Consider the following 69029-nt stretch of genomic DNA (forward strand, 5'->3'; position numbering starts at 1 on the left):
CCTGCTAAACAATTGGGTTCCAGTTCAACCCAAAACGATGTAATACGTAACGCGACATTATCATTCGGGTTGTCGTTGAGCATATAACTAACAAAATAGATAAGCAACGTATACAATTTATGTACATTGTTATTTTTAAATCCTTTATATTAAGTTCGCTTGCTTGCTTGCGTGCTTGCTTGCTTGCTTACGACCGTGCAAATCTTTCGGTCGTTTTTTAACCCACTTCCCGTGATCCAATCGAGCTGATATTTTGCACACAGACTCGTTGTGCGAGACAATTAATGTTCCAAAATATGACACTGTTTAGGAAAAACAAATTAAATATTTAATTACCATTTGCTTAATACTGGCAGACAATCATCTGACCCATAGGTGGCAGCCATCTCAAGCCAGAGGACGAGAGGACTCTAGCCGCCACGCATATAAAGGATTTATAGTGAAAAACTTTGTTTTTACTGGTTATACTTATTTGTGTGTGGTTTTCATGAGCCCTCTTGGGTTTCCAACTTCACTTGCACCACCTTTTTTTTACTTGTATTTTATTTGCACTGTTTGTCTTTCGCTTGTTTTTGCGTGTGCGAATAAACAATACAATACACTGCGTATATATATCTACAATTTTTGATATTTCATAAATAGAAATGTTTTTTTGAAAGCTCCCATAGCAAGATGGCCGTCGCCACGACGACCGTTGGCGACGTCACTCGCCCCGGGGGGGGGGGGGGGTCGGGGGGGGGTTGTCGCGAGCGACCAATCAGCGCGCGGCACAGACGTTGCCATGTTAACGGGTAAACAAACTCGGGGTTGCCGTGGCAACAGTGGACCCCCCACTCCCCATGTTATAAGTTTTGTTTAACGCGGCTGATATTCTCATTCAAATGGAGCGAACGAAACGAGGTGGGGGGTGGACTCCGATAGTTTAAAATGTCTCTGGTGGAGTCCCTGCCGAGGAGGACGGGGCTGCCCAGGGAGGTGTTTCGCTGGCTGCAGAGCCTGGACCTGTCCGTGCAGTTCAGGAACGCGCGCAGGTGAACCTAGCCTGGTTCAAGGGCTGTGAACGTTGTCACCGCGGGGTTATTTATCTGCGGCGCCGCGTTTGTTGGATTTAAGATCGCGATTCATCGGTGTTTGGTTATTGTGCCGAACTGCTGGAACGGCTCGGGTCGTGTGAGGGTTGTTTGACCATACTTCACCACGCTGGTCAAAGGGGGCTTGTAAAGCTCCATTAATTAATTTTAAATTTTGATTGAAAGCTTTCGTGACTGCAGGGATTCATATTGTTTTATACTTGTATTATTTTATTATTTCCCTTCTACGTGACTTTACTGAAAGAACCAAGAATATAATTAATTTTAATTCAGAAATACTTACTTTTCTGATTGGACGGATTCGTTGCAAAATATCGATGTTAATAATCGCATTCCTCGATTCACAACATTAATGATATAATATAGAATACTGTATAATAAGTTATACCCAATTAAGAAAGAATATAAATACAGTTTAATTGTACTGCCTCTGTATATCCACTGCTACGTAGGCCATCGGGACAGTTTGACCATACTTCACCACGCTGGTCACCACTGCGTGTGGGGTGGCCCAGGACAAGCCACCGATGTTAGTGAAACCAGCCAGGGTCGGCTGGGTTCATAGCGCAGTGCGCTAACTACTGCGCCACCGCTCCATCCCAAAATAACTACGACAATAGACATTTCGATTTAAAGCTTTCGTGACTGCAGGGATTCATCTTCTTGGTTCTTTCGGTAAAGTCACGTAGAAGGGAAATAATAATAAAAAATATTCTAAGACATAATACAATATTTTATTATGTTTTATAATAAAAATTGTATATAATAAAACATCATATTTTATAATAAAATATTTTATTATGTTTTATTTTTATTATTTTATTATTTCCCTTCTACGTGACTTTACCGAAAGAACCAAGAAGATACGACAAGATCATTGTTGATACGTTTTTTTGTGTTTTTTTTCAAGCCTCACTTTTATTAGGAGGGTTGGGATGTTCTGGGCAGTTTCATGAACGAGAGTTTTTCTGCGCGTGGGAAGATATTTACCGAAAGAACCAAGAAGATACGACAAGATAATTGTTGATACGTTTTTTTGAAAGCTTCACTTTTATTGGGAGGGTTGGGATGTTCTGGCCAGTTTCATGAACGAGAGTTTTTCTGCGCGTGGGAAGATATTGGGATACCTGGAGAAAACTCTCGTGCCATTATTATTGTATATCATGCTGTGAATTGTGATGGTGTATTTAGTTTATTACGTGATATGGTTATCGAATGAGCTATTCATTTGATTGTTTTTGGGTTCTTCGTTTATTGATGTGAGTTGGTGACTTAATATTTGTGTTGACGTATTTTATTTGATGATTTATTTTATTGCTGCATTTCTTGATTTATGTTCTTGATAACTTCAGATGTTTGATTATTGATTTATTTTTTTCAACTAAAGTATTGGCTTAATGGGAATTAATTTAAAACAATGATTTCAATACATCTATTTTCATGACCTTTACTTAAGCATGTTAGTGACATGGAATTCATTGTGTTTTACAAAAGGTTTTGCCGGTAATACAAAAAAAACAATGTTAACAACCCTCCCATATTAAAATTACAGAACATGTATCATCATTCATCTTACCGCACAACCCCATAATTATTAAAATATGTAATTTCTGAAAAGCTATATATTGTATTGAAAAATATTTTTTGTAATCAGGGTCCCTTATCTTGGTAAAGCAAATAATGTGTTTGATTGATGGGGAGGTCTGCCTTTGGATGGAGATGATCCATCATTACCATTTGATATTTGTTGACACCCTTCTCATGTATTTACATCTTGAAGCACATGCCTATTGGTTTAACATTTGAACCAAATTCCCACAAATCTATAAAGACAACAGCAACAACCAATCACTTACTAAAAAACGTACAACTAAATGGTGTATGCCAATATAAACGTTCAATGTATCTTTCCTAACACAATGCATACAAGTTAATAATAATTTAAACTTTTGATGAGCTCCACCGCATTTGCTCATTCTCGAAGAGACAATGACTCTGAGGCTTGGGGAGGAACCACAGACAAGTGGTGAGCAGGCGCTATCAACAATTGCCCGAACTTTGCGGTCCTCTATGTAGTAAGATGTTTCAGCTAATTATTCATTGTTTACAGCCAATTTAAAAAAAGTAAGTCTTTAGTCTGTTCGTCGATTGATCTGACCTCGTCGATTCAGTAATACGGTAAAGGCAGACCTTCCCAGAACGTTGGAACCACCAAATCAAAGACAGCGCGCTCCACTGTTCTGGTGTTGGCGTAAGCACCTGAAGAGCTTGCCATCAATTACCGGACCTAAGAGTCTGCGCAGATGATGACTCTCCAAGGGCTCTCATCTGGTTGAATATACAACAAATCAATTGGTTTTGGGGTCAAAAATAAAGTACCATATTTAATATTTTCAGCTGACTTTCATTCGAAAACTTTTGTGTAAATCAAAAAAAAGCATAATATACAGATTATAATTGTATATTGTAATTATATTTGTCCTGTACAAACCCGTGTTTGCTCCGTGCATTGCAGAGACTTGTCCAATGGCCTTGTTCTGGCTGAGATCTTCTCGTGGTACTACCCAGGGGATCTGCTCATGCACAGTTTCCAGCCCGGGGAATCCCTTGCCTCTAAGCTGGCCAACTGGAGCCTCCTGCATCGGGTATGCGCCGGCGGGGTTGGGGGGTTACAGGCGGTCGGGGGGGGGGGTACAGGGGGTGGGGGGCGAGCAAAGCACTTCCAAGGCCTCCTCCCAGTAGTCTATGGGCCCAGACCAGACATTTCACTTGTCAGGTACTACCTGAGGTAGCATAACTTTGATGGTTTCATATTTCTTATGCGGCCAATAACAGTGAATTATTCGATATGAAATGAGTGGGCTGTCAAATAATAAACTCTTATTCGCCATACAGATACATATGTACTACAAGGGTTTTTCTACCTTAGGTGGTACCAATTATCTGACCCATGGACTGCAGTGGGAGAATGCGTCCAACGTCTGAGTATTTTTCTCTGAGAACGCACACATTGGGTGGTGTGTGTAATGCAACAGCTACTTAATTGATTTGTTTCCTTCATCTAAGACTCGTTAAGAGTGCTTTCTGCGTTTTTTGTAATCCGACCTGCAGTTCTTCGCCAAACGCGGCCTGGCTTTCTCCAAGGAGCTGACGGACGGGACCTTGCACCGCAAACCAGGCGCAGCAGAGCAACTCCTGCAGCGAGTTTACAGCACGCTCACCAACAGACGGTGCGGATACCGACAGGGCTGAACCAGCGCCACGACTTAACAAGCCAACGTGAATGTCTGTCATTGCTTTTTTTTAAAGGGCAAAGCTCATCTATGTATGTTAGCCGGAGCCAGTGGTGGAAGTTCCATTATTTCCAATTTCTATGCTGCAGAAATTTGGAAATAATGTTTGTTATCCCATGATGCACCACAAAATAATTTCTGATTAAGGTTCCCAGTAGGCTGGCACTATCACTGTATGTATGTTGAATGTATTTTGCACCATACATAGCCAACCGTGCTATTCGGGTGCGGGATGAGATGAACCGCCGGCAAGTCTCCCAATGTTATGATCTCTCCAAGGCAGTCTCTCTCTCTCCGGTCCTGCCCGTCGCGACAGGGTGAAGAGCATTAACGGTGGAGAGGGCGCCCTGAGCGAGGAGGGCGCGGTGGGATCAACGGGCACGGCGCAAGAACCCAACTCCGAGGCACCACGGTTCACCGACGCCCGCTACCAGCGGGCGCTCCCCATGCATGCCCGTTCCACGGCGTCGCAGGCGCTCAAGAGCAACGTACGGCTCACGCAGCTATTGGCCGAACCCAGCGAGGCAGCTACCAGGCAGCGAGCGGAGGTCGTACTGCGCGAGCATCTTGCCCAGAGGCGGCGGGAGAGGGAACAGGACCCCTGTGAGTGTTACCCCGGCGACGGTAAAAAACTGCTGCGGTGGTAAACCGATACCTCTGTTCCACTAGCGAATCCGAGCCGTGCCAAGGCTGTGCCGAGCCAGGCTCATGTGGGTCATGACATTCAGGTTGTTTTTCTACTACAGAAGCCGAGCCCTGCTACTGTTCCGCGCAGCTTGTGACGTCGAGACACATGGAGATCACACCGTCAAGCTGTACTGGAATTGTACTGACCGGCATCACACACGCTAGACATGTCCTTAGCCCAACGCCTGGTCCTTATTGGCTCTGAAGTTGATTCAGATGCCTTCAGAGGCCAGCGTATCATGGTTTGGTCACAGTTTGACACAGCAAATTGCCAGTGGAAAACAACCCATAGTCTGAGAGCTCCATGGTGGATCGATCGGCTCAGATATGCCAGTAGAAAATACAAATTATGAACTATCCATATGCTCATTGGCTTAAATGCAGCTAGATCTCTGATTCGGTGACCCGGAAAACATTTCCGCATCCGGTACAACACATCCACCGTACCTCTTGCTGTGGCTACTGGTTAAGCAATACTACTCCAGTCTATAAGCGAACAGGAGAGTTCTAGATTTGAAGCTTTCGTGACTGCAAGGATTCAAATTCTTAGGTTTTTTTCGGTAAAGTCACGTAGGTAAAACATTAAAATTAATAAAAGTAAAATAAATAAATCACGACGTTTCGGAGGCAACACAAGCTTCCGTCTTCAGGTGGAACTGTCACAGCCACTTGATACAGCTGTCGTGGCTGTGACCGTTCCACCTGAAGACGGAAGCTTGTGTTGCCTCCGAAACGTCGTGATTTTTATTTTATTTTACTTTTATTAATATTAATGTTTTACCTACGTGACTTTACCGAAAAAACCTAAGAATATGAACAGGAGAGTATTTTAGTGAGAAATGAAGCCCTGCTTACCACCGCTAGTGTGTCGTTCTCTCCAGGCCGCTTCGACGTGCGCCCCACACTGGGGGAGTTGGCTGTGCGGCTGCCTCCTCTGTCGGCGGAGCGGCCTCGCGACACAGGAAGTGGCGTGAGTCTCACGTCGAGCGTCAACGACTCTCGTCGTGACACCGGGAACCGCCAGGGTGAGTCCCCAATCCCTCCCTGCTGGACATATCTTGAAAAAGAGCTTCATAGCTCATCGGGTTTCTCCCGTCAAGATTCTGATTCTGATTTGTTTTCACGCAGGGCCACGGGCGGCTGTTCAGCTGCGCGGAGCGGTGGGGAGTGGCGGGTCCTCCCGGGAAATCCACGTGCGCCAATCTTCAGGCTTCAGCGCCGCTCTCCACTCCACCACCGCCAGCGTCGTCTCCAGCCACTGAGCCCGGCGCCAGCACTCTCCCTCGCACGCAAAGGAGTTTTGGGGGAAAGAGTTGCTTTTGAGGTTCCTGATCGTTGATGGTTTTGCATTGCTGGTGGCTCATTAAATACAGCGCTGCACATGGTGCCGGTATCATGTGGGACACGCGTGCTATAAATTAAACCTTATTCTGCTCATGCCTTTAGAGTGACATCCTAAAAATATGCGTGTGGTGAAGGCAGACTTCAGCTTGCTAACTCTACCGATTTAAGCGATAGGTTGCTGATATTTAGACCATTTCCTGCATACCGATTTAAAAAAAATTATAATTATACCACTTGATCTTATTTGTGGGGACAACATTTTTTATGTCATTTATTTCTTTGAAAATCAGTATGCGGTAGGGTTGGCAAGGATGTGCTGGGTATGGAAATGACTCCACCTTGGGGCTGTATTTTAACATTTCACACGCAGGCAGGCATGGCAGTTGTTTAAAGAGAGAGCTATGTGTGGCACCAATATCATGTGAAGGCACGAATCATTGTAAATTCAACGTTAGGCCGAAACCCTTAGGGTGTGGCATTTGAATAACATGTATGGGGGGGAAGACAGACAGCCCACCATCAATTTAAGCTCCTCTGATGCAAACGGGCGATCATTGAAATCAAAAGCGTACCCTTTATTTCATTAGCGTTGGGCAGTGCTCATCTCCATTGGGGTCTCAATCAGTGATGAAAATTCCACATTGCTCTCACGGATATCCGTTCTGTCCACGGGAAGAAAAAAAAAACCACCGTTGGTTTCTAAGTGGCACAGCCTCACCGGGTGATGCTCATTTTACTGACCCCAGAGGTATGATAGGGTTGATTATGATGATCATGCAGGCCTCAGTCAGCCCTGAAGCAATATTCGGGTGCTAATACAGGTTGCTTCAAAAAAACGTTAACACTTCAGAGAATTTGCAACAATACCACACGAAATGTGCTTCCGGGCTCTAGAGACCACCTGGACAAGATTCCAGGCATGTGTTGACAATGATGGCGAACAAATGGAGACTCTGACTTTTTAAAGCTATTAGCATACATATGTTATCATGTTAAAGTGTATTATCCGTTCTTTTTCCATTAAAAACGATAGTCCCATATAAGTGTCAAAACATTTTTGAAGCAGCCCGTATAATGTTCTCTGCTGTGCAGTTACTCACAGCTCGGTGTATGCAAATGAGAGCCGATGTAAATGGGGCATTCCAGTTCGGATCAAAATCGAGGGCAGTTTTATTCAATCAAAGCACACATTCCTTAAACAGCGTTTCCGTAATGAATCTCAACAGCTGCTGGGTAGAGGAATTAAGCAATTTAATTATATTCCTAATTGTAATAAAGACGTAAATTGTATGCATCATCTCCGTCAATCTTGAGCTTTTTTGTGTTGTGATGCTAATCCAATGTGGTTCATGTGTTACAGCCACACTAACACTTATACATGCAAGCTATCCATAACCAAGTCAATATCCACTCTTTCTCTCTTCCTACCAACTTACGTAAGTATGACTTCAATTAGCCTAGGAATCACCCTCAATGCGCCATATCTGGTTAGATCTCAGAAGCTATGTTTGATTAGTACTCGAGACTGCAGGGAATAACCAGCTGTTGATGGCTTGGGCTCTGAGGTGGCAATGAGATGGCAGTAGTGTAGAATGAAAGGAATATATGAGTGTGGGGTTACGAGTGATATCCCCTCATGCATGGGTGTTCTCTGGGTCCTTCAGCTTCCACGTTCCAAATCGACAGAATTGGCCTCACATGCCCCTGCAGGTCCATCCTGAAAAAAAATATATCTTAAAACTGAGTGAGGCTTCTCTGGATAAAGGCTATTATCATTACTATATTAAAAATATAATTCTAATAACAGTACGAGCAACTTACCTAAGGTTATTAAAAAATATATTTTCACACACATGGCATATGTGTGTGTATGAATGTATGTATACACTACATGCTATGCAAATTTAATAATACAAATATTTCATTGGATTGTTCCCACCAGAGCGATAACTAATGGGTTAATATATAAACAAACACGGTGCATTTTCTGTTCCAAAATAATAAACCGAAAACTTTTCTATATTTCGCCACTGGCCTTCAACAGTTTTTTTCATAGAGTTCCGTCTTAATTTGTATATTGACTGAGAATTCTTGCTCAGCAGCAGCAGGAAGAAATCCTGAATAATATTTACTCAGTCTGGTATTCACTTTTGTGATGTACAAACCGAATCCCATTAAACTTGATTTGGAGCTTTCGTGACTGCAGAAATTACTATTTGGTTCTTTCGGTAAAGTCACATAGAAAGAAAACAACTATTTAATTATTTAATTTCTTTTCTTTCTATGTGACTTTACCGAAAGAACCAAAAACCAAATCCCATTAACATTACTGTACGTGATAAATATCAGCGGGCTGCGAGATAAAGAGATACATGACATCAACTGTTGGAATCATATTGCAGTGGACGATGTACATATAATACAGTATTTCAATGGTGCTCATTTAACATCGCCCCCCGACTTGGCAGATCGGCCCCTTACTGGCAGACTAATGCCCAGTCTCAACCCGGCTGCTGCGTCCACATTGTGCTGCACAGGGACAGCTGCCACTGGAGGTGCCCCTTGGCTATGCTGCAGCAAGGCAATGCAATGGTTGAGATGAGATGTAATGCAAGGTGATTTGATTTACTGGGGCACTTAAGAGCCGTATGAATGCAAATTCTTATCCTCGTGTGTGCTTTGCACAGCACAAAGTGGTGATGCCACCCACATACAGTTTGCCTTGTTTTTTTGGGGTTTACACAAACTATACATCCCACTTCAATTATTTATCTTTACCAACATTATCACGGTTGGCTACGCACGGTGCGAAAGAAGTTCAACATGCATACGTAAACAATTGCACACACAACACAGCCATTCCAGAAAAACGCAACTAAAAGCCAACATCGCCGGTAAAGAATTTAAATTCTCCCCAGAGTCGCGAACTGTCATGTACAATAATTAAAAACACGCTTATGACACGGACTGAAGATAAGAAGGGAAAAAAACTATCCCTTCATGGGATGACGTGACCATTAACATTTAGTAGAAGTAATCATACACAAGTGCCGACATCAAAAACATGAACTACAAAGACTCCCTCCGTCGACGAACTCCCCACTACACATTTTTACATGCTTTGCTCCGTCCGACAGAAAATGTATTCTTGATTACGTAGACCTCTGGCAGAGTGGGGCTCAAAACCCCTGCCAAAAGTCCTGACGTCTTCCACAAAAGCAATGTCTTCAGTCAGAACATTTCTTCAATTAAAACAGTTTTAGTCATTGCCATGTTTTCCCTCACAAGCACTCAAATTGGTACTCTGCTCTCACAACTGGCACATTTTTACAATAGTCCGGTTGATTATTTATCCAGTGGGAACGCTTGTATTTTAGCCTCTTCGTAGTTACAATAAAAGTTTCTCAACTCATCGTGAACTGCCATTAAAGTTGGAGCGATTAAGACAAATCCATGAGGGCAAGAAGGCTGTATTATATCGAGAATTTTACACGTAGACGTCTATCAAAGCTACTCTTTAGCATAGTGCCACCATCAACCCCACCAGCGCATCAGCAAATACTGGGCAAATCAGATGGACTATTTTTCTTGTGTAAGTTGAATCACTCCAAAACCGATAAGGCCACAGTGAAGGTGCCACACACTCCACCTAATCAAGTTACACATCCTCTCTAGCCAGACGTCCCTCCCCTACCATAAGCCATTATGAACCACCAGGCCTTCGAGAGCTCTGTATCAATTGTCCAGCGGGTAGAGATGGTCATTTCAATGTGAGCCTTGCAACAGGCTCGGGAACCGTACCCTTAACCAAGACCTGCTGCTCAGGTCTCCCTTGATAGCCATCACAGCTTTTCCTGAAAAACACAAAAAAAATTCTGTATATTAGTGACAAATTAAAAAATAAAACTTTTATTGTAGACGAGATGGGACAGAAGTGGCAGCTCCGCACTTTGATGGGTTGGCCATGATAGAAGCGTCGCCACCCGTCCTGGTTTTCTGAGGATTGTCCTCTTGTGGTAATGGCCATCCTGGGTTATCTGTAAGCCATTCTGAATGATTACAAGTGCCGGTCTTTGTCAGTTGCGTAATAATACACCGCTCAAAACGATGCATTTACATGTAGATCTCACTCACTTCCGGCGTTGTCAGATATTCTTCTCTCTATGAAGAATATGTCCTGGTCTTTTGTGCCTGAGTGGCGGCAACCCTACTCAACAGTGGGCGGCTGACCGACACTTCACAGCACACGGCATCTACAGAGTATCTACATGTGACATCTACAACCTCCCGGTGTAGGAAGGTGGTGCGGGGCAGCCTTGGCTGAGTGCAGAAAACAGCTAAGACATTTTTCAGGGTATTTTTTTATAGTAGCTCCACCATCCCCGGGCCTCGCCACGGCCCTGTTGGTCAGCTCCCCGCTGACCTCGTCGAGAAGCATGAACCATCGCATGAACTCTGGTCATCCTTACAGCGGCTTTTGGCTGGCCATCGAACAAGGACGGTCACTGCATCGCTCGCTTTCGGGTGCGCTTCGGAGGGTGTCTGGAAAACTCTTCCTTCCGATATTAGGACGCCACTGGAGCGATGCACTTTTAAATCTAGATTGAAAACTAATTTCCTTAGAACTGCTTTTTGTGTTTAGTTTGTTATCCTTCCCCCGCACCTCCGATTCGCGCAGTTGGCTGCGTACGGTTCAACATACATACATGTAATTACATAAAGGAGTTGAAGGTGAGGGATCAGAAGGGGATGATTGGTAGCCCCGTGCCCAGGGGAGAGAAGGGGTTCACTTTGGCCCACATGAGGGCATCGTTGAGGGAGATGGCCGACTTCCCGTCCTCGAGAAAAAACACCGGGCCCTGTGAGTACACACCATCGTCAAGACCATCGTCAAGACCATCATCATCGTCAGCAACAGCGGCATCATTGCCATCACCATAGGCAACAACAGCAGCAGCAGCAAATTGATTATTCTCAATTATCCGCAGCAATAGTATCATTATTACCACCGCCATAATATGCAGCAGCAGTATCATCATTACCATAATCATACTGGTGCCCAGGTCTTGTATCATGTGCTGGTGCCCAGGTACATTGTAAAAATTCCCACTTGCATTCTACAGATGCCTATTGTGTCAGTGCCAAGGTGTATTGCTGAGGCATTACCCAGGTCTACTGCCCAGATATTTCCCAGGTCAACTGCCCAGGTGTCCCACACCTGGATGCCGGCGCCCGTGAGGCAGGAGAGTTGCAGGTCGGCGTGGCTGGGCAGGCTGGAGCCGGTCACGTGATCATACCCAACCAGAGCCGCCAGCTCCTCCGAGCCGACGCGCCGCTCCAGCTCCGCGAACAGCGCCAGCTGCTCCGGGCTGCGCACGGCGAGACACGACGCCTTGACATCGTGCACCCAAACACAGCCTACAACAAGTGCGCATTTCTGTAGGGCACCCAGAAACAATGGCACTCACTTTCCATAATTGATTTTTTTTGTGAGGTCACGTAAATTATCTGGCCAAATTTCTGTCGCAAAGGCCCTCCACGTTTCGATATAGCCAAACAAGCGTTTATCGAGCAATTTCCACATCCAAATTAGCGACTTCATGGAATATTTCGCTTGAAACTGAGTCAAGAATCATTCGGCTAGAAGACCCCTGCATTACGGAGATGTGGCAGGTGGCAGTGGGGGATCCAAGGTTGGGTGGGGCCCATAAGAGCAATCACCCCCCACCCCCCCCCCCCAACATTTCCTCTGAAACCATAAACATTTTTATTTTCATGATTAAACGCATATCATATTTTTCTTTAGTATAATTATTATTAAAGTAGGTCCACATTTAAAGAGGGAAGACATGTCGGGAGGGTCCACTTCACACGGGGAAGTTTCTAGAACCACCTCTGCAACAATCTCGGGAACAAAAACACCTCGCAAGGTAATGCTTAGGCCTAGGTGTGTTTTTCCCGAGCCTGCTGCAGGGCCCACAGTAAAATGACCATCTCTAACCGCTGGACTATTGATACCTAGCCGAGTCGTGTGCGGCGGTGGTGGCGGCGGCGGCGGCGGCAGCAGCTGGGGTGGCTGCGGCCGAGGTGGTGCCGGGACAGCCGGCATGGCGCCACGCGTCGAGCTCGCGCGCCAGCTCGTCCACGTGGAGCGGCACGGAGACGTCGCGGCGCCGCAGCAGCTGGCTCGTGTACTCGTAGAGCGCCGGCACGACGGGCCAGTAGCCGCGGCGCATCGCCCAGAGCGCTCCCGCGTAGCCGCACAGGATCAGCAGCTCGTTACGCATGCTAGGCCGAGAAGAAGGGTCGAAGAAGGGTCGCAGGTCACCACGGTGGCACGGGTTGGGAAGATGTCGGCATGGGACGGAGGGAGAAAGAGAGAGGTCAAAAGGTTAGCGAGTGATGGGGGTTGGAGATCGGAAGTCTTTTTGAACACTGTGTGGAATTTTCGTGCGAAGAGAATTTTGGTGAGTCGAAAGTAACAGAATTACAGGGTGATCCAGGTGTTGGTCGTGCGGACGCCTCAAACCTCGCACTGTGGAGGCAAGGCTTGGCAGATCACACGTTCGTGAAACTCCCTCCCAACCCAAGGTCGCCGTCTCCTGGCTTGCCAAGGTATGGCAGTATTGCAAGTGGGGTTAATTTACATCTCTGTAGGGATTGAGTGTTATCCCCCTCACAAATGTGGGGTTGCTCCCCGTATTCTGGTTTGCTTCTACACGTGTATAAACGCTCGTTAATGGAGTTGGCCACCCAAACCTCCACCATGGTTCCTTCCCTTTGTCCAGGATCGGAGCTTTCATTCAATGCCAATTCTCTGCCTTCTGGATCATGGTAGGGAAGACCTGCGCAGTGAAAAGCTGACCTGCCGTGCCACAGGATTCCCACCGAGATGGTAGACGGCCCTCACCGAGACGGGCATCTTACCGAGGGCGACGGGGGGAGTTGGCGACTCACCTTGGCAGAGACGGATCTCGGGACTTCCCAAGGGGGCGGTGGGTGGGGGGGCCCTGAAATGTCAAGCTTTTTAATTATGGCCCAATGTTAATAAAAAAGAAAATGTATATTCTCTGCTAGATATCAATAAATTGCAATTTCCTCAATATGGGACGAGAGAGGGGCGGGGATGGAGTTGAGGTGATCATCCCCCATTGCCCACCCAGTATGCCAGGTCGGTGTATACATGGATTTGGGTAGGCATGTGGTTGGTATGGGGGGGGGGGGGGTGATGGCCCTGCGATGATGAAACACTCCATCCGGTCTCGGTGGTGGATGTCCTCATGGCCATGTTCTCCCCTTTGGATGCTACTCTGCCGTGAACCTCAACCACGTTCTAGCGACAGAGTCCTTCCCACCCAACTCCTGGTGCCTCCCGACAAGTCTCCGTTGTATCTTCACACTTTTCTGAGCACCCTCGTTTGTTCCCATGTGTTCCCTGAATGTCCAACGGCTGTCCCTGCGTGTCTCTGCAAGTCCTTGGGTGATCCCAAGCATCTGTGGGCGTGGGGCGGCGGGGGCAGGGGGAGAGAGGTGAGGCGGGGTCAAAGAGGTCAGGTTCGGGGCGGCAACCTGACGTGACTCACTCGCTGCAGCGGTGCAGCATGAGGCGGTCCGTCTGGATGGAGCCGAGCAGCTTCAGCAGCGGCAGCACCTCCTCGAGCGTCCAGCCCTCGCGGCTCATCCGCTCTGCTCCACGGGACGGGAGGGAGAGGCGCGCGGCGGGAGACGAGTAAAAACAGGTGTGTAGCATCACCTGGACGTATTCGCGCGAAAATTGTCGTCCCTGACTGAAGTGTTCACGCGGAGTTAGAATTCATTTGCAGCATCAGTCTCCAACTCCCTGTCCTGTAGCCCCACCCCCTGTCCTGTAACCCCACCCCCTATCCTGTAGCTCCAAGTGACACGAGGTGCCAGCGTGTGCCCATGTGTCCCTCTGTGGGGAGCGGTCGTGTAGCGGTTAGCATGCTGCGCTACGAACCCGGCAACCCGAGTTCGATTCCCACTCACAGCCAACACAGGTGACAATTATCTGAACTGGTCATGGGCATACCCTAGGTCGACTCAGCCTCAACTGAGTACCTGGTGTGGTGTGTAAACATCACCACTGTGGAGACAAAGGCGGCCGAGCGATGTGGTGACTACCCACCCTGCCGTGTGCTGTGCCGGCCTTCACAGGTGCTACAGCACTTGCCCCAATAGTCTGTTCAGGTATACGGGGGATCTTTGTCTTGCAGGTCACCCCGTGTCCCTACATATATCTGCGTTTCTCTAGGTGTGCCCTACGTGTGCCCGTATCTGTCCCCATGTCCCCCATGTCCCCCATGTTCCCCGTGTCGGCGTGTACCCTTGACAGCGGGGAGTCCGATCTCGAGCGCTCGCTCGGGCGTGGGCGAGAGCAGCGCGTGGCGCACGGCGGGCTCCACCTCCCCGGCTTCCGCGTGCGACTCGGCCAGGGCGGCACACTCCTCCAGCGTGGGGAGTTCACACTGCGGGCACCCGTCAATACACACACACACAACGCATGTACACGTAAAGATGCAGCCCCGCCTCGTGGTGCTACCCCCTCTACTCCCATGGTGCCGCCCCCCTTGGAGCAGCCCTCGCATGGTGCCCACCCCCTCCTCTCTGTGGTGCCCCCCCTAACCCGTGGCCCCCCTTGGTGCCAACCTCCCACTCCTCATGGTGCTGCCCCCCCCCCCCCAGCCTTGGTGACGTCCCCCCCTCCCCCGTGGAACCTCTGACCTTGCGGTGGAGCTCGTCGAGTTCGGTGCTGCTCCCCGTGCTGAACGCGCAAAGCTGCACCAGCTGCTCCTCGCTGTCGGGGATCATCTTGAGGAGGTCCACGGCGAGGTCCCTGCGTCCCACACGCACGCACACATGCACACACACGCACGCACGCACGTGCACACGAAGACAAATGCTTGGAATCGATCGATAGCATGCAAAAATGTCCAGCTTTGCGCAGAAATACCTAGATCACTCGAATAAGCCAACATCTGTGTTTTTCATTATCTTCTTTTACACTTTTATCCGTTTTGAACCACTGAAGAGCGGCTCACCCTCACGTGTCAGAGAACGTCGCGTGGAAGTGGCTATTACAAAACTGGCTTCTGAACCTCGGCAAGTGACCCCTTAGACTCACGAGGGGGCATCAATATCCCACCCACCCTGCTACAGTAAGAGAAATCGATACATTTAAATCTCAACGCTGGAATTTAGGCTAATTTACCATAATATTTTGTGCATGGGTGTGTGTGTGCAGTTATTGGTGACAGAGACAAAAAACCATCAAACAGACTACACTGAAAATCTGGTTGAATCACTGGTGGCCAAAAGCTCAGATTCGAACCCAGCCTCTCAGCAGCGCCAGCTCAACACTCTGATCTCTGTACCGCCCGGCCGCCTCCAAAACTCGGCATCATTTTTAAATGTTTGCCACCACCACCACTGAGAAACGTTCGGGGACATATTCACGAACACTTAACATCTCTCGTGAACGCTCAGGGTATCTAACCGAAGCAAACCGAGGTCGAAAAATGAACACGAAACATGCGGCACCAAGAACCAGAAAACCTAATAAGAACCACGACGCTTCGTCATGCACCACGGGACACCAAAGCAACTTTTCGCAGAGATGAAAAAGCGCGGTGGAGGAGTGGCGAGAGAGAGGCAGACTGTGCCAACAAACAAGGGTGAGAAACAAGATGGAAGCGATAATTTAGGCGAAATAATCTGGGCTATACCTACTTCCGGTGTAAGGCATGCTGGAAACAAAACAAAGAGCACATATTACGGCATCGTGTCTTCATAGCCGGTGGGGGTGGTGATGGAACACGTGGACGTGCGGAGGAGGATCGTGACCGCCTGTGGCACTAATTACGGAACACACATTAGTTAATTACAGGACACCCACCCCTCAGTGTAATGAATACACAGACGTGCACACATGGACAATGGGAAGGGACAACCGTTGTTATTAAGCCATTTGTGGACATACCTAGTGAGATGAGTCGTGTTTGACCTACTTGCGGGGATTAGACATTCCTAGCCGAGTCACTCATCATTGTTAGGGCCAGATCAAAGTATAAAAAAAGCGTGGCTGTGTTATTGTGCCGCCGTCCATTGTCCGTTTCCGAGGCTGCTATATGGACCATGGCGGGGTGGGCGAGCCACAGAGCGCCGCTGACGGCCGTTCGCGAGCTGGGACTGGGGGGCCCACTCGTTTTCCGGCACCTCTCGCCGCCACTGGGAGAGGCTGGCGCCGCCACTCCAGCTGGGCTGAGAGGTGTGGGGGGCCAGATCCAGCCTGCACGGCCCTCCACTGCGGACCGTGCGACATGCGGCGCCTTGTGGCGAGCTAAGTTCAGGTTTGTTTCGTTCTACCAGGTGACAGCTCAACAGACCAGTATGCGTCTCACTTGAAGGAGAGACCTGCGGCATTAGGCTGTCGGTAGGGGGTGGGGGGGGCGATGATTGCTAGGTATAATCCCAAACGAGTAATGTGCACAGGGGAGTGACCAGGCCCACGAGGCCTCATGGCTCACGATGCCTGGGGAACCAACCGGGCCTAGGCCTTGGGGGTGCTGCTTCTCGGCCAGACCTCAGCCTCGAGCCAGCGAATTCCCGGCTTTCCCATTGTTCATGGAAAACGGGGAAGGGAAGCGAATGGTCCGCGATGAACCCCCCCCCCTGCCCCCGCGAGACCCCCAGGGGGTGCGTTTCCTCCGCATGACGGCGACCGACCAGCGATTGAAGGCGAGGCACTTGCGCGCCAGCAGCTGGGCAGCTTGGTGAGCGATGGGGGCGGCGGCGCCGCCCAGTACCACCCCGACGGTCACCGCCAGCTCCAGCTCGTTACCCCGCACCAGCTTGGACACGGCCAGCTGACGGGCACAAAGGGCAAAGATCACCCGCGTAGCCTACAGACGCTGTTGGGCCAAGTGCTGTCAGCGGCTACAGATTAAGGCCGGCGCGGCACACGAGAGGGTAGGTGTTTCCCCTACTGGACTGGCTACTCATTTAAGGCTCAGTCAATCCAGGGAAGGCCCGGGACCTGCTCATATATTCACCACTGTCATTGGTAGTGAATGGGAAACCTAACTCGGGTCGTCGGGTTCGTAACGCAGCGCGCTAATCGCCGCGCCACCACTCCCCACGCACACACGCGCAAGCGAAAGCGTACCGCAACTGCGCGCGCGCACACACAAGCTCGTACACACCTCCACCTCATCGATGGCCAGGTGGCAGCAGGCAGCCATGATGGCCTGCCCGTCGCGGAAATACCACTCGGCGAGCTCTCCACTCACGCGGCGCAGCAGCCTGGGAATGGACACGGCACACGGCAGGGATAATGCACGGCACGCATGACACGCGACGCATCACACGCGACGCATCACACACGAACCAGCGCACGTCCAACGTGCAGCAACAGGCGCTGCATCTACGACACCAGACAGCTGCTCCGGAAGATCGCTTTGGCCGACTCTTCCATGTCAAGAGGTGGGAGTGCCAACACTTTACCCGACCATCCCAGATCTACACTGCTGGGTGGACAGGGGTGGCGGGAGGGGATTGAGTAAACTCGCCCCATTTGTTTCGACAGCCGCCGCGCCGGGAGATAGAAGTGCGGTGCGCTGCTACCCATTGCACCACTGTGGCAGCACCATCTGGCACTATATAGATAGCGCCTTGTGAAAAGTAAGCGGCGAATATGACGATGGCAATGATTGTGAAGGTGCAAAGGGCGACGACGATGACGACGACGATGTTTTCCCACAGGGCCTCGCACATCGCTTGGGCGACGGCGGGGGGAGGGGAGTGGCCCCCCCCCCACTCACCCGGCGTGGCTCTCTGAGGAGGGGGCTGCGTCGCCGGGGGAGCGGGGTTCGCTGGGGATCACCGCCTCCAGGATGTTCCCTTCACACGCGGCCTAGTGGGAGGTGGGGGCAGGAGGGTGGGGGGGTGATTGGGGTGGGGGGACGGAGGACAGGGGGTTGGGGGGGCAGGGGTGGTGGAGGTGAGGGGGGGGGGCGGGCGGGTGGGGAGGGGGGCAGGGGGGTGGGGAAGGAGGGGCAGGTAACGATGCACCGTGTGGTGTGTCATGTGCATTACGTGTGTCGTATCAGTGCCACCAGTGTTTCTGTGTGCATGTGTCTGTGTGCATGTGGGGAGCGGTAGTTTAGCGGTTAGCGCACTGCCCTACGAACCTGGCGACCTTGGGTTCGATTCCCGTTCACGGCCAAACACCAGTGACAATTATCTTAAACGGTCCTGGGCCTCCCCGAGGTCGACTCAGCCTCAAATTAGTACCTGGTGCGGTGTATAAACATCGCCACTGGGAATACAAAGGTGGCCGGGCGTGGTGCTGGACACCTACCCCCTCGTGTGCCGTGCCGGCCTTCAAAGCTGCTCGCTAACAGCACTTGCCTCAACAGTCTGTTAAGGCTACACGGGGGATCTTTGTCTGCATGTGCAGGAGTGGCGCAGTGGTCAACTCAGCACCAAATGAGTACCTGGTGCGATGAGCAAACATCAGCCCCAGGGGAGACAAAGGCGGCCGGGCGTGGCGCCGGCCACCCTGCACCCTCGTGCGCGGCGCCGGCCCCCACAGGTGCTCGCTGGCAACACTTGCCCCGACTGCCTGTGTGGGCTACAAGGGGGACCTTTGTCTTTGTGCCGTGGCTGCCACCTGCGCGAGGAGCACGGCGTCCGCGAGCTGGCCTCGCGAGCAGAAGAAGTGCACGAGTTTGCGGACGTCGCCCGTGGCCACGCAGCACGGGATCACCGCGTCATCCTCCTCCTCCACCAGCTGATCAGCACGTCTACACGCGGGGGGGGGGGAGAGGGGGATGGAGGGACGGGGGGGGGAGAGGAGGGACCGGGGGGGGTGGGGGGAGAAGGGACCAGGGGGGGGGGACCGGGGGCGGAGGGACCGGGGGGGGGGGGAAGAGGAGGGACCGGGGGGGGAGAGGAGAAACCGGGGGGGGGGGGGGTGGAGGAGAGGAGGGATTTATCGCGCAGTGCACTAACCACTTCACCACCACCATAGAGACAGCAGTCGCCATTCGCCACAAAGCAGCGGTGACGTCACCGGAGTGCTTGTGCCAGACTAGGTGTACTGCAGGTCACGTGAAGCGTGGAAGGCTCGCTCGCAGGCAGACAGGAGGTCACGACACAGACTCAGGTGTTGCGGGTTGACTGACCGAGATGGCTGGACCGCTAGGGTCCCATGCATTCACTGACGCGCGCACACACGCAGGGACATCTGTCTGCGCACGCACCTCTGCATAAGCTTCTTCCAGTACGACATGGAGACTCCGGGAGCCACCGAGAGGGCCTTGTCCCACTGTAGGAACGCAAACAACGCAGCGCGTAAACATTCACCGTCGTCGTCGTCATCTCCAGCCTTGACCAAACCACTGCTGGCAGGATGAAGGCCTCGTCGAGATCTGGTCAGCCACGTGAATCAGCCGTCGAGTGAGTGGCTCACGCTCAGAAAGTTGGGAGTTAAAACCCGGGTCGTGAGTTGACTCAGCTCATCAGCTCTCTGGGGTTGATAAAACGAGTACCAGTAGATGTCCTATGGAATGTGGAATTCCCACCACTGACTCAGGGCTGTAAATATGAGATAAGTACCAATGTCTCAACGCTAATTAAGGAGGAAATCACTTTGACTTTTGAGTGCGGGAAAGCCCATCGTTGGACTGTACCATGCTCCCCGCCTATGTCAGCAGGCACTGACCAGCGTGGTGACGTGCGGTCAGGCAACCCAAGGGGCACCACGGTGGTGAGATGTTAACTCCTTTGCCGTGTATACAACAAGTCGAGGGTCCAATACCGACCCTGGTACATGTATGTTCGGAGTTTGCATTTTCTCCCCGTGGCCGCGTGGATTTTTCTCCAGGTCCTCAGGTTTTCCCCTCCACATTTGGAATCAACGTGGGTTTAAGAGTGTTTGGCTGTTATAAATGTCCACACAATGACAAGCCACTTCGTTGAGCTATCTTTTGTGACCATGTCGCTTCTGAAAAAACAGAGCTGTATAGCTCAGTGAGGCCTTATCCGATAAAATAAAACAAATTGCTTTATAGTTTATAGAACCCTTCATCCAGCCGTTTGACAGGAGGGTCGGACGAGTGCGCACGTGCGCACGCGCGTGAGTGCACATCCCTTGCGCCGCACCTCTCCCAGCTCCACCATGAGCTCGCAGTAGCGCTGGATTTGGCCCAGGCGCAGGTGAATCTGCGCCGCCTCCTGCAGGCGCTCATCCTTGCTGGGCGCCCCGATCCCCCCGCCGAACTTAGACATCTTCACCGTGGTCAGCTCCTGCGCCTCTGACTGCACGCGAGGGACAGGGGAGGGAAGGAGAGAAGAACAACGGGAAGAGTGAGCATGAGGGAGGGCAGCACAGGAGGAGGGTGGCACAAGGAGGGGGTCGGCACATTAAGGAAGTGTGTAAAAACAGGAAGCGGGAGAAGAATAGTACGGGGGCGTCACAGGAAGTAGGTGAAGAATAGGAAGGAGGGGGGAAAAGAGGTCTGCACAGAAAGAGGGACGGTGTAATTAGGTGATTGGGGGGGGGGGAAACATCCGAGTCACTCCAGCATGGTACCCTCACGGTACGGGTGGTTTTTTCCACTGCCTATTTGCTGGAACCAAAGCGTGGCACGCCGGCCTCGCAAGGAGACATCTGAATCCGGCTTGGGGCCAAGCGGCAGCTGACGACACTTTCTCTGCACGTGGCGTCGGCCGGTGTGAGACCGTGCGGACACACCGCTTCGGCACCGTCCGTCACCCACACGCATTTACGACTCATTCCCTGTGCAATGTTATTGAGGGACTGCGTGTTGTCTTGGTGTGATCTGGGACTCTTGTTGTTCGTCTGCCATGCTCAAGCTTGCACTTAGTTCTAGATTTGAAGCGTTCGTGACTGCTAGGATTCATACTCTTAGTTTTTTTTTCTCGGTAAAGTCATGTAGGTAAAAAATAAACAAATAACAACTTAAAAAAAAAATGTTACCTACTTGCACTAAGTGTTGAAAAATCGGCAGCAATGTATGTATTTACGCAACTTGTACTTATATATCGCATTCATTTATTTATCGTGACACGCTTACCTATACTTTTCACACCTATCGTGTGTTTGTTGTAGTGTTTGTTGTTGTAACTTTCTGATCCGTCCCTCCCGCACATCTGTGAAATGAAAGAGCTTAATAGCTCATCGGATTCCTCCTCCATTCTTTCGGCTTGCGCAGTGCGCTTAAAAAACAATGACCTGGCTGACTCCCGAGCGCAGGTTAACGCGAAGTCTGCTTTCGCGACCAACGCTATCCGTGATAAACTTTTTGTGTTTTGGGTTAGATCGCGTAAATATAAACGTGAAGACTTCTTCGCAATCCCGGCAAATCGCCGGACAAAGCTGGTGGTTGCAATCACCAGCGAAAACGTCGCGTGCTCGAATTGTAAATTACGTCGTGGGTTTATTCCCGAGACCAGCCCGGCCCAACGTAGCCGTGGCGCGGTTCGGTCACACGAGGAGGGGGCGGCGGGGGGGGGGGGGCGGGGGGGGCAGGGGGGTAGGGGAGCGGGGGGGGGGGGCAAGCGACACGAAGCGGAGGGGGTGGCGACGAGGGTACCGTCTTGTACTTGACGAGGTGCCGCATGTGCATGATGCCCTTGGCGTAGTCGGGGGGCAGCGTGCCGTCATCCTGGCCACGGAGCACGGCCACCAGGTCCCAGAGGTTCCTGCTGCCGCCCGGCGGCTGCGTCGCAGCGCGCACAACAACAACAACGTTCCCGTCCGGGTGTCGGGCGCGCTTCGTTGAACCGGGGCGACAGGCTCGAGAGAGAGAGAGAGAGAGAAAGAAAGAGGCAGACGAGTGCTGGTCTGCCCGTGGCGGGGCGATGATAATCTGCGGTTGTGTGACCTTCGGATTTGGCGAATGTGGGACCTGACGCCGGCACGTGACAGCGCCAACTTCTGCGAATTCCGTCTGGGGATCTTTCAACGTCCACTGTTAAGCGGACGGCGCTGGGCCATGCTAATGCCCACGGGTAGGTACGAGCTGGTATGCGTGGACAGGTAGGTATGCAAAGGTACACACAGGTACACGTGGATAGGTACACACAAACAGGTGCGGGTATGCATGGGTACCCACAGATATTTACCAAAACAACAAAAATTATCCGAATATAGCCTTATAGATTGTTGGGGAAAGTGCTGTAAGCGAGCACCTATGAAGGCCGGCATGGCACACGAGGAAGTGGGGGTGGCCAGAACTACACCTGTCCGCCTTTGTCTCCCCAGTGGCAATACACATTGCACCAGTTACTCATTTGAGGCCGAGTCGACCTAGGGGAGGCTCAGGACCAATTTAGATATTCATCACCGGTGTTGGCCATGAGCGGGAATCAAACTCGGGTCGCCGGGTTCGTAGCGCGAGCGTCCTAACCACTACACGACCGCTCCCCACAGGACGGACACACACAGACACACAGACACACGCCGGTGCCGTGGGGGCAACTCACGGAGAAGAACTCGGAGAACCAGCGCAGCTTCTTGGCGTGCGCGTCACCCCCCAGCTTCTCCACCTCCTGCCTGATGTCCTTGGAGGCTTTGCCGCACAGCAGCGGGGGGGCGCCGGGGGACATCACCCGCTCTGGGGAGCAGCACGGCGAAGCGGCACAGGGACATCAGCAGCGGTCAGCGGTGGGCGCACGGACAGCGCCCGTGCCCCCGGGGGGAGCAGCACTCAGCACAGCTGGGCGCAGCGCTCATGGAGGGAGGAGGGGGGTGGCGGCACTCGGGGGTTGAAGGAGGCGGCACTTATAGCAGAGGTCGCAAACGGGTTTTGATTCCTTACCCGTACCTGGCCGCACCAGGGTCGCAAATGAGTACCCGTACCCGGCCGGGTAAAGGTACCCGTTCCCTACCCGTACCCGTACCCTACCCGAAATGAGTGACAAACGGTTACTCACCTGTGACTCACGGCCTACCCGTACCCGGCCGCACCAGGGTCGCAAACGGGTACCCGTACCTGGCCGGGTACGGATAGCCGGGTATCGGGTAGGGTACGGGTATCGGGTACCCGGTTGCGACCTCTGACTTATAGCGAGGATGGCCGCGTTAAGGGGGGCAAGCATTAAAATGTCAGAAGGGGGCGGCACGCACGTGGCTGGAAGGGTGGCACATGCGCAAATAACTAGAGGGTGCGGCATCACACACGTGGCTTGAGCGGACAGTGGCACACGCATAGCGAGAGGGGGTGGCGCACGAGCCTAGAGGGGGTGGAGCAGCACGTGAACACAGGGGCAAGCAACACGACTGATGGGGCCGGGACACAAACACACAACGGACGTGAGGGGTAGGCACACACAAGACTAGAGGGGGTGGCAGGAATGCGAAGAGGGTGGAACACACACATAGATGGCTAGAGGGGCTGACACACACACACACATCACTAGAGGGGGGGGGGGGGCACACTCACCGGTGTTGCCGATGATCTCGTCCCAGGGCCTCTCGGCAAGGATGCTGATCATGAGCGGCGACACAAGCGGTGCCAGTGACCAGAGGCGCACGGTGGAGTCGCGCGAGCACGAGGCCATGGTGAACGGCCGGCTCGGGTGGCACGTGAGGCCTGCATCCACATGGACACAAACACGTGTGAACTAAAACGCAAAGACAAAGATCCCCCCCTATAGCTTGAACAGGCTGTTTGTTGGGGCGAGTACTGTTAGCGAGCACCTATGAAGGCCGGCACGGCACACGAGGGGGTGGTTGGCCACCACAAAGCCCGGCCGCCTTTGTATCCCTAATGGCGATGATTTTACACACCGCACCAGTCAACCTTGGGAAGGCCCGGCATCAATTCAGACAATCGTCACCGGTGTTATGACGGCGATGATCACGGCAGTGGTGGTAGCGGTTTATGACAGCGCCGATCCCCTCACCGTAGACATCGGCGCCGTGGTCGGCCACGGTGTCGAGGCAGGTGCTGTCGCGCGTGTCCCACACGCGGATCGAGTAGTCCCAGCTGCCCGACGCCAGCAGGTACGGCACCTCGGGGCTCCACATGAGGCCTCGCACAGGCGCCTGGTGCCCCGCCAGCACGCTGATGCACGCGTCCTGCGTGTAGTCCCAGATGCGCACCGTGCTGCACACACACACACACGCGGGGCAATTCGCGGGTGTTAACGCTCGTGCATGCGTGCGCGTGTGTCCACGTGCACACACAACACACACGCGAGTTCGGGAGGCCACGATGAGAACCGTCCCGGCCAAACTGGGGACATTGGGGGGACGGCTTCACTCACCCGTCGTCGGAGCCGCTGCACAGGATGCCCTCTCGCAGCGGCGACCAGCGCACGTGGAACACCTTGGCCGTGTGGCCCGTGAACACCTTGAGCGGCTGCTCGGAGCTCGTGGCCAGGTAGTAGACGCGCACGCTGCGGTCCTCGCAGCCCGTCGCGATCATGTCCCTGCGGAGCGACCGAGCGAGCGAGCGTTTAGAGCCACTGCCGGGAAGATGCAGCCCCAACCCCTCCCGCTGCCCCCTCCAAAACAACACAGATGTCATCTTGTGAACGTGGGCCTAGGCCCAACTAATTCTCACAGGCCGAAGACATTCCAAGCTTTAATTATTCTGTTTCAGATATGCAAATCTTAAAGATACAAATGTTTAAGATTTGTATAACTCTGCCCAACACGCCAAATATCATCTTATAATCCGATCGGTGGGTGTGAGTGACCACATTTGTGTAACTATATCGACGCTGGCCACAAGTTTGGGGTGCCATCTTACTCTACGGAGCGTCTTATAATCCGGAGAACACGGCAACCATCCACTCTCTGTGGCATAGACCGAGGCCCTTCCAGTTTTCAAATGTGTTTCTTCATAAGTTGGGACGCCGCGGTGGCGAGATGTTAACTCCCTCTCCGGGTATGCAGGAGGTCGTGGGTTCGATCCCGACCCCCCATGCCTGTATATGTAGAGTTTGCACGTTCTCCTCGTGGTCGCGTGGATTTTTCTCCGACTCCTCCGGTTTTTCCCTCCGCGTTTAGAATGAACATGCATTTTGAGTATTTGGCTGCTATAAATTTCCACGCGATGAGCCACTTCGCTGAGCTGTCATTTGTGGCCTGGTCACTTCTGAAAAAGAGCTACGTAGCTCAGTGGGAGCCTTACCTGGTAAAATAAAAATAGTTTATTTTACAGTTTAAGTCGCATGCTTTCCACATTTCACTCGTCGCATCTCCTCGCCCCCCCCCCCCCATCACCAGGGCCTTTGGCGAAGCGGCTTCCCTCCATCTCACTTGTTGTTCTGGCTCCAGTCGCAGCCGAAGACGGCGGCCGGGTGGCGGTAGCGGTGCAGAACCTTCCCGTCCACCGTGCGGATGATGCTGGGCGGGGTGGGAGGGGGACGCCATTTGATTCAGCAGCAGCAGCAACAGCAACAACAAAAATAATTTGGCAAATTTGTAAAACAAACATTCACTAACAACAGCTCGTTCCGTGCAAAAATACCGCGTAATTATTTTTTTAATCTAATAATCTAAAATGTTTCGTTGTTCATTTGAAGAATAGAATGTATATGTGTACCCCAGCAGATGATGGAAGATGTTAATTGTAAGAGAGACATGGTAACTTGGCATGTAAAGATTCCAACTCCTTGTGCTTATGTAGTGACTGTCTCGGAGATGTTAATAGTTGGAGGCACTTCTTTTATTTAACGAGCATCCTGGGTACAACACACAGCCTACGCTGGTACACACTCTTCTGTCGCTCGCTTATACACAACTCTACGTGAGTTGCTAGCCTATACACAACCCTAGCCGTCTAACACTGACGGCGCTGAACCGAGACAGCAAACTACCGTCTAGCAGCGCAATGTCGAGTGAAGACGACAGCGACGATGGAGTTGAGACGACAGCGACGATGGTGACGATCTTCAACAGCACGACGGGGATCCCACTCCATACGACAGCCCCGAGCTCTCACTCAGGGCCCCCTTTTATGCTCCCAGCGTGGCCTCGCTCCGCCCCGGCCACGCCCCTCTCTAGAACCTACCAGCGGCTTCCCGGGATTCCCCCACGTGCCCCATCTGTGACCTTTCCCCCAGATATCCCCTCTGGTGTATCACGTGGCCTGCTGACGTCAGGGCTGCTGTAAGCCACAGATCCCCTTCCCCGCCAGCAGCCGGCGCTATGCTGCTACACAACTTATTCTATGCCACTACACTTGGATGAATTGTCATGATCCAGGCGCAACAATTCACAAGATATCCAGCCTGTAGTGGGGCACGCCTGTAATCCAGCGCCGTGGAGGCGATGGTTGGTGGATCACACGATCTAGGAGGTGCCGTAGCCTGGCTTGCCAGCAGAATGCGGTAGAGAAACATGTGGACTCGATCTGTTCCATCTGTATGGGATAAAGTGTTGACCCCTAGCATGCGCAGGTTTTCTCCGCGTCGTCTGGGTTTCTTCACACATGTAACCACTCAACAAATGGCCGGTGACACTTTGATATATATTATAAACGAAAGCCATCGCTCACATCAACTGTGTGCATTGCCACCAGTTACATCCCGAAATTCAAATCGTTTTGTGCGTTTTAACTTCGATTTGGCTTTACGATTCATGACATCACGTTCAAAACCCTAGAACTCAAGTAACCAAGGTGAACAATAACAGCGGAGCATTTGGCGTTGCGCGTGGGCGACTGTGTGTGGGGGGAGGGCGGAAATGAATTTACGAAAAGGACCCTCCCCTCCGTAAACTATAACACATCCAGTATGGAGCTGCTCATTCAGCCTAAAATTCAATGCAAGACAGCAGGTGCAACTCCCACGGAGTGGATCGCATATTCGGCAATTTAAAGTCCAGTCCAATATTTCAGTCCGCATTCATCTTGTCCTATCGAGATTTTACCCAGGCGCTTTGACAGCAATTTGAAAATTGTGCAAAGGATGATAACGCTTTGAAATGGATGAATGGGTTATTGTAAGTGGCGGTGGTGTAGTTTTGATGACAGTGGAACGAGAGGGATTGATATGGAGCGGTTGGGATAGGACTGGTCGTAGCTGGGGGGGGGGGGGGGGGGGCGCTGAAAAGTAATGAGGCATCGTTTGCTTTGAGAAGACAAACGGGGTCGGGCGAGCGCCAGGAGCCAGCCCTCTAATCACGTTGACCTCGGTTTGGGTGTGCTGTGTGTGTCTTGCGAGGTGCAAGATTTGTTTTCGTTATTTCATTTTCCCGCTGTCATCTTCTACAGCATCGCAGCTTTGCATGAAAGACATGATAGGTTAAAAATATATATTATTGATATTAATCCGACCTAGAGTGTGGGTTCCACTTCGCTCACCAGTATCCATCGGCGCTGCATGTGGCAATCCTCTTCGAGTCCTTGTGGCTCCACGCGATGCAGAAGATGCCGTTTTTGCCGTGCTGAACGGCAAACGGTGGGGGGCAGGGGACACGCGGACGGCAACTATCAGAATAACAACGGCAACGGTTTAGTTGCCGATACAGCTCCAGGGCGTCTCAGATCGCTTGTACACCCCGCGGATAAGCGACTTACATCCCAACTCGCGTCAAACATTTAATAGAACGACCCACATTGGCAGCTAAGGTACAATGCGACCCAGCACGGCCTTAGCCTGCCAGTAGGGGGCGGGGGGGGAGGAGAGAGATGATTTGATTCCGCTGTGTAATCCCAATTCAGTAATTCACGGCGTCATTCGGAAGAATTTGGACCCGTGACGCCACCACTGTGCACGAAGCGGACGGCACGGAAGTACGATAATGGTCGATTCGCGCCGCAGGTGTTAACCGGGGCGGGCGCCGGGATCGAACCGCGAATCCTCTGCCAACGAGGCCGCGTGAGCGCCCCCCGTAGCGGAAGGGGGCGGGCGATGCTGAGCCACGGTCCACACGACGGCGCGAATCAGCCGACCGGCGAAGGGCGAGCACACCACCACGGCAGCACCGCCCCTTTGTCGATCCACTGCTGGATGAAGGCCTCTCCACACCGGTGCCGGTGGGGGTCGTTTGACTGAGACTTCACGAGTCAGTGCGGGGTTGGTGAAGAGGCCGGCAGAACCGGTGTAGAAATGACTCTGCCGCTGGGTTCATATTACAGCGCCGCTAACCACTCCACCGTCACTCCACCCCTCCGGGCCCCCTCCTCCATTAAATAATTATATTTTGAAAAGCATCACAGCGTTGAATTATAATAATAATGAGGATGACCCTTATTCATCCTCACGGTTTGGCGAATTCCATTTCAAAGCAGGAGTGGCGTTTTACAGACACTGACGACGACAATGATCATTATGTTGGCAATGATGCCCAGGAGAGCCTCACTAAGGCGGTCCCCATTGGGTTGCGTCGTCATTCTCAGCTGCCGACGACAAAACTGCGGCGACGTTTGCAGGGCGGGAGAGAGCGAGGGTGGGAGAGAGTGAGTGAGAGAGCGAGAGAGTGAGTGAGAGAGCGAGGGTGGGAGAGAGTGAGTGAGTGAGAGAGCGTGAGAGAGAGCGATAAGCGAGTGCGGAGCACGAGACCTCGTTGAAGCGCGTGATGATCTTGCCCTTCTTGATGTCCCAGATGAAGGCGCCGTTCCGAGACGTGGCGCCAGCGATGCAGTTTAGGTCCGCTGTGAGCGGGTGGGCGAGCGCACATACACGCACGCACGTACACACACACACACGCGTAATGCACGGACACGTTGGTACGTGCATGGACACACACGTACACACACGGACACATGCACACGCACGTACACGCACCAACATTGATGACAGCCGCTATTCGCCAATGAGCGGCGATGACCTCGCCAAGGTGCTTGTGCCAGGCTAGGTGTACTTTGAGTTTGTCACAGTGTGGAAGGCTCTTGCTGCTGGCAGGAGGTCACGGAGCAGACCCAGGTGTTATGGGTTGACTGATGTGCCAGGCTAGGTATGTATGTGGAACTTCTTTGGCACCGTACATAGCCAATCATGCTCATTGGAGCCGGGGGCGAAGGTTAACAAACTGAACACGAAAAGCAGTTCTGAAGAACTGAGTTTTCAATCAGCGCTCGAAGGATGAAGGGCAGATGAATCACCTGTGGAGCCCACTGTGCCAGCTTGCACAAAGACAAAGAGACAAAGACCCCCCGTATAGCCTTAACAGACTGTAGGGGCAAGTGCTGTTAGCGAGCACCTATAATGGCCAGAACGGTACACGAAGGGGTGGGTGGCCAGCACCACGCCCGACCGCCTTTGTCTCCCCAGTGGCGATGTTTACACACCGCACCGGGTACTCATTTGAAGCCGACTCGACCTAGGGGAGGCCCAGGAACGGTTCAGATAATCGTCACCGGTGTTGGCCATGAGCGGGAATCGAACCCGGGTCGCCGGGTTCATAGCGCAGCGTGGCGCTAACCGCTACACCACCGTGCCAGCTTGCACACACACACAGGCACGCCGTACATGCAGGCGTATCCTCGCGCGCACATGAACACACGCGGGCAGACTGGAGAATGCAGGAAAGAGAGAGGAGGAGGAGGGACAGCAGGACTCATGGGAGTGGGAGAGGGAAGAATCAAGCGAGAGACAGGAAAATTCACAGGAAATAGTGGGGAGAGTTCGCGGGAGTGAGCGGGGGCGGGGGAAGCGTCACGCGAGAGACCGGAGAAGTCAGAGGGGAGTGCAAGCGTGGGGAGGGCCGTACCGGGCGCCCAGGAGAGCGAGTAGATGACCCCCTCGTTGCCGGGCGACGTGTGTACGGCGCGCATGCTGTTGATGTCCCACACCTTCACGGTGCCATCGAACGACGCCGTCGCCAGCAGGCTCGGGTCGTCCGGCTTGAACTTGCAGTCGAAGATCGTCTCCACGTGACCCTGGGTGGCAGGGCACACGAGCGGGTGGTGTTGCCGGCGCCACACCTGGCCCACCTTTGTCTCCACCGTGTATAAGTTTGCAAGACCGGGTCGACCTATAGGGGAGGCCCCGGGGGGGGGGGGGGGGGGGGGCCGGTTCAAACATTCGACGCCGTTACCGTCGGCGAGCGGGAATCGAACTCGCACGCACCAGGTCGCGCAGGAAGTCCCACTTCTTGGCGCCCATGTCGTAGAGGCCGACGCCTCCGTCCATGAAGCAGCAAACGGCGTGGCCGGGGGGCAGGGAAAACGCGCGGCTCTGGGACCACGTGGGGGGCGGCACCGCCTCGCTCGTCGACGACGTGTGCTGGCCCCTCGTCGGAGACTCCCGCGGCACCGCTGGCAAACACGGGTGCGAGAAAGGGGGGGGGGCGGGGCAGAAGTGGGGGAAGGGGCACGGTCAGGGGTTAAGGTCAAGAGGTCACGAGGCAGCCCCAGGCGGCGCAGAGGGGGTCAATCCGTGCGGCGCTCGTCTTTGTTTTGCCAAATCCACTGATGAAATCGGCCGGTTAACCATAACGGCAACACAAATTGACTGCAAAAATTTAACGTGCCCCTCTGTTAAAGACACACGGATGGATCGAGCTCGCACGTTCAAGTCAAAGACAGCGATCGGCGGCGTAGTTACGTTTGTGGCGCGGGGGCGAGCTGAGCACGTGCAGCGCGTGGAATCCCGTCTTCTTCAGCTTGAAGTGCTCGAGCGGCGTCGTGCGCGACACGTTCCACACGCGCAGCACGCCCACCTGGGAGTCTGCACACGCGGAGAGATGACACGGGGACGTGGAGACGACACGGGGATGCGGGGGGAGACACGGGGACGAGGAGGGGATGCGGACACGCAGGGACATGGGGAGACATGGATACACGGGGATGTGCAGAAATGGGGACATGGGGAGACAAGGAGACACAAAGATGTGGAGATACAGATGCGAAGACGTGGGGGCATGGAGGGACACGGGGGATGTGGGGAGACAAGAGGAAATAGAAACAGGGACATAGGAGAGACAGTGAGACACAGGGGCATGGGGAGACAAGGGTACAGGAGGGGATTATGATACATTCGCTTGTCTATCCACACATTGTTACAGGGACCTGGGGTTGGGGTTAGAGGTTTATTATAATCAAGTAATCAGTCAATCGATAATCATCAAGGCACAGGGGACACGCTGGGAAGGCTAACCACCTTTGAAGAGCACATGGGTCCTGAGGGAAAACACAGAGGACACACTGAGAGCACACGGGGCCTGGCAGGAGATACAGAGGACACACTGAGAGCACACGGGTCTTGAGGGAAAACACAGAGGACACACTGAGAACACACAGGGTCTGATGGAGACATAAAGGACACACTGAGAGCACACGGGGTCTGACAGGAGACACAGAAGACACACTGAGAGCACACGGGGTCTGGCAGGGGACACAGAGGACACGCTGAGAACACACGGGGCCTGGCAGGGGACACAGAGGACACACTGAGAACACGCGGGGTCTGACAGGGGACACAGAGGACACACTGAGAACACACGGGGTCTGGCAGGAGGCACAGAGGACACACTGAGAACACACGGGGCCTGGCAGGAGACACAGAGGACACACTGAGAACACACGGGGCCTGGCAGGAGACACAGAGGACACACTGAGAGCACACGGGGTCTGGCAGGAGGCACAGAGGACACACTGAGAACACACTGGGTCTGACAGGGGACACAGAGGACACACTGAGAACACACGGGGCCCTGACAGGGGGCACAGAGGACACACTGAGAACACACGGGGCCTGGCAGGGGACACAGAGGACACACTGAGAACACACGGGGCCCTGACAGGGGGCACAGAGGACACACTGAGAACACACGGGGCCTGGCAGGGGACACAGAGGACACACTGAGAACACACGGGGCCCTGACAGGGGACACAGAGGACACACTGAGAGCACGCGGGGTCTGGCAGGAGGCACAGAGGACACACTGAGAGCACACGGGGGCCGACGGAGAGGGGCACCCGGCAAGGCCCGGCGAGGTCCCGGCACTCACCGCCCGTGACGAACATGCCGGGCGCGCTGGGCACCCAGGCGAGGCACTGCACGGAGGCGGCAGCGCCGGGCAGGGCGAAGGCGGTGATGCACACGAGCGAGTCGGCGTCCACCAGGCGGATGCCGTTGTGCAGGTTGGCGGCGAGGAGGTAGTCGGTGGAGAGGGGGTCCCACTCGAGCGCCGTCACGGGGTCCTCCTCGTCCTGTGCCCTCCAGGGACTCGGGGCGCAGCACGTGCTTCTGGCTCTTCCAACCTCGCACACGCACGCGCGCACGCACAGGCACACGCACGCACAGGCACACACACGCACGTGTGTGTGCACACATACGCACGTGCGTGCACCGTTAGACGATCCGCTCGGATAGTCGGTGAGCCGGCGGGTTGGTCAGTCAGTTGTGCGATAGGTCAGTTAGTAGGTCAGTGATTTAAACAGTCAGTCAATTGATAGATCACTTATACGGTCAATCTGTTCGCTAGGTAGTTATTCAATGAGTTAGGCTATTCGTCAATACATTAGTTACTCGATTGGCCAATCCATGAGTTATTTAGTTAATAAATTGGCAATCCCATAATTCCGTGTGTCCGATCTCAGTTCTGTACTCTTGATCCCGTCGTCATTTTTGCCAGGTCGCGATACGTTGTTAAATCAATCACGAAACATTTTCCAAACAAACTGTTTCCACGTCATTCCGACCACATTGCGTAATCACGGTCGGCAGGGAAAGATGCGAGCACGGGGGCAACACGGGGTGGGAGTGGGTGGAACAAAATAGCCCTGAAGCAGCAACGTCACGTATGTTGAACTTCTTTCGCGCCGTACGTAGCCAACCGTGCAAAATCGGAGGTGCAGGGGAAGGACAACAAACTAAAACATCAACAGCAGTTCTAAAGAAAAAGCACTAAATCACAACCACAAATCTCCATTAAATATTTGACCAACCCTAACCTGTCACTGATCAACTATCGCTCAAGATGAAGACGTCACCGTGGCCAAAGCCGTCGATGCAAACCACCCACACCTCATCGACGACGCATCCCACCCTCCCACAGCTCCCACAGCTGCTGCGGAGTAGACGCACGACCTGCAAGATCTGCCCTGGCAGTGTCCCCACCGTGAGGACTTCGGTCTTCCCCCTGGTCGCTGGAATCGAGGTGACCACTCCAATGGCTGTCTCGTGTCTCGGTAACCGGCCCTCACCAATCCTGACCTATTGCTGCCACTCTCAAGCTGAACGTTTATTCCGTTTAACCAAGACTCAAAGAGACGGGGATAGAGTCGCATTTGCAAGAGCGAACTGGGTCACCAGAAAAAAACGACGAAAGCAAAGCGAACAATGAAACAAAGAGAAACCAGTGCAACAAAAAAACATTTTAAAAAAATCGAAATTGCCGAGACGTGAATCAACGTCGAAGTGTGAATTCCGTGCGGCGCGATTCGGCTCGGGCAGCGCCGCGGGTACCTGGCTGGAAGATGGAGAGGCTGCCGTCGGTGTGGCCGAACACGAGCTTGCCGGCCTTGCGCGGGTGCCAGCGGAAGAGACAGATGTCGGAGAGGAACGAGTGCGCCTCCTTGTGCATGACGACGCCGCCGTCGGCGCCGCTCGCCGTCCACACGTAGAGCGGCCCGCGGTGCGACACGAACGCTACCGCGTCGCCCGCGTTCCAGCACCAGCTCACCGACGCCGGCACGCCTGCCGCGGGGCGGGGGGGGGCAGCGAGGGGGCAGGCGTGTGAGTTGGTTCACAGTGGGGGTGGGGGGGTAAGAAAGGGAGGGAGGGAAGGAGGGAGGGGGAGGAGGGGGAGGGCTGGAGGGGGGAGGGAGAGGAGGTGGGAGGGAGAGGAGGGGGGAGAGAGAGGAGGGGGAGGTAGGGGGAGGAGAGAGGGAGGAAGAGGGGGAGGAGGGGGGAGGGAGGAGGGGGAGGGAGGAGGGAGGGGGAGGAGGGGGAGGGCCGGAGGGGGGAGGGAGAGGAGGGGGGAGGGAGAGGAGGGGGAGGTAGGGGGAGGAGGGAGGTAGGAAGAGGGGGAGGAGGGGGAGGGAGGAGGGAGGAGGACGAGGGGGGAGGGAGAGGAGAAGGGAAGGAGGGCTGGAGGGAGGGAGAGGAGGGGGTGGAGGGGGGAATTGAGGGGGAGGGAGGGGGGAGGAGGACGGGGAGGAAAAGGAGGGCACGGCTGCCCCTGAAGCTCGCGACCCAGGTTCAAACCCCTGACTACACTTTTGATGCGGCCACGTGTCTCAGCGGACGAGCCAGCGACCCACAGTCCAAACGTCCCGAGTTAACATCCTCGTTGTGGGTCCACTCAGGCTGGCATCCCTCCGGGGGGTGTGAAAATGAAAAATGAGCATCGCTCTGCGGCGAAGTCGACAGTTCTTTTTCTACGGATGGACTCTTCGTTCCTGCCACGGGAATGTGGAATATGCACCAATGGCCCAGACAAATGTTTGTTAATTAAAAAAATTGCACTGTCATTTGACTTAGCGTCGATAAAAAAAAAAAATCAGTACAAATTGATTGTAATTTGTGTCCCCCCCCCCAAAAAAAATATACATGGAAAAGCTGCCAGGGTCTGGGCAACAACAGCATCTGGCCGCCCGTCTTGGTGAGCACACGGGGCCCTCCCCTCGTCACCGCTCCTCCTGCACACGAGGCGGCGGTGACGAGGGGACCTCGTGCGGCACAACGCGACACGACATTCATAAGCAGTTGCCCCGTTTGTGCAATTAACGCGGAACGCACAAATCGTATGACGCACGCGCGTTCAAAATGAAAGAAAAAAAACCCGATGACGACAACGGCAACAACGTCCATGCTCGCGACAGCAAACAATATCGGCGAAATTGTGGTTTGCAACCTCTCGTTCGACCCTGGCACGATCTCTGTTGTTTCCATCACAAGCAGCGGCTTGCTGCTTGCTGTACCTTCCAGGAGGAAGGGTGCGTGTAGGCTGCAGTGTGCGCAGCGGGGAATGACAGCCGCCACATTGCCAAGGCACAACGCGAATCGTGTGAACAAGCGAAGAACTTAGCACCGCGTGCGAGCTGTCTCTGTGATGGTGGCTTTTTGTGACTGGAGAGAGACTCAGGGACCATTATTCTGGATTGGGGGTGAGGCACCTCACCAGTGTTGAGAACCACATCGTAGTTGGATGCACTTTGTTGCGATGTGCGTGCCGCGTGTTCTATAACGATGTCTCAAAGTGTCCCCCTGTGCCCCCCGTATCCCTCATTTCCCCCATCCGCACCCACGTCCCCCTTGCCCCCCCCTTGCCCCCCGTGCCCCATATCCCCCGTGTCCCCGTGTGCCCCCGTATCTCCATGTCCCGTGCCCCCTGTATCCCCCATGCCCTCCATGCCCACGTGTTCCCATTGCCCCCATGCCTCCCTCGCCCCCTTGCCCCCCCCCGCCCCCTAGCCCCCCCCGCCCCCTAGCCCCCCACTGCCTAGCCCCCCCCCCGCCTAGCCCCCCCCCCCCGCCGTGTGCCCACCTTTAGTGGCGTCTAGCCGCGCCACCACGCGCTGCTCGGCCACGTTCCACACCACGAGGAGGCTGTCGGCGCTGGCGCTGGCGAAGACGTCGGCGCTGTGCGGGCTCCACGCGATCGCCGTGATCGTCTTCTTGTGCTCGGACATGATGGCGCGCAGCTTGAACTCATTGTAGCGCTGGTCCAGCTGACGGGCAACGGCAAGCGCAGGCGGCGTCACGCGGTGGAATTCCTTTCACCCGTTACGCTATTATTATAAATTATTTTTTTTACAAAAATTATATGGAACCAGGTAAGGCCCACTGAGCTGAACAGATTTTTTTCAGAAGCGACCTGACCACAAATGATAGCTCAACGAAGTGGCTTATTAACGTCACGTGGCAATTTATGGCAGGCAAATACTCTTAAGCGCACGTCGATTCTGAACGTGGAGGGAGAAACCGGAGGACCTGGAGACAAATACTCAAGACCACGGGGAGAACATGGAAACTCCAAATAAAGAGCAGACGTCAGGGTTTGGATTGAACCCACGACTTCCATTTCTCCACCTCGACACCCCGATGGCTTTTGTTATCCGCCACCCCAACTGACCCGTGGATTTTTTTTTGCAAATGAAGTGAGCGAACCCAGAATGTTGGAACATCCATCCGGTTGCTGACATTTATCCAGAGTTAACCCGGGGACATAACACCGCGTTTAAGAACACATGACCCGTTGTGAAAATGTCAGACAGGTGAACGTGTCTCGAAAGTGACACGGTTACGCCGCGCTATCACCACCACACCTGGGTGAGGCCCGATAATTGGTCAGAGTGGATATGCGAGGCTGTCCATGCAGTGGTCGCGCAGGTCTGCAATCCAGGGTTGGTGGCTCGTACAAATGTTGTGAAACTCCCTTCCAGTGGGCATCGAGGTGATAAACTCTGGCTCGCCAGCAGAAGGCAGTACAGCAAAGTGTGGACTCTAAGGGATAGAGTGTTTCCCCCTCGCACGCGCGGGTCTTCTCCGGGCACTCCGCTTTCCTCCCAAATGTAACATGCATTAATTGGCCAATGACATTAATTTAGAGAGGACTGCAGAACTTGGGCAATTGTTGATAACACCAGCTCGCCGCGTGGCTGCTGCTGCCTTCTCGCTCATCTGTGGTTCCTCGGTCGTGCCTCGAGTCGCCCCCCCTCTCTCTCTCCCTCTCTCTACGAGATCAAAGAAGCGAGTAACCGCGCGTGCGGCGGCGGCGCAGCACCACGAAGCCGAGTCCATTATCGTTGCGCCGCAATCGCACGCCCACACACGCGCTGGGACTTCTATCCGAAACGGCGCACCGATGTCGGCCGTCTGGGCGTGATGTACCTCGTACACGTAGATGGCGAGCGTAGCGCAGTAGGCGAAGCGGCCTCCGCTGGCCGCGCACACGTCTTTGTTCCACGGCTGGCACCCGGCAGCCAGCAGCCCCACCTGCTTGACGCGAGACATCTCCACCAGCAGCGCTCACCCGACTCCCCGCACCCACCCCACCTCTCTCTCTCTCACCTGCCGGCGGGCACAGGTGGGGGTGGGGGGCAGGGGGGTAGGGTCAACAAAGTGAGATTCGCATCAATGCAAGACATTTGGCAATAACACTGTGGCCTTGGAGAGGTTGAACTGTGATGTTGTATGTGATAGGTGACGTTTGGGGCGACGGGCCTGCTTCGCGGGACATACCTGAAGAAGCGACATTGCCCGAAACGTTGCCTTTTATACATTGTGTCTCCTTTTAGGCCCGCAGTGTGTATGCCCAGTGCCTGTGCACTGCTGCCGCTGCAGTATCGTCAAATTATTAGTTTGATAATTATATGGGAACTCTCGATTTTGAGGTCATAGGCGGTGGGTGGGAGGGGGCTCAGGTGAAACTAAATCACGGCTAATGCAAGACACACATCAACGAGGCAATGTGACCACTTGTGTTGTTTGTCTGCGTGGCGCAGCGGTGAATGCGAAGAATGTCGCCCTCTTGTTTTGATTGCTCAACGATTTGACGGGCGTGCTCGACAATTAATTTGCGGTCACATGAGCTCCGAGTCACCGACCCTCTTGCTCGTGATGGGAAACGAAATGTTAAGCCAGAAGCGCGCGTCACGATCAAACCAACCACGCACAATCTGCATCTCGTGTCTATCTTATTACAGACCAATTCAGACCTTATTGGTCACCTCGTGCCCTTTATTCATCTGAATGTTCACCCTACAAAGTCCCATCGCAAGGGAGAAACAGAATTGCTGTTTTTGCACGTATTGAAAAGGCTTTTCGCCGTATGGACCTAAAAAACTCAATTTCCCGGTACAAGAATACTGGGTAAACCGAATGGGTTGACAGCGATGGTGGCGTAGTGACTACATTATCAGCGGCGTAGTAACTACATTACCAGTGGCGTAGTGACTACATTATCAGTAGCGTAGTGACTACATTACCAGTGGTGTAGTGACTACATTACCAGTGGTGTAGTGGCTACATTACCAGTGGTGTAGTGACTACATTATCAGTGGTGTAGTAACTACATTATCAGTGGCGTAGTAACTACATTATCAGTGGTGTAGTGACTACATTACCAGTGGTGTAGTAACTACATTATCAGTGGCGTAGTAACTACATTATCAGTGGCGTAGTAACTACATTATCAGTGGTGTAGTGACTACATTATCAGTGGTGTAGTAACTACATTATCAGTGGCGTAGTAACTACATTAACAGTGGTGTTATAACTACATTATCAGTGGCGTAGTAACTACTTTTACCATTGGTGTAGTGACTACATTACCAGTGGTGCAGTGACTACATTGCCGGGTATATTTTGACTTAAAACTTTCGTGACTGCAGGCATTCATATTCTTGGTTCTTTCGGTAAAGTCACGTAGATAGAACATAAAAAAAAATATATATTTTTAAAAAGCAAAAAACCCACGACGTATTTTTATTTTCTATCTACGTGACTTTACCGAAAAAACCAAGAAAATGTATTACCGGGGTATAATCACGTGGGCTCGATGGTGGCCGTATCGCATGCGCAAACGCATATTGGAAGAGGGGCCGAACGTACATCCGTGTTAGGTGGGAAAGCAGACTGCCAATGTTCTTCTTTGTCTTCTGTGCACGGCTCATGTCGATGCAGCACAACAATGCTCATTTTACACTGGGGTCGTTGAGCCAGAGAGTTGCACTTAGCGATTTGCAGACCGCGTCGCCGTGATGACGCCTCCTTGGTGTTTGTGAAGCGGGCACAGAGTCAGTTTAACACAAACCTGGCTGTCGGCTCATGAAGCCTGATGAAGCTGGTTGTAATTACTGGCGAAACGTCGTACTCAGATTGTAAATGTTGTGGCTTGGCTCTTCAACACACCGGTGTGCTGTACTAGTGACGAATTGGCACGTGACAAACCTTGCTAGTTGGCTGTGTCGGGTGGTGGCGGGTTTGACGACACATTTCTATATTTACGCGATCTAACCCAGAAAAAACCCGTGGCTCTGTTCTGGTTGGCCACAGCCGACGCATATCGTAGAGAGTTTTTTATTAAATTATATAATATTCCCCTCCCCCACCCCCCGATTGGACACAAGTGAACTGTTGACCTTCTAAAAGTGCCGCCGTTGCTGCGAGGGTAGAGCCACAGGAGAAAGCGGTGGTGCCAGTGGTTGGCACACTGATCCGAGTAACCAGTGTATACTCATGTACAATGTGCAGACACAATGCGGGAGACACATTGTACACGTGACAATGTCTGCTTGTCTATTTAATTACAAATAATTTCTACAAGGACGCCAATGATAATTTAGCATTGTGTATTTTGATATCTAGTTTTGAATCGAACTAGAACCCGTATCAAACAGAAGAAGGTCCTTGCCTGTGAATGTCTATGTCATCATCATTGGATTAGGATTTGCATGTCATTTGCAATTAAATACACACAGCATCCTCAAGGGCTTTACATAATCAGCGAATATGGCTTCCATGTGACATAAGGATCAGCCATTATCTATCCGCCGCTGGATGAAGGAGATCCCCGCTCCGTTCCAGTTACTCGCAATCTTGCGAAGCCGCAATCTCATCTCGTTTTTCATAGGCACCTCGAGCCGAGCTTCGGCAAGAGAGAGAACGTCTCCAACGTGCTCCGACTACACAACCGCCGGTGGCGCTCGGCAGCTGAACCTCAACGTGACTGGGCAGAGGTCCGAGGCACGAACTATTTAAACGAAACTATTTTAAAAACGAAAAAACTATTTTTGTTTTATTTTACCAGGTGAGGCCCACTGAGCTATGAAGCTTGTTTCAGACGCGACCGGGCCATAAATGGTAAAATTCCGTTTTTAAAAAAATAAATAAAACACATCCCAGCTGTTGTTCACCTCTTTGTCTCATCATTTTTTTTATCCCGATCCACCTTTAGGAATAATTTCCCGAGGTATGGGCACATTTTGCTTTGATTTCCACGCAGCTGTCTCTCCAGCAATGATTGCGTTGAGTAAACTTCTGCGTGCGTGACTTGCTGAGCTCAGATTTATGTGATGTATATGAATGTCATTCAAGCAAGACTTTTTTTTCCCACTTTGCCCCCGACTTTCAGCGCACGTTCCGTTACACAACACCAGTGGTTTCATAATTCACGGTGAGAACATCCGTTTGTATCATCATTGCTTCTGAAGGGATTTTAATCTGGTGCTTAGAAGCAGTCCAAAGTCTACTACAACCCCTTGAACCTATAGTTTTGTTAAATATCTATTAGACATTGCCTATAATTCGCTTTGTCCCCTCTTGAGCAATATTACCGTGTAACGGGAACAACAACAGCGTGTGAGAGGTCATCATCACTCATGTGCTGTATTTTCCGAGCAACGCAAAAGTAGGTAAAAACGAGCAGAGACGGGATGATGATCATGCTAACTGCGATATCTGTGCAAAGGTGATAATGATTTGTAAATTGGCATTGGAAAGGATTACAAGAGAGAACATCTATTATACTTATCTCCCAGCAAGGACATGACGATAATGAACTCTTTAAAAAAAGTAATTGAGAAAAAGGACATCGAGTAGAGCAAATGGAAAATTTAGAAATTACATCGATTTCTCATGGACAACCCCAATACTGGCAAGGATGCCAATGTATGTATATTGTGCCATACATGTGAATATATATACTGGATACACTGCCTGTATGTGTACTGTACTGTACTCTGAGTGTGGAACTGTGGCGCAGTGCTGATCTCTTCTGCGCTACGAATTCGTCAACCCTACTTTTACATTCCAGGCCACAGCTAACATCGATGGCGAGTAGCATCTCTTGAACAGGTTCTGGGCGGTGGGCCGGTGCGCTCGACTTTAAATGAGCACGGCAGCTGGTGCTGCGTGTAGGCATAAACAGTGAAAGGCAAAGGCGACCGGGCATGGTGATGTCCCACAAAACGACTGGTGCACCCTAACGGCCGAGATAACAGCACTTGCCCTAGCAGTCTGCTAAAGCTCTATGGGGGATATGAGTCTTTGTATGTGTATGTGTGTGTACTGTATATACAAGTTTAACTGTGTGACACACACGTGCACACACTGGGTGCCATCACCTCTCCGCTGTAGGTGACTCCACGCCGCTCACTCGCCCCTGCACGACCCACGCATGGGAGGGCGGTTTCCACCTCGGCTCCCACTCTTCGTTGTGCGGTGAGAGAGCGTGGTGGGGGGGGGGGGGGGGGAGATGGGAGAGTAGGGGGTGAGTGGGAGACAGGAAGAGTGAAAGAGCAAGGAGAACTCGGAGTGCAGGGAGAACTGGCCGTGCAGAGATGGTGGAATTATTGGGTAGAGTGGGAGAGCAGGGAGAGTTAGAGAACAGAGAAGTTGAAGGGTGGGAGAATGGGAGAGTGGGGAGAATTGGGAAAATGGGGAGAAATGGGAGAGTGGGAGAGAGTGGGAGACGGAAAGAGTGGCAGCGAGAGCGGGAGAACTGGGAGAGGGGGGGGGGCACGAGAGCGGGGATAGTAGGAAAGTAGGGTGAGCGGGGAGAGTCGGGGAGAGAGAAGAGTGTGAGAGAAGGGAGAGTCGGGGGGACCGGTGAAACAGGACGAGAGGGAGAGCTGGGAACGCTCTGGAGGCCTCGCCGTGCCAGACCTGAGCGCAGTGGGCGCCTCGTCTCGTTGCGAACTCCAGTCACGTCTCCCTGCCTCCCTCTCTCCCTCCCCCTTGCTCCCTCCTTCCCCCTTGCTCCCTCCTACTCCCTACTCCACCGCCTGAAATATCCACCACTCACACGGGCGCTGTCCACACAGGGGGTGCTGAATCCACCGATATGGGGGGAGGAGGGGAAACTGGGGGAGGGGGTTATGGGGCTGGGGGGCAAGGGGAGGGGCTGGTAAAGCAGATGAGCAGCCCTGGATTAATTAAACCAATCACGATACCGTTGATTTTACCGATTCCGGGACACGATTCGATTCAGTAATTGCCTCCATGTTTCGCGATACAAATGAAACGGAAAGAAACGATTCCTTCTGGTGTAATTCATAAGTGTGAGAATCGATTTAATTTACGAATCGTTACACCTCGGTGTTTTACAATGATCCAACGATTCGTTTTGTTATATCGAGTCCAAGGTTTACAGCGAGCGCAGTGTATGAATTCGTTATGTTTTATTGGTATGTGCTGTACCTGTGCGTGATTCACAGCACTAAACAAAATAAGAAATCTATTCAATGCACTTATGCTGTTCGTTACTATTTAAATGTTATTGACAAATCTGTTGAGTTGTTTTGTTATTTAATGTGAACCAAACTCGTGAATCGGATCGAAGCAGGAATCGTGACAATTCATGGATTCATGGAGGGGGGGGGGTCAATAGGGGGTGAGGGGCGGGGCTGGGAGGGTGAGGGGCGGGGCTGGGAGGGTGAGGGGCGGGGCTGGGAGGATGAGGGGCGGGGCTGGGAAGCTAAGGGGTGGGGCTGGGAGGGTGAGGGGCGGGGCTGGCAGAATTATATGTAAAATGGGGCTTTGGGTCACGCCGATGGTGGAGACTGGTCACGGCGTGGCAGCCAAGGCAGGGATCAAACGCCCGAGAGACGCCCACCGCGCAGGAGACGGAGCGATAAAGATGAGCTCGTGCGCGAGAGGGAGACGAATTGTCGCAGCAACCGGGGAGATAATGGCCATGGCTTTTGAAGATTCCTTCATCCAGCAGTGGATAGATGATGGCCGATGCTACTGATGGTGAGCTTGGGTCGAAATTAAAGGTGAAGAGGTGGGGGGGCGTGAGACCGGGGTGATGGATGAGGGGAGGGGGGATGGGTGGGTGTGTGGGGGGAGGGGTTAATGGGATGAGGGCAGAGGCTGTTGCCGGAGTGAGGAGAGGGGGTTAGGGGGATAAGGAGTGGGGGGGTAGGGAGATGAGGGGGGGGGGTCCAGGGGACGAGGGGAGGGGGCTGCTGGGTTCAGGCTAAAGGTTTTGGGGGGTGAGAGATGAGCAAAGGAGTTCGGGAGGGTGAGGGGAGGGGCCTCGTGGGATAAGAGGAGGGGGAGGGGTAAGTGGGGTCTGAAAGGGGGGGAGGAAGAGGGATGCCCAGACAAAGCAATTGAATGGCGACGTTAAATACCCGCGCAGCCAATCAGAAGCACGGCGTTGGGTTCTCCGTTGCTTCGCAACCCCACTTATCAACCGCAGAGAGGGGGCGGGGTGGAAGGGTCACGTGGTCATTTTGGACCGTACCAAGACTCAATGCGAAAGAGGGGGGGGGGGCACTGGTGATGATGATGGGTGATGATGATGGGTGATGATAATGGGTGATGATGATGGGTGATGGGTGGTGATGATGATGGGTGGTGATGATGATGGGTGATGATGGTGATGGGTGGTGATGATGATGGGTGATGATGGGTGATGATTATCGCTGATGATGATGGTGATGGGTGGTGATGATGATGGGTGGTGATGATGATGGGTGATGATGTGTGGTGGTGATGATGATGGGTGATGATGGGTGGTGGTGATGATGATGGGTGATGATGGGTGATGGGTGGTGATGATGATGGTGATGGGTGGTGATGATGATGGTGATGGGTGGTGATGATGATGATGGGTGATGATGGGTGGTGGTGATGATGATGGGTGATGGGTGGTGGGTGGTGATGATGGGTGATGGGTGGTGGGTGGTGATGATGATGATGATGGGTGATGATGATGGGTGATGATGGGTGGTGGTGATGATGGGTGATGATGGGTGATGATTGGTGGTGGTGATGATGATGGGTGATGATGGGTGATGGGTGGTGATGATGATGGTGATGGGTGGTGATGGGTGGTGATGATGATGTGTGATGATGATGGGTGATGATGATGGGTGATAGGTGGTGGTGATGATGATGGGTGATGATGATGGGTGATAGGTGGTGGTGATGATGATGGGTGATGGGTGGTGATGATGATGGTGCATCATCTGCAGATGACGTGCACACGCAGCGTAAAATATGTGCGCGTGGCCTCAAAGTGCACCTAGCCTGGCACAGGCGCCGTGGTAATGTCACCGGCGAGTCCAGTATTGGTATTGTGAGGGAGCAGTGTGCACTTTGCTTGTTATAAACACATGGGGCCAGCAACAAACAGCACTATCCACATACCCTGCCCACTCGCCGCTGACCTTTACCAACCCCTACAGACGCGAGATACCGAGAGAGCTTTGGGGGGCAATACCTTCATCCAGCAGTGGATTGACAAGAGGTTGTATATTATACATTATTATTCTGTGTGTGTCTGTGCAGTATCCAGATGTCTTGTGACCCCCATGTAATGGTCCTTTAAAAAAAACAAGTAATGGTTATTCGTTCGTTCATAAGAGTTATTTCAAACAGAAATGGATATGCAAAGGGCAACACGTGTTATGGGTCAATTAAGCTGTGGGTCACAAGACATCTGGAGCACCCTGCACACAGGGAATGGGTCTCCCACTCCTGCGGAGACACAGGTGTGCATTCAATTATCAATACCACCCCGCGGCGTCTATGGCAACCAGATGGTTTCCATAGGGAGTGGAAGGAGGGGCACTGCCCCCCCCCCCCATAACCCCATCCACCACACACACCACCTCACACCACCACACACCTTACACCACCTCACACCACACCCACACACACCACCTTACACCACACACACCTTACACCACCTCACACCACACACACCGCAAACACCTCACACCACCTCACACCACCACACACTACCACACACCACACACACCACCTCACATCACACACACCCTACACCACCACACACCACACACCACCTCACACCACACACCACCTCACACCACCTACACCACCTCACACCACCACACACACCCTACACCACCACACACCACCTTAGACCACACACCACCTCACACCACCCACACGCTACACCACCTCACACCACCACACACTACCACACACCACCCACCACCTAACACCACACACCACCTCACACCACACACCACCCACACCCTACACCACCACACACCACCTCACACCACACACCACCTCACACCCCACACACTACCACACACCACACACACCACCTCACATCACATCACCACACACCTTACACCACCTGACACCACCTCACACCACCACATTACCACCTCACACCCCACCCACACCGCCACACCCCTTACACCACACCCCCTTACACCACCACAACACACCGCACCCGCACACACCACACACCGCACACACCGCACACCACACACACCACACACACCGCACACACCGCACACACCACACACCGCACTCCACCTAGGGGAGGCCCAGGACCGGTTCAGATAATCGTCACTGGTGTCGATCGTGAATCGAACTCAGACCGTCGGGTTCATAGGGAGAGCGAGCGAACCGCTACACCACCGCTCCATACACACACAGACACGCGCCCTATCCACAATCACACACACTAAACGGCTTACATGCTGTGCATAACCCCACACACACACACCATACACACAGCATACCCGGCACAACTTAGGCGCACACTGTAACACAGCGTACACAATACATCTACACACACAATACACACCACACGCAATACACCACTTCACACCACACACACAATACACACCACCCAACAATATACAGCACACCTTACACCACACACACCTTACACCACTTCACATCACACACACCTTACACACCACACACACCTTACACCACTTCACACCTTACACACCACACACACCACACACACACCACACACACCTTACATCACACACCATACACACCATACACACAGCATACCCGGGCACAACTTAGTTGCAGACTGTAACACAGCGTACACCATACATCTACACGCACAATACACACCACCCACACCTCACACCACACACACAATACACACCACCCACACCTCACACACAATACACACCACTCACACCACACACAATACACACCACACATACCACACACACCTTACACTACACAAACAATACACACCACCCACACCTTACACCACACACACCTCACACAATACACACCATACACACCACACACACAATACACACCACGCACACCATACACACCACACACACCATGCACGCACGCACACTTCACCCTCCTGACAGGGGGCCCTTAATGGCAGGTGATTAGCCACGGCCTGCGGGGACAAATTATAATGTGGTCGTATCAAGTCGCGTGAACACGCGCCAGTGCTGATGTGAACAATTATTACTTCATAATTACCACTAACATTTCCCCAGCCACAATGCGTTATGCTTCACGCACTAAATACCTCTGATACCCAGTTAGTCGTAATAATATGATGAGTAAGACAAGCTATTTGACTATATTTACTTACGGCCTCGTGTCAATTCACGACTGGACGAAAGTTGTTTGACCATACTTCACCACACTGGTCAGTGCGGGTTGGTGAATTAGGGAAAGGGGACTAGGACTGAGATGAGATATCGCTTGATCGCCACTGATGTCGACGGGTTCATGGCACAGTGCGCTAACCACTGTGCCACCACTCCCCAGTCAAATACTATATTGTTATTACACTGTGGTATTTTCATCAACCCACACTGCCTGGTTAAAGAGCCGCCACGACCTGCATGGCGTGGGAGTCCCTCATTTAGCAGCGGATTGACAAAAATGTCTAATTTGATATTCATCTGGCAATGTCTCAAATCTGTGAGTCTGCCCGTAGCCTCAGTTTTTGTCTTGGAATGTATCGCAATCGGAATCCTTGCATTGGTATTCATTTCATTTGAATGGCATTCACGTAAGCACGCTGATCCACAGAGATGCGTTACCTCCACTATACAATACAGAAACGCCTGACCGAAAAAAAAACCCTTAGCGACGCTGGCACGGGGATATATATTTATTTATATATTTCAAGGGAGCAGTTTCCACGTTGGGGAATTAGGCGAAACCCACAGGTGTCGAAATCAGCCTCTTCTTACAACAGATAAGTGCTCAACCCTGACACTGTATCTACATTGCCAATGGAGTTGTTGCGATGAGTCAATTATGAAGACCATTAACCAAGTATCAAATTATGATCCGCTCCTTCTATTGTATTGTGCTCGATTGCACGGACGCGTTTGAATGTGGTGTCCGCCCACACATTCCTGCCTCGTGAATGCGGGAAACCCCTTACAAGCCACGCCCCCATCGTGACGCGCAATTGTGCCGGTAACGTCACCAAGCCCAAACCCGTCACCTCCCGTTCAGCGGCACATATGGGCACAGAAATTCGCCTTTCTGAATGAATCGCTTTTTTGCTCTGTTCGTTTGCAATTTCTGGGGGGGGGGGGGGGGGGGCTTCAAGCACAGTGGCACTTTCCACCAGCCCCCACCGACCCCCCCCTGCACCCACTTTCCTCTTTTCTAGCAAGTTTTTATACGTAACATCTCACATGTTTATAAAAGAAAACGTTAAATGTGATCTCTCTGGATTATAACAAAGGCACTCAATACGTTCGTCAATAATTCTTGTAGTCTTAAAAGTAAACATACAATAGGCGACGTTTCTGGCAATGACCCTTCTCCCTGGCACATACATGAGCAATGCATTAACTTGATGAAGAGAAGTGTTTGCATCAATTGATGTGGATCACCACATGCCAGGAAACCATGCTTGGTATGTTAGGAGTTGATGGCAACCCTTTGATCAATTCAACCGGTTTTGAATCAATTCAATCCAAAACAGCAAAATATGTATTCTTGGTTCTTTCGGTGGCGGTTTTTTCAAATTTTCTTGCTGTGGTTTTTACATCTGATGATGATTGTTTGTTTGTGTAGCAATCGAAACGTCGTGAGAATTTTTATTGTTTTATTTTTATCATTTTATTATTTCCCTTCTACGTGACTTTACCGAAAGAACCAAGAATATGAATCTCTACAGTCACGAAAGATTTAAATCGAAAAGCTAAATATGTTTAAATTTTTGTTTCGTTCATATTGGATCGTTTTTTTGTTAACAGAGTAATCATACATATACGCCCGCACCACTATGGACGGACAGACGGAGGGGAGTTGTAAAATGTAAAACACAAAAACAGGAACGGAGTCTAAACGAGTGAGAGGAAAGCGGAGACAGAAGCGAGTGACTGTTTTCTGTTAAGTTTATTTCGTTTAACTGGGCAAGCACCCAAGGAACAAAGATAAAGTACCATTTGCAAGAGTGACCTGGGTCACCGGGGATGGCAGTAGCAACACCCGACGAACTACAAATAAATCAGAACAAGAAGACACCTTCTTGTTTTTTTCGGTAAAGTCACATCGAAGGAAAATAATAAAATAATAAAAATAAAACATAAAATAATTCTCACGACGTTTCGGCCACAACGCAAGCAGCCGTCTTCAGGTGAAGAACAGGTCTGTCGGAAAGACAGCGTCTGAATGACACCGTTAAGCGCTTTCATAATCGAACTACGGCCCATAACATCTAACGGAGAGTGCCTTTGCCTGCAGACGTCGAGCAGTTCACAAACATTGGTTCAAGCAAGCCCGAATCTGCCGATGAGACGATGAAGATGGGCACCTGTCCAGAGTTGAGCTCGTGTTGAACCAACGCTGCAGAAATGACGCACTCCCAGAAGGCCGTGTGGCTGATAAAATGTTTATGTGAAGGTGGTATATTGTCTGCTTAAATATTGTGTTGCTTATACTGTATTCTCCACAGGGATGGACGCTCCTATGAGAGAAGTGGATTTATTAACCGAAACGATTGGACCAGCAAACGTTTAATGGGACTTAGGACTTTGACATAGTGATGTCTGTCTCAACACACCCTGTGAATGAAAGTAACCGTATTAAATGTTTCGAATAATTTGCTGAAGATCATGCCCTTTGGTTCTTATAAAGAATGTCATCAACTAATCTGAGAATTTATTCATATTTTCTCCATTTTATTCATATTTTTTTCTCCATTCCTATTAGTTTGTTTACATCTCCCATACATTTTTGGACCAGCATCATCTTCTAATTCTGCTGTGAATAACTCTGGCGAAAGCGTGCCTCCTCGTCTGACTCTCCGTCTCACGTGCATTATGATGCCTGTTGTTCATGTGATACATACCTTCACATAAGCCGCCATATATTTGCAAGTAACATCGTGTCTCGTCATATACTATCTTGTCTCGAAAGATACCCATCATGTATAGACCCATACTATCACGTAAAAAACAAAACAAACCATCATACCCAAGCATGTACCATCACGTCCCGGCATGTACCATCTTGCTTTGTGGATTTGGCGAGGTGTGAATATGAATGGGAGGCAAGCATGAGGTCCTTAGTCTCGCTCGCGTGATTTCAGACTAACCCCCCCCCCACATCACGACAATGCAATGCACTTTCACGCACAACACCCGACCCTCGCACCTATATAGACCCATTAATGGAATGGATTTGCCGTATTCTTCAGAAAGTGGACGCTCCAAAAACTTGCGCCCGGTGTCAATCAAATTACACAAAGGCAAAGACCACCGCCCCCCCCCCCTTCCGTATAACCTTTGACACACTATATTCTTGGTTCTTTTGGTAAAGTCACGTAGAAAGGAAATAATAAAATAATAAAAAGATTTCCCTTCTACGTGACTTTACCGAAAGAACCAAGAATATGAATCCCTGTAGTCACGAAAGCTTTAAATCAAAACTTTGACACACTATTGAAGCGAGTGCCATTAGCGAGCACCTGTTAAGGCTGGCACAGGCCACGAGGTGGCTGGATGTGACCAGCACCACATCCGGCCACCTTTGTCTCCCCAGTTGTAGTCTTTTTACACACCGCATCAGGTACTCATTTAAGGCTGAGTTGACCTAAGGTAGGCCCAGCATGGGTCACAGATCACTGGTGTTGGCCGTGAGCGGTATTCGAACTCGGGTTGCTGGGAAAGCTGATCACACACGCATACTGCATAAGATGCACCCCCAACTTTATATTTGAAAAGCATTGGGGGGTAAAAGTTCCTATTATAATACGGAACATACGGTACTTTAAAACGACAGGATAAATAACCTAAATCACACGCAAGGCATGCTTCTTGAGCAACTGCTGCAGGCTTTGTAATAAACTTTGTTTTCTTAAGCGAATTATTTGGTCAAGCTGCTTCTGCTTGCAGCGTCGGCAAAGGTGCATAGGAACAAAAAACAAACTCAAGTCATTCGTCAATAACAATGTGGCCTAAAATTTCAATTTAAAGCTTTCGTGACTGCAGGGATTCATCTTCTTGGTTCTTTCGGCAAAGTCACGTATTTTTCTTCTACGTGACTTTACCGAAAGAACCAAGAAAATGTGGCCTTAATTAAAAAAGGCGACGTTTTGAGCAATGGCCCTTCATAGCACAGATGGGGTCATAGCGCAGAACGTCACCTATCACTCTATCTCGTTTTCTTCTTCTAAGGACAAATGTGCGGAGTGTTTCTGCTTTCTTGAGCTACCGTCGTATGCTCCGGATTATAAGACGCACCGCCCCCACCCACACCTCTTCTGTTTCAAGGGTTGGGTTGTGCGATTGAAGTGGAATCGTTTTGTCGCCAAAAGAAACGCGTGGCGCCTCGCCCCCAGACAGGACGCCACAGCAACGGCATGAATGAAGGCTTAGGGGAAGAGGTGTTTTGAATGTACATTTACATCCATTGTTGTCACTCCACTGCTAGATGGAGGCCTCCTACCCCACTCCGAGAGTTGCTTGGCTATACCTCATTATTTGCCACTCATTAAAGTTAGCCGTGGCCTGGAATCTAACTGAGTTGGCCAGCATTATAGTGCGGTGCGCTAACCACTGCCCACCACCGCTTCACCTCCGAGCAACAATAACAATCTTTCCCTGTATACAGGAAAGCCGAAATGAGCCCCAGGACCCATTTTTTAGGGGGCTTCTGCATTTCGCTGTTTGGCCAATTCCACGTGTGAGTATTTGGCTTCGTGTGAGAGAGCACCTGGAGAAAACAAGCGTGCGAGGGGACAGCGCTCAGAGGGCCACACAGATGGATTTAATTCACGTATGTAGATCCAAGTGAAATGTGTTGTTTGTGAACAAAACACACTGATTTGCTGCCATCTCCTGGCCACCTCCTCTGCCTCGCTACGTAGAATGACATAAGACTTTCATCCGTCAGCCTTTAAGAAAACTGATTATTGTTTAAATCGTATTTGTTTAGCTCTTAATTTGGCAAAATTCCATCTCCAAGAATTACAAATGACCAATGTCACTATTATGCGACGAACATACATACTCTAGGTGGCAGAGCGGGTGGGGAGGTGCTGGCCTCTTGCCGTGTGGACCACAGGTCACTTAAGGTATCTTTGGGGTAACTCTGTGTTGTCCACTTCCGCGGGCGGTTTTTACTATCTATCACGAAGGGGGGTTGTAACTGTCCTGCGAGAGATCCAAAACGGAGTCTCCGTCTCAAGACATGCCAGAATAAAATTAGGAAGTAAAATATCAGGAATACATTTTTTTTAAAATACAACAGCATCTCGTTTAAACAGAGAAACACTTTGACTTCTGAATAAAGTTACAATTTTATATAAATTTAAGGACAAAAAAATCACAACGCAAGACAGCATTGTCAGAGCAGTGTCTGCTTACACGCTCAAGTGCACAACATCAGCCGCCTCGCCATTCACAGCAGACAAAGGCCAACCGAGGCGACCTGGGCGTAAAATCAATGACTATTAAATGACAGAGATAATGGAGGGGACAAAGAGAAATGTGTGGCCATGGCAAAACGGACCTCCGTGGTCGCCCGTGTGGCGTCAAAGATAAAATGGCATCGACATGAATGATTACGCTCGCGTGTCTGGAACGTGTCCCAGCCACGCGGGCACAAGAGTGTGGTGCTGATGGTGTCTGCGTGGCTGCAGGCGATGGATGTGGCCATGGCAGTGATGTAAGAAGCATGGTGGTGGTGGTGGGTGGGTGTGTGGTTGATGGTGATGGTGGTTACGGTGTGTGTGTGTGTGTGTGGAAAGTAGTGATGATATTGGTGTGAGTGATGAGGTTGGTGGTTGTAATGGTGAGTGATGGTGATGGGGATGATTAAGGACAATAGGGATGCACGGGAGAGGATGCAGGCGAAGTTGAATGAGCACAGGAAGGAAATCAGAAACGGACACAGGATATGACCGCTCACTGGCAGAAACAAGCAGAGGAGATGGAAGATAATGGTGTGAGTGAAGGCGTGTGTGATGGTGTGATGTGGTGGTGAGCGATGGTGACAATGATATGATGTTGGTGGAAATGGTGCCACGTGTGGTGGTGATAATGATGTCGATAATGATGCGCGATGGTGGTGATGTGTGGGTTGTAGTGATGGTGGTGGCCTCCCGTAGGTCGACTCAGCCTCAAATGAGTACCTGGTGCGATGTGTAAACACATTGCCACTAGGGAGACAAAGGCGGCTGGGCGTGGTGCTGGCCACCCCCCCCCCCACTCCCTCGTGTGTCGTTCCGGCCTTCATAGGTGCTCGCTAACATCACTTGCCCTAATAGTATTTGAAGGCTACATGGGGAATCTTTGTCTTTGTTGATCTGGTAGTTGTGTGTGGATTCTCGTGATGGTGGTGGTGATGTGTGGTTAAGTTATCACGGCAGGGGGGCACAGGTGGTGCATCGGCCAGTCATCTCTGTCAGTCGACCCATGGCACCACCTGAGTCTGCTCCCGTGACCTCCTGCCAGCGGGCGTTCGACACTTCACGTGGCCTTTAACGTGTACCTAGCCTGGCACAAGCGCCGTTTGTGACGTCACCGTCACTTTGTGGCGAATGTGGATGATGGTGGCCGTGATATTGATGGTGTTCATTGTTGACACGCTTTGCGCCGTACATTTGGATCTGAAATCTAAGATCTCGCATGAAAAAAATTGACATCTCAATGAACTCTCAGTTTAATTATTTAGTTTTTTTTAAATCGTTAATTATTGTGTATCTTGACGGTCTTACACAATAATATTTACGGTTATTAGTGGCGAATATTCACTTATTCAGCGAAGGAGCTGTCTCGGGCTGAGCTCCAGAAAATATTTTCCCATTCCTGCCGGGTGGTGAGAGGGGGGGGGGATAGAAAGTTCCATACAATAATTCACGCCTAATTAATCCCAATTTACTTGAACTATTTTCCCCCCATTAAAAAAAAAACCCCACAAAAGATGAAAATCTTTCTTGATTTGAATCTTTCGTGACTGCAGGAATCCATTCTCTTTAGTTCTTTCGGTAAAATCACGTAGGTAGAAAAAGAAAATAAAACCAAAAATAATATATCACGACGTTACGTGACTTTATCGAAAGAACCAAAGACTAAATTTCGATTTAAAGCTTTCGTGACTGCAGCGATTCATATTCTTGGTTCTTTCGGTAAAGTCACGTAGAAGAGAAATAATAAAGTAATAAAAATAAAAAAATATTTTAGACTTTATTCTACGTGACTTTACCGAAAGAACCAAGAAAACCCAAGACTACTAAAATATTCTTAGGTTTTTTCGGTAAAGTCACGTAGGTAAAAACATTAAAAAGTAAAATAAAAATCACGACGTTTCGGAGGCAACACAAGCTTCCGTCTTCAGGTGGAAGCTTGTGTTGCCTTCGAAACGTCGTGATTTTTATTTTATTTTATTTTACTTTTTAATGTTTTTGCCTACGTGACTTTACCGAAAAAACCTAAGAATATGAATCATTGCAGTCACGAAAGCTTCAGATCTAGGACTACTAAAATCTTTGCTTCTCTTACTCTTTTCAATTGCAAAATCGCCGCGGTACCTTAGCTGGTGCGGGGCGGGGGGGCGGTCTCCAATGTGAACCTCCGGTACAGTCGTGCGGGCAAATGGTCGCGGCCCCTCACCGCGCACGTTGCCCGACTCACGGGCGAGCCATGGCAGGACGCGAGGTAAGGAGCCATGTGGCCACGGCAAGACAAAGATCCCCCGTGTAGCCTTCACAGACTGTAGGGGCAAGTGCTGTTAGCGAGCACCTATGAAGGCCGGCACGGCACACGAGGGGGTGGGTGGCCAACACCACGCCCGGCCGCCTTTGTCTCTCTAGTGACAGTGTTTACACATCGCACCAGGTACTCATTTGAGGCTGAGTCGACCTAGGGGAGGCCCCGATAATCGTCACTGGGCGTTGGCCGTGAGCGGGAATCGAACTTGGGTCGCCAAGTTCACAGCGCAGCGTAGCGCGCTAACCGCTGCACCACCGCTCCTCCACATTGTGGCCTTGTGGGACAATCGTCTTCAGGCTGTGTTCTAGGATGTGGTGGTGGGGGTGCTATTATCGCTTGTTTAGCCGTGGCAGGGTGACGGCTGTGTGACGGCTGTGTGCAGGGTGACGGCTGTGTGTAGATGAGCCCACAATGAGGCCTCGTCAGATCAGGGAAGCTAAGCCGAGCCTGAATATTGCGTGGATGTGTTGCAACATGAACACAGGATTTGTTTGGGTTAGATCGCGTAAAAGTCCGTGTCGTCGGTTGTAAATGCTGTGGCTTTGCTCTCCAACACAGCGCTGTGCTGTACCAGTGACGAATGGGCCACGTGCTGTTTACGTGACAAACCTTACTAAGTTGGCTGTGTCGGGTGGTGGCGGGTTTAACGACACGTTTATACATTTACGCGATTTAACCCACCCAAAAAAACGTGTAATTGTAGATGGTATTGGTCGCGAAAGGCTGCGTGTTGAAGTGCATACAAACAGGTTGACGCGGAGCAAAGTGTGTGCTCCCCAACTTCGCTTAACCCCGCACTGATAACGGTGGTGAGGTTTACGTGAAATGACCCCCCTTCATCCAGCAGTGGACTGAGAATGAGGTAGCAACTTCGGTTGCCACCTGTCCGGGGATCTGCATCGGGATGGTGGGAATCAATTTGGTGCCGAGATGTGTGGCACCTCCCTTCAGCACGCTTGGCTACGTACGGCGCGAAAGAAGTTCAACGTATAGTAACATCCATGTTGCATACCGCACGTGTTTAGTAGACACAGGCTGACCGAGAACTATATCCGGGGTTCGGTCTAAAGTGGGAAAAAGTTGGCAACCTTAGGGGGCAGACAATACCCACTCAATGACCCCGACATCAAACCCGTGTGTGTGTGTGGCCTCCCCTAGGTGGACTCGGCCTCAAATAAGTACCTGGTTGCGGTGTGTAAACATCGCCACCAGGGGAGACAAAGGCGGCCGGGCGCGGTGTTGGCAACCCACCCCCTCGTGCGCCGTTTCCGCCCTTCATAGGTGCTACTACTCGCAAACAGCACTTGCCCCAACACTCCTCAAGGCGATACGGGGGGGGGGGCTTCTTTGTCTTTGTGGCGTGCAGGAAGAGGCGACGGCTGTGACGGGGGGCTCCGCGTGGTACGCGCACCCCGTGTACGCGCGCTACTGGAGCCACTACCGCGGCGCGCAGGCCTGGACGAAGAGGCACCGGAACGCGCGGCGGAGAGCGCTGACGGAGGCCGCGTGAGTGGGCGCCGTTACCATGACCCATAGATACACCACCTAGCCACCTACCCCATGCCTAACTAGCCAGCCAACTCATTACACGACTCATAGATACACCACCCAGCCACCTACCCCATGCCTAACTAGCCAGCCAGCCCCTTACACGACCCATAGATACACCGCCCAGCCACCTACCCCATGCCTAACTAGCCAACCAACTCATTACACGACCCATAGATACACCCGCCCAGCCACCTACCCCATGCCTAACTAGCCAGCCAGCGCATTACACGACCCATAGATACACCAGCCAGGCACTTCCCCCATGCCTAACTAGCCAACCAACTCATTACATGACCCATAGATACACCAGCCAGGCACTTCCCCCATGCCTAACTAGCCAACCAACTCATTACACGACCCATAGATACACCCGCCCAGCCACCTACCCCATGCCTAACTAGCCAGCCAACTCATTACATGACTCATAGATACACCAGCCAGGCACTTCCCCCATGCCTAACTAGCCAGCCAGCCCATTACACGACCCATAGATACACCAGCCAGGCACTTCCCCCATGCCTAACTAGCCAACCAACTCATTACACGACCCATAGATACACCCGCCCAGCCACCTACCCCATGCCTAACTAGCCAGCCAACTCATTACACGACCCATAGATACACCCACCCAGCCACCTACCCCATGCCTAACTAGCCAGCCAGCGCATTACACGACCCATAGATACACCAGCCAGGCACTTCCCCCATGCCTAACTAGCCAGCCAACTCATTACATGACCCATAGATACACCAGCCAGGCACTTCCCCCATGCCTAACTAGCCAGCCAGCCCATTACACGACCCATAGATACACCAGCCAGGCACTTCCCCCATTAACTAGCCAGCCAGCCGATTACACGACCCATAAATACACCACCCAGCCACTTCCCCCATGCCTAACTAGCCAGCCAGCGCATTACACGACCCATAGATACACCAGCCAGGCACTTCCCCCATGCCTAACTAGCCAACCAACTCATTACATGACCCATAGATACACCACCCAGCCACTTCCCCCATGCCTAACTAGCCAGCCAGCGCATTACACGACCCATAGATACACCAGCCAGCCACTTCCCCCATGCCTAACTAGCCAGCCAGCGCATTACACGACCCATAGATACACCAGCCAGGCACTTCCCCCATGCCTAACTAGCCAGCCAGCCCATTAAACGACTCATAGATACACCAGCCAGGCACTATAACGATCTCTAACTAGCCCACTACATGACCCATAAATACGCAAGCTAGCCAGCCATTAGCCCTATGTCTAACCATCCAACCAGCCTATGTAGCCAGCCAGTCCTATATCACCGTCGGCCATACTCAATCCACTGCTGGATTGAAGGCCTCTCCAAGTCATCACCATCTCCCAGTCCTGTAATGTAGCAATCCGAGCACCTTCTCACAAGCTCATGTCACTCACCGTGTCTGTGGTTGACGTCCTCTCCTTTGGTTGCCACTCCGACGTTAGTCTCGACCACCGGCCTTCATCCCTTCTAGCTATGTGTGCTGCCCAATCTCTCTTCATGTTCTATATTTGTTTTATTCCCGAGTTGAATTTGTTTTCTCTTTGTCGCTGCACAGGCAAGGCCTGGACTGGAGCTGCCTAGTCGGGCTCCCATTTCCGTACGATCCGTCGCATCCCTACGCTGCATCTCACCACGGCCCCCAATCACACCCTCCGCAAGCTGCCGGCCATCAGAGACGTCATCATCAGCAGCAGCATCATTATCATCATCAGCATCATCATCAGCATCATCATCATCAGAAGCACGAGGAAGTGCCAGAACATCATCACTTCTCGACACAGGCTACCGAGCATCAGAGAGAGCATCAGCAGCATCATCACCACAATCAGCAGCAGCAGCATCCTTATCATCAGCAGCATCATCATCAGAAGCACGAGGAAGTGCCAGAACATCATCACTTCTCGACACAGGCTACCGAGCATCAGAGAGAGCATCAGCAGCATTATCACCACAATCAGCAGCAGCAGCGGCAGCATTGGCAGCAGCAACTGATTGAGGAAGTGCCGGATCTGAGGAGCGAAGAACCAGACGAGGATTCAGAGTCCGAGTCGGAGTCGGAGGCGGAGAGCGACGTGGAGATCACGGACGAGCTGCGCGCGTATTTCGCCGAGACGGAGCGACACCGCGAGGAGAGGAGTGAGTGCCGATGAGCCGGGCGCCGGACCCATCGCAACCGCTCACTCACCGCAGGCGTCGCACCCCGCGTAACTTTTATCGCCTAGGTATCGAATCCATCACTCTTGTCGCTCGACGACCCACGTCTCACTAGAATCTTGCAGGCAAACGTTGTAGGTGTCATCAGGAAGAGGGTGTGTTGTGATTGGTGGCAGACGTTTTCTACCAAAGTTTTGCGGCCTTAGGTAATATCAATTTCTGCAATGGCCCATGCATTCTTAGCCAGATGATGGTGGCGGCGGCTCACGAAACCTGTAACCCAGCACTGGAGGTGAGGGTTGGGGGATCATGTAAAATGTTGTGAAGCTCCCTTGCCGTTGGGTGGCGAGTTGCCATACCCTGACTCGCCAGGAGAAGGCGGGGAACAGCAACTGGACTAATCTCGATCTGCCAAATCCGTATGTTACAGGCTGTTGCCCAACTTGCAAGCGTGGGCTTTCTCTGGGCGCTCTGGTTTTCCTCCAAAGTGCATGAACACCACAATAATTGGCCGAAGACATCTTCATTTTTAAAGTCATATCATGCAGGACCCTCCTGAAAAAGAGTCGTTAGACTCGGGTGTGGTTGCCTAGGTTCAGTTATTTGGTCTCTTGAAGTGTGGCATTCATAGGCCCTGTCTGTGCTGATAGCGCCCTCTGCAGGCTGCGTTTGCTGCACTGCATGCACTCTTTAAATTATGAATCGCATCCCGCTGTGCTTTAGTTAAATCCGTGAGAGTCCACAAACCCCTCGTGTGTGCCTCATCAGCTTTCATGGGTACACTCGCTAAAAGCACTTGCCCTAACAGTCTGTCAAAAGCTATTTGGAGGATCATTGTCATTGCACATGTGCACTCATGTGATCGGCGCTAATGCCAGTGCTCTCTCCCTCTCAGGGCTGGAGCAGGAGCAGGAAGATGAGCGAGTGGAGGGAATGGTGTGGGCAGATGAGCCGCCGGGGGCGAGGCAGGTAATGAGCTCGCTCACCTCGACTCGTCTGACACGGAACTCGCATCACAATCAATGTGTGTGTGTGTGTGTGTACGTAAGTGCACGTGCATGTTTGTGTAGCCGCGTGTGTACATGCATGTGTGGGGAGTGGTAGTGTTGTAGTGGTTAGCGCGCGGCGCTACGAAGCCGGCGACCCGAGTTCGATTCCCGTTCACGGCCAACACCAGTGACGATTATCTGAACCGGTCCTGGGCCTTCCTTTGGTCGACTCGGCCTTAAATGAGTACCTGGTGCGGTGTGTAATCCTCTCCACTGGGGAGACGGAGGCGGCCGGGCGTGGTGGTGGCCACCCCACCCCCCCTCGTGTGCCGTGACGCCCTTCATAGGTACTCGCTAACAGCACTTGCCCCAACAGCATGTTGAAGGCTAAACGCAGGGGATCTTTGCGTTCTGCGTGTGCGCGTGCAGGCGAGTAGCCAGGCTCCACAAGAACGGCCGGGCGAGCGTCGGCGCGTCGAGATGGCGCGTCTGTACGGCGAGGAGGCGTGCGTACGGATCCTCGCGCTGGAAGCCGCGATGCAGCTGTCGTTCGACCAGCACTGCGACCGCACGCGGCCAAAGTACTGGCCCATCATCCCACTCAAGCTGTGACGGCGACGAACAGGCGCTTGGCCCATTAACGCCAGTCAAGCATTGGGCACGCAGCCACAGCTACCAGTGATAGCGCCGGTCCATTTCACCCCTTGAGGACTTTTTCACTCATGTCTTTCAACTTCGCGTCCATCCAACTCAAGTTAATGGCCCCACATCCGGCCGAAAGGCACTGGCCCCATTACGCACGTGGAGTCAATGGACATACAGCTGCAGGACGGAATGATAATCGATTCCTGGATGTGATCGTGACCCTGAAACGTGACCTTTCGTCAGCTCGTGGACGGGCTGAACTCCTGCATCCCTGTCGTTCACACGAGTGAGTCGACCAGGGTGTTCCATCGGTGTCGTCGGCTGAAATGTCAACATTTTTAGCAGCTCCGTTTCTAAATGTTAAATTCCTCTCCACCGTATGGTGTTTGTGTGTGCACGTATGTTTGTTATGTGAGAGTGAGTGTGGTGTATGTGTGTGTTTGTATGTGTGAGGAGCGGTCGCGCGCTGTGCTATGAACCCGGCGACCCGAGTTCGATTCTCGCTCACGGCCAACACCGGTGACGATTATCTGAACCGCTCCTGGGCCTCCCCTAGGTCGACTCAGCCTCAAATGAGTACCTGGTGCAGTGTGTAAAAACATCGCCACTGGGGAGACAAAGACGGTCGGGCGTGGTGTTGGCCACCCCACCCCCTCGTGTACCGTGCCGGCCTTCATAGGTGCTCCTTAACAGCACTTGCCCCTACAGTCTGTTAAGGTTATACGGGGGATCTTTGTTTTTTTGGAGAGTGGTAGCACAGTTTAGTGATCAACATCGTCACTGGAAAGCCAAAGGCTGCTGGCCATTGTTTTGCGCCAGCCTTAATAGGCACTGTTCATAGTACTTGCCCAAACAGTATACGTTGGCAAAAAGAGAGGGATGCTTGTATTTTTTTGTATGCGTGTGTGTGTGTGTAATTTAGAATGTTTTGAAAGGTGCAGTGGGAAATTTAGTTCTGAGGGTTCAATAATAAACAAATAAAAACTTGACCGCGTCGTTGTTGCTGTTGTAATTTCTCTGACGTTAGTTTAAGGGAGGCTGTTAAAGTGCATACTTGTGAAGTAGCGGACGAGATTAAGGCGCAGCCCTGCAGTTGCCAGCTCACGGCACCGCTCGGGAGCTCCCACCTCAAGAGGGACATTTTGGGGCCTCCTCTTGCATGCTGTTGCATGCTGGCCAGACGACTTTGAAAAGACGCGAGGCTAACCCACACTTTACCCCACCATCAAGCGTCACCTGCCGATCGACTGGTGTAAGAAACTTGCGCAGTTGCCTCAACTGCCGCGCCGGGAGATGGAATCGAACCGGCGACCTCTGGTGCGCTGATCTTATGGTACCACGGCGGCGTCGTGCACAATACACTCGGTGCGGTGATTCTCCAATCGGCTGTGTAACTCCTACGGAGCAAATGCTGTTAGCGAGCACCTATTATATTTTGCAATATATCTTTATGTTACCAGTTAAGGCCCATTGAGCTGCAATGTGGCTCTTTTTTCAGACGCGATCTGGCTATCACAAATTAAGGCTCAAAGAAGCGGCTTATGCCGTTGGCATTTATAGCAGCCAAATGCTCTAAACGCGTATTGATGTTGATTTTAAATGTTGAGGGAAAACCCGAAGTACCCGGAGAAAAATCCACGCAACCCACGGGGAGAGACACACAGACTCCAAATATACAGCAGGCGTCAGGGTCTGGATCGAACCCAGACTTCCTGCATAGCAGGCGAGGAAGTTCAGGCTCTTGTAACATAAACATGCAATAAATATTTAAAATATCTATATTTGAAAGTTGTGGTGACATGAATTAGCGAATCTCGATGAAAGTGAATGGAGGTCGTCACGTCGGTGTATACAAGTTGATCATCGATTATCCAGCTAACAATAACGACAGTTGATAATCGATTAATTATATTATCCATCCGGCTGTTTCCAACATTATCCGGCTGCTGTCAAGGGCCGATCCAGCGAAACTGCTCAAAAGGCTCTGCCCAGTCCGGCTATCGGCACCGCGTGCGTGACAAAAAAAAATTAGTGGCTTCGCTTGATTTCAGTGTTAAATATGAAATATAGTATTATACACTACATGCAACTTAAACAATGAAAATACTGCACGTATCCTCTATACATCACCCCAAGAAGCAGTCTTCGAGATTAGAGTGGTAGTATGGTACAGTAAACACAGTAACTTTTTAAAGTAGGATATTTATCCTCTTTGGTTCTTTCGGTAAAGTCACGTAGCTAGAAAGATCTGCTGGATTCTTTTTTCCTTGTGAGGACGACCGCTTGTGTAGCGATCGAAACGTCGTGATACATTATTTTTTGTTTTATTTTATCTTTCTACCCACGTGACTTTACCGAAAGAACCAAAGAGTATGGATTCCTGCAGTCACGAAAGCTTCAAATTAGGATATTTAGGTTTGTCTATTTGGACGTTCATGCGAATTTCATATCGTAAACAAATGCAGAACACAAAAAACGCACATACACAACACCTACAAATATAATGTCATACAAGTTTGTGCAAAATACAAGCTCATTTAAATCATGATTCGTGATTATTGGGAGCCCCCGAAGCCTCCGGATAATCGATGATCGAACCGCATTTTGATCGAGTTTCTATACCCAGGCAAATGTCTCAAACGAGTCTCGTGACTGTCATGATGTCATCTCAGGGAGAGGCCCTGCCGAGTTTTCGCAGTAGGGGGCGATGATCGCTGTTGGCGTGTGTGATCAACGGAAGCAGAGCAGAGACCTATGATGAAAAGCCACAGCGTTGGACAGATCTCTACGATCAGTTTAACACGTAGGCTTTCGCGACCAATATTATTCATAATCAACTCTGGCGAATTGCCCGATGATGCTGGATGCAATTACCAGCGAAACGTCGTACTACTCAAACATTGTAAATGTTGTGGTTTCACGCTTCAACACACCGGTGGGCTAAAGCAGTGAACTATTTGTCTTTTGTCAACGTGACACTATTTTGCTGATTGGCCGTGTCGGGTGGTGGAGGGTTACGACACATTTATAAATAACGCGATCTAAACCCAAAAACGTTGATTATGAAGATCTCTACGATCTCGGACACAAGTGAACAGGAGAGGTCAATGAAAGAGCCGAGCACGGAGACGGAAGCGTAACAAATTCACTCCGGTCACTCGCTCACTCACATGCGGACAGTTACCTCATCGTCGCTCTCCTATCGCTACTTCCCCGTTCCGCGTGAACTTTACTCATTCATTTCTCCAGCCACGTCGAGGACTTGGTCCACCGCTGACTTTTGTTTCTCTCTCTCGTCCATGCTGTGTTCAACCACCACACTGAAGGTCAAAACAACAACGCACCCGCTCAACCACTCACCCACTCGCCCACCCGCTCGCTTACCCACTCGCTCACCCACTCACTCACTCGCTTACCCACTCACTCACTCGCCCAACCACTCACCCACTCGCTCACCCACTCACCCACTCGCGCATCCACTCACTCACTCGCTTACCCACTCACCCACTCGCTCAACCACTCACACACTCGCTCACCCACTCGCTCAACCACTCACACACTCGCTCAACCACTCACCCGCTCGCTTACCCACTCACCCACTCGCTCAACCACTCACCCGCTCACTCGCCACACAGCCAGGTCACAACAATTCTCTTTCTGCTTCTTCCCTTGCACTGCTCGCCTTTAAAATGCCCTCACCGTCTCCCCCCCTCCCCCGAGCCCTTACTTTAATAACCTTACTCAATCCAAAAAAAGCGTTAACTATAATCGATTACAACATTGATTGCTTGTTGCTGAACGCTTGACATTTTCGGCACGTGCAAAGCACCTCCGGTCAGCGCGGTTGGCTACGTACGGTGCAAACGAAGTTCAACATACATACAGTACATACCACATCGGCCTTGCCCTTCATTCGTCCCAGGAAAGCCTCGTAGCTGAGCCTCACGAGATGGAGGCATAGCAGTGGATTCCTGACTCCATCTGTGCAGGGCTTTTGAGTGCTACTCAAATGAATGCATTGTGGGTTTTCTCTCACGTCGAGCCAAATGACGTTTCTTTGACTTCGAAATTTATTTTTTTGAAAGCATCCTCGTGAGGATGTCTATCACCATTCAGGTGTTTCGCACTGATGTTACAATAGTTGCCTATTTATTTTGAATACATAGCAACTGTTTTTTTTTTAATGTCCACGAATAGTTAACGAATTGAGATCACACGTTTGACCGAGCGTGGGACAGTCGAGGTTTTAAAAGCTTTTACGAGCGTCAATTGACCTCCGCTGAGATGTCACATGAAATGCCCTCTCTGAGTTTTCGACCTCCCTATTAGTCCATGGGCCAGAGCAGAAATTGATAGCAGAGCTTAAGTCGCATCGATTTTATTTACCTGGCTCATGAGAGTGAATTGCTCGGTAACCCCACTCGTTCCAAACGGTCATCAAATAATTCGATGTCGTTGGCCACACGAATAAATTGGCAACACACAACAAATTATGACACCTTATAGGTGATGAAAATATCTACTTTGGACTATGATTGTACTGTTTATAGGGTCTATTATGGTTTATATACTCGCGTCCGTGACACCATTTTTTTTACTTGTTTTAATATTTCGATTTAAAGCTTTCGTGACTGCAGGGATTCATCTTCTTGGTTCTTTCGGTAAAGTCACGTAGAATGGAAATAATAAAATAATAAAAATAAAACATAATAAAATAATTCTCACGACGTTTCGGCCACAACGCAAGCAGCCGTCCTCAGGTGGAGAGCAGGTCTGTCGAGTAGACAGAGTCTGAATGACACACTCCAGGCTTGGAGTGACTATTTAAGCTGGGATGGAGGGGGGAAGGGCGCCTTTAATATGTATGTAAGCACTGTGTATTGTTTAATCCTGGATGGGTTTCGTGTAAATAACTTGTTGTTTTTACTCCCGTTAGTTTCCCCAATTCACTCCACCCTGCAGTGTCCTCTAACTGTCGTCACTAGCCACGGGGCTGTGGTCTAAAGGTCGCTCTGTAACTCGATGGATCTCCATGAAACTCTACGGATCTCTGTGTAACTCTATGAATCTCCATGAAACTCTATGGATATTTGCATAGTTATATGGATCTCTGTGCAACTCTATGGATCTGTGTAACTTTATAGATCTCTGAAACTCTATGGAGCTCTACGAAACTCTACGTATCTCTGTGTGACTCTTTGGATCTCTGTGTGTCTCTATGAATCTCTGTGTAACTCTATGGATCTCTGTGTGTCTCTATGGATCTCTACGAAACTCTACGTATCTCTGTGTGACTCTATGGATCTCTGTGTAACTCTATGGATCTCTGTGTAACTCTATGGATCTCTGTGTGACTCTATGGATCTCTGTGTTACTCTATGGATCTCTGTGTAACTCTATGGATCTCTGTGTGTCTCTATGGATCTCTGTGTAACTCTATGGATCTCTGTGTGACTCTATGTATCTATGTGTAACTCTATGGATCTCTGTGTGACTCTATGGATCTCTGTGTAACTCTATGGATCTCTGTGTGACTCTATGGATCTCTGTGTAACTCTATGGATCTCTGTGTGATTCTATGGATCTCTGTGTAACTCTACTGGTTTCTGTGTGTCTCTATGGATCTCTGTGTAACTCTACGGGTCCTTGGGTGTCTCTATGGATCTCTGTGTAACTCTATGGATCTCTGTGTAACTCTATGGATCTCTGTGTAACTCTATGGATCTCTGTGTGAGTCTATGGATCTCTCTGTAACTCTATGGATCTCTCTAACTCTATGGGTCTCTGTGTGACTCTATGGATCTCTGTGTGTCTCTATGGATCTCTGTGTGACTCTATGGATCTCTCCGTAACTGTCTGAGTATCTTACCACGCCCGGGCTCCACACAGAAACCCTATCTGCCCGTGGCAGTGGCTGGGTGCCACGACGTTTATTTTGGGACTCCGTAGGTGGCAGCGGAATATCACTGGAGCTCACGTTGCCACCACACGCCCTGGAATATTCTCTGCGGGATTCCGGTTCAGATCTATAACGTGATAAACGTACACGATGTGTCACCGGAGGTACAGGCGCAACCCTGCAATTTCTTGCTCGTGCCACTGCTGGCGGAAAGGGCCTCGACTCTCGAGGGAGCTCCAGAGAGGGGAGCTACCTCGAGACGGGCACTTTGCGCTTCTCTTCCACGCTGGCCAGAGGTCTTTGGAATAGGTGCGAGTACCCACGCTTTACCCCACCACACGCAAAGTGCCCATCAACCTCACTGCGGTGTGCCCATGTATGGTCCTGCCCATGTATGCTCCTGCCCATGTATGCTCCTGCCCATGTATGCTCCTGCCCATGTATGCTCCTGCCCATGTATGCTCCTGCCCATGTATGGTCCTGCCCATTTATGGTCCTGCCCAGGCGGCAGGGGCAGATTTAATAGATGGAATGGAATCGGAGAACCTGTGGATGCAAGTGCGGGGCACTGATTCACGACTCCGCTGTGGTGGTGGCAGCAGCATCCTACGTGACGTAGGAGGTTAGCGAAAGTCTTCTATAGGTCCTCGACATGATTAGAGCTCATCAGTGCCCCGTGCTCGGATCCAGACTGCCAAGCCTCATAGTGTTAAGTAGGGCTTCAACATGAGAAGACCTCATCAGTTAGTCATGCCCAGATACAGACTAACAAGTCGAGTTTACTGTTGCAAAGCCATGCCAAGGTACAGATCGCAAAAGTGTTAAATAGGACATCAACATATTTAGAACTCATCAGTGAGTCATATCCAGATGCGTACTGGCATGCTTCTTCAAAAAGGACCTTAACATATCCACGATGAGGTGCTAGCAAAATGGGAGATCACATTATGTATTTCACCCTCATGAGGAATCATCAGTGAGTCATGCCCAGGTGTATCCTGCCGAGGCTAGCGGAGGTGCGATACAGGTCCTCAACGTGATGAGCGCTCATCATTGAACCACGCTCAGAGGCACGACTGCTCAGGCTAATTTAGTGTTATGTCGGTCATCAATATCGTTATGCCTCAACATTGATGCTCCGATGGAGATTGACAAGAGCAGCCCAGCTTAGACGTGGGTCCTCGTGGTCAGTGTGACTCATCGGTGAGTCATGCCCAGCTATCGGTTGCCACGGAGAGGCAGCAGCGGGAACCGCAGTGAAGTCGTTAAGATGCAGCAACATTCCTGAACGTGACCGGCGATGTTGATGATGCCGATGCTGATTATGAAGCTGATGCTGATTATGACGCTGATGATATTTATGACGTCGATGCTCATGACGCCGATGATGATTATGACGCCGATGATGATTATGACGCCGATGATGATTATGACGCTGATGATGATTATGACGCTGATGATAATTATGACGCCGATGCTCATGACGCCGATGATGATTATGACGCTGATGATTATGACGCCAATGATGCTTATGACGTCGATGATGATTATGACGCTGATGATTATGACGCCAATGATGATGATGATGACGCTGATGATTATGACGCCGATGATGATTATGAAGCCAATGATGATGACGCTGATGATTATGATGCCGATGATGATTATGACGCTGCTGATGATGACGCTGATGCTCATGACACCGATGATGATTATGACGCCGATGATGATTATGACGCTGATGATTATGACGCCAATGATGATGATGATGACGCCGATGATAATTATGACGCTGCTGATGATGATGACACCGATGATGATGATGATGATGATGCCGATGATGATAACGCCAATGATGATGATGACGACAGTTTATTTTAAGCAGGACATTTGCCCTAAAGATAACGATGATGTTTAACTCGTCTCACTCTGCTGATGAGATCCAGGATGTCAAAACCCCGGTCTCCAGTTCAGTTGCTGAATAATATTGGTGTGGAAAGCCGCTAGGCGGATGGACTAAGACACGCCTGTACTTGTATGTGGCGGAGTTGTGCGTCTCTTTGATATTCATAGCATCACGATGATCACGATGATGAAATGCTTGAATTTAATTAGGAAGTTTCTCTTGCCATGAAGTTGATGATAATGATGATACCCTTAACGTGAAGATAATGGTGATGCTCGTGATGATGATGATCACGATGATGTTCATGAGTAATGTTCTTTAAGCAAGAAAAACCTCGCCGAGTCTCAACACTCTTCTCGGGAGAGTGCTACCTATGGAATGTACGGTCGATTACAAACTGTAGCATGCCTCGATTTAAAGCTTTCGTGACTGCAGGGATTCATCTTCTTGGTTTTTTCGGTAAAGTCACGTAGAAGGGAAGTAAATAAAACATATTTTGTTCTATTTTTATTATTTTATTACTTCCCTTCTACGTGACTTTACCGAAAGAACCAAGAAGATGTAGCATGCCTGTCAACCCCTTCTCAGTGCCTACCTTATTTCAGACCTTATTGGTCACCCCGTGCCCTTATAAATCTCAACGTTCATCCTACAAAATCACAAGGGAGAAACACAAACAAATAAGACACGTTAAAAAATAGATGTTTGCCCGTATTGGAACGGTTGTACTCCGTAATGGAGCTGAACACTCAATTTCCCTGTACAAGAATACGGGGTAAACCGTCTGGGTTGACACGGCATGGTGTAGTAGTGTCGCCCTGTGGCACACGTGACTCGCCGTTTGACCCGTCACCTTCGAGGGAACGGTTAGGGGGCTGCTCTGCCACCCTCCGGGTACATCAGCTGCTACATGAAGCTCTGCACTACGCCGTAGTCAGTCAGAGGCATTAGACTGGTAGGAACCACCTGGTTCCACCAGCCCACAGGGGATTATTGTGTCCGTCCGTCCGTGGTGCATCCAAAAATGGGAGGGGTGGGGCTGAGTGGAGAGGGGAGGGTGGGGAGGGGCTGGTGGGGAGGGTGGGGCTGGGTGGGGATGGTGGGGAGGGGCTGGTTGGGGAGGGGAGGGTGGGGAGGGGCTGGGTGGGGAGGGTGGGGAGGGGCTGGTTGGGGAGGGGAGGGTGGGGAGGGGCTGGGTGGAGAGGGTGGGGCTGGGTGGGGAGTGGCAGGGTGGGGCTGGGTGTGGAGGGGCTGGTCACCCCGTGGTGCCCTTATAAAACTCAACGTTTAACCTACTCACGCCGGCTTGTGCCCGCCCTCACAGTCGGGCATATTTGCGGAATACACCACGCCGCCGTTGACCCTGGCCATTGACCGAGCAACCCGACGTTCCCACCAGCTCCCTCCGCAGCAGGAATGTGTTGCAGCCACACTTCTCACCAGGCTGGCCAGCACGCTCTGGTGAGAGGGCTCACTCCATGACGGGTTCAGGTTGTCACTCGCCACTGACGTTAGCCGTGGCCGCTCCCCGCGGTAATTCATTCATGCGGGGCGTTAATTACCAAAGCACGCCGCCTTGCCCTGAAATACGCGGTAAAGAG

The 69029-nt window shown here is 51.4% G+C and overlaps 3 protein-coding genes across 4 annotated transcripts; 2 read left to right on the top strand and 1 right to left on the bottom strand.

The window, feature by feature from the left end:
- Positions 1 to 791: 791 nt before the first annotated feature.
- Positions 792 to 7705, top strand: SPATA4 (spermatogenesis associated 4). Of its 2 annotated transcripts, none has more exons than XM_061563912.1 (6): positions 792 to 1031; positions 3607 to 3736; positions 4203 to 4320; positions 4682 to 4987; positions 5953 to 6096; positions 6200 to 7705. In XM_061563912.1, exons 1-6 carry the CDS (start codon positions 928 to 930, stop codon positions 6331 to 6333), a joined length of 936 nt encoding a protein of 311 aa, XP_061419896.1. In that variant the 5' UTR covers positions 792 to 927; the 3' UTR covers positions 6334 to 7705. The 2 variants fall into 2 exon arrangements, with proteins under 2 accessions (XP_061419896.1, XP_061419897.1); XM_061563913.1 differs by having other exon boundaries at positions 794 to 1031; positions 4203 to 4321; positions 4701 to 4987.
- A 558-nt stretch (positions 7706 to 8263) lies between these two features.
- WDR17 (WD repeat domain 17) lies at positions 8264 to 42111 on the bottom strand. The gene is given in 30 exon segments (XM_061563905.1): positions 8264 to 11274; positions 11634 to 11784; positions 12434 to 12703; positions 13999 to 14101; positions 14760 to 14901; positions 15158 to 15269; positions 16159 to 16179; positions 17159 to 17298; positions 17635 to 17734; positions 18253 to 18344; positions 19104 to 19236; positions 19696 to 19760; positions 20597 to 20752; positions 22051 to 22176; positions 22943 to 23073; positions 23902 to 24051; positions 24365 to 24567; positions 24728 to 24892; positions 25728 to 25814; positions 27775 to 27857; positions 28976 to 29067; positions 30126 to 30294; positions 30485 to 30672; positions 30962 to 31084; positions 32367 to 32568; positions 32570 to 32619; positions 33827 to 34057; positions 35850 to 36033; positions 37196 to 37375; positions 41431 to 42111. Coding segments are annotated over 29 exon segments (3912 nt in total). The 5' UTR covers positions 37319 to 37375; positions 41431 to 42111; the 3' UTR covers positions 8264 to 11154.
- Positions 42112 to 54107: 11996 nt separating this feature from the next.
- On the top strand, positions 54108 to 60612 carry GEMIN8 (gem nuclear organelle associated protein 8). Its single transcript, XM_061563904.1, has 5 exons — positions 54108 to 54198; positions 55619 to 55758; positions 57391 to 57971; positions 58885 to 58958; positions 59408 to 60612. The coding sequence occupies exons 1-5, from the start codon at positions 54136 to 54138 to the stop codon at positions 59588 to 59590; spliced, it is 1041 nt and encodes a 346-aa protein (XP_061419888.1). The 5' UTR covers positions 54108 to 54135; the 3' UTR covers positions 59591 to 60612.
- Positions 60613 to 69029: the final 8417 nt, after the last annotated feature.

Source organism: Lethenteron reissneri, chromosome 32, assembly GCF_015708825.2.
Source record: "Lethenteron reissneri isolate LAM-NWPU_2019-01 chromosome 32, ASM1570882v1, whole genome shotgun sequence".
Taxonomy (NCBI): domain Eukaryota; kingdom Metazoa; phylum Chordata; class Hyperoartia; order Petromyzontiformes; family Petromyzontidae; genus Lethenteron; species Lethenteron reissneri.

Bases quoted from the DNA above. Each gene is read 5' to 3' on its own strand.
- GEMIN8 (XM_061563904.1), top strand. From the start codon at position 54,136: ATGGTCGCGGCCCCTCACCGCGCACGTTGCCCGACTCACGGGCGAGCC. The intron at 55,759-57,390 runs GTGAGTGGGCGC...GTCGCTGCACAG, and splicing joins AGAGCGCTGACGGAGGCCGC to GCAAGGCCTGGACTGGAGCT. The intron at 57,972-58,884 runs GTGAGTGCCGAT...TCTCCCTCTCAG, and splicing joins GCGACACCGCGAGGAGAGGA to GGCTGGAGCAGGAGCAGGAA.
- SPATA4 (XM_061563912.1), top strand. From the start codon at position 928: ATGTCTCTGGTGGAGTCCCTGCCGAGGAGGACGGGGCTGCCCAGGGAG. The intron at 3,737-4,202 runs GTATGCGCCGGC...TCCGACCTGCAG, and splicing joins ACTGGAGCCTCCTGCATCGG to TTCTTCGCCAAACGCGGCCT. The intron at 6,097-6,199 runs GTGAGTCCCCAA...GTTTTCACGCAG, and splicing joins TGACACCGGGAACCGCCAGG to GGCCACGGGCGGCTGTTCAG.